The 72089-nt window shown below is 36.6% G+C and overlaps 4 protein-coding genes, 1 long non-coding RNA gene and 1 pseudogene across 6 annotated transcripts; 2 read left to right on the top strand and 4 right to left on the bottom strand.

Annotated features, from left to right (window-relative positions):
- Positions 1 to 21412: 21412 nt before the first annotated feature.
- LOC148574923 (protein NPGR2-like) lies at positions 21413 to 22647 on the top strand. Its single transcript, XM_088505525.1, has 2 exons — positions 21413 to 22333; positions 22425 to 22647. The coding sequence occupies exons 1-2, from the start codon at positions 21413 to 21415 to the stop codon at positions 22581 to 22583; spliced, it is 1080 nt and encodes a 359-aa protein (XP_088361651.1). The 3' UTR covers positions 22584 to 22647.
- Positions 22648 to 22992: 345 nt separating this feature from the next.
- Positions 22993 to 25307, bottom strand: LOC107627455 (uncharacterized). The gene is made up of 9 exons (XM_088505986.1): positions 25101 to 25307; positions 24915 to 25012; positions 24744 to 24828; positions 24563 to 24651; positions 23864 to 23954; positions 23650 to 23784; positions 23378 to 23499; positions 23207 to 23276; positions 22993 to 23124 (listed from the first exon to the last, which is right to left on the bottom strand). Exons 1-9 carry the CDS (start codon positions 25305 to 25307, stop codon positions 22993 to 22995), a joined length of 1029 nt encoding a protein of 342 aa, XP_088362112.1.
- A 5726-nt stretch (positions 25308 to 31033) lies between these two features.
- Positions 31034 to 33455, bottom strand: LOC107641043 (protein FAR1-RELATED SEQUENCE 5-like; annotated as a pseudogene).
- Positions 33456 to 35105: 1650 nt separating this feature from the next.
- Positions 35106 to 36919, bottom strand: LOC110268914 (uncharacterized). The gene is made up of 3 exons (XR_015904778.1): positions 36511 to 36919; positions 35909 to 36410; positions 35106 to 35663 (listed from the first exon to the last, which is right to left on the bottom strand). It is a non-coding gene; the product is annotated as an uncharacterized LOC110268914 (long non-coding RNA).
- A 2742-nt stretch (positions 36920 to 39661) lies between these two features.
- LOC107627453 (lipoxygenase 3, chloroplastic-like) lies at positions 39662 to 46923 on the bottom strand. Of its 2 annotated transcripts, none has more exons than XM_021116027.2 (9): positions 46445 to 46923; positions 45270 to 45550; positions 44933 to 45173; positions 42457 to 42786; positions 42260 to 42345; positions 41620 to 41727; positions 41222 to 41526; positions 40691 to 40963; positions 39662 to 40614 (listed from the first exon to the last, which is right to left on the bottom strand). In XM_021116027.2, exons 1-9 carry the CDS (start codon positions 46815 to 46817, stop codon positions 39858 to 39860), a joined length of 2754 nt encoding a protein of 917 aa, XP_020971686.1. In that variant the 5' UTR covers positions 46818 to 46923; the 3' UTR covers positions 39662 to 39857. The 2 variants fall into 2 exon arrangements, with proteins under 2 accessions (XP_020971686.1, XP_016185772.2); XM_016330286.3 differs by having other exon boundaries at positions 39739 to 40614; positions 40691 to 40957.
- Positions 46924 to 50646: 3723 nt separating this feature from the next.
- Positions 50647 to 53696, top strand: LOC107628406 (uncharacterized). The gene is made up of 14 exons (XM_088505985.1): positions 50647 to 50723; positions 50811 to 50876; positions 50955 to 51023; positions 51099 to 51173; positions 51247 to 51300; positions 51537 to 51623; positions 51851 to 51916; positions 52000 to 52095; positions 52219 to 52284; positions 52369 to 52852; positions 52940 to 53026; positions 53142 to 53270; positions 53361 to 53495; positions 53631 to 53696. Exons 1-14 carry the CDS (start codon positions 50647 to 50649, stop codon positions 53694 to 53696), a joined length of 1557 nt encoding a protein of 518 aa, XP_088362111.1.
- Positions 53697 to 72089: the final 18393 nt, after the last annotated feature.

Here is a 72089-nt window from a genome sequence, read left to right as displayed (position 1 = left end):
AGCTCAGGAACTCATTGAAATGGTTGTAAATAACCAGTTCATGTACACCTCTGAGAGGAATCCTGTGAACAATGGGATGCCTCAGAAGAAGGGAGTTCTTGAAATTGATACTCTGAATGTCATATTGGCTCAGAACAAAATATTGACTCAGCAAGTCAATATGATTTCTTAGAGTCTGAATAGATTGCAAGTTGCATCCAACAGTACTAAAGAGGCATCTTCTGAAAAAGAAGCTTATGATCCTGAGAACCTTGCAATAGCAGAGGTGAATTACATGGGAGAACCCTATAGAAACACCTATAATCCTTCATGGAGAAATCATCCTAATCTCTTATGGAAGGATCAACAGAAGCCTCAACAAGGCTTCGATAATAATAGTGGAAGAAATAGGTTTAGCAATAGCAAGCCTTTTCCATCATCTTCTCAGCAACAGACAGAGAATTCTGAACAGAGCCATTCTGGCCTGGCAACCATAGTCTCTGATCTATCCAAGACCACACTAAGTTTTATGAATGAAACAAGGTCCTCCATTAGAAATTTGGAGGCACAGGTGGGTCAGCTGAGTAAGAAGATTACTGAAACTCCTCCCAGTACTCTCCCAAGCAATACAGAAGAAAATCCCAAGAGAGAGTGCAAGGCCATAACCTTACTTGGTGTGGCCGAATGCCCAGAGGAGGAGGAGGAAATGAATCCCAGTGAGGAATACCTCTTGGGACGTCCTCTGGATAGAAAGGAGTTCCCTTTTGAGGAACCAAAGGAATCTGAGGCTCATACAGAGACCCTAGAGATTCCATTGGACCTCCTTCTGCCATTCATGAGCTCTGATGAATACTCTTCCTCTGAAGAGGATGAAGACACCATTGCAGAGCAAGTTGCTAAGTATCTAGGAGCAATCATGAAGTTGAATTCTAGTTTATTTGGTAATGAGACTTGGGAGGATGAACCCCCCCTTGCTCACCAATGAACTGAGTGCACTAATGAGGCAGACATTGCCTCAGAAGAAACCGGATCCCGAAAAGTTCTTCATACCTTGTACCATAGGCACCATGACCTTTGAGAAAGTTCTGTGTGACCTTGGGTCAGGGATAAACCTCATGCCACTCTCTGTAATGGAGAAACTGGGAATCTTTGAGGTACAAGCTGCAAGAATCTCATTAGAGATGGCAGACAAATCAATGAAACAGGCTTATAGACTAGTAGAGGACGTGTTAGTAAAGGTTGAAGGCCTTTACATCCCTGCTGATTTCATAATCCTAGACACTGGAAAGGATGAGGATGAATCCATCATCCTTGGCAGACCCTTCCTAGCCACAGCAAAAGTTGTGATTGATGTTGACAGAGGAGAGTTGGTCCTTCAGTTGAATGAGGGCTACCTTGTATTTAAGACTCAAGGTTCTCCTTCTGTAACCATGGAGAGGAAGCATGAAAAGCTTCTCTCAATATAGAGTCAAACAAAACCCCCACATTCAAACTCTAAGTTTGGTGTTGGGAAGCCACAACCAAACTCTAAGTTTGGTGTTAAGAGGCCCCAACATTGCTCTGATTTTCTGTGAGGCTCTATGAGAGCTCACTGTCAAGCTATTGACATTAAAGAAGCGCTTGTTGGGAGGCAACCCAATGTTATTTAATTATATCTATTTATTTTCCATTGCTATTTTATGTTTTCTTTAGGTTGATGATCATGTGAAGTCACAAAAACTACTGAAAAATCAAAAACAGAATGAAAAACAGCATTAAAAATAGCTCACCCTGGAGGAAGAGCTTACTGGCATTTAAACGCCAGTAAGAAGCATCAAACTGGCGTTTAACGCTAGAAAGAAGCATCAAGCTGGCGTTAAACACCAGAAACAAGCACCAGACTGGCGTTTAACGCCAGAACAGAGCATGGAATTGGCGTTTAACGCCAAGAATGGGAGAAAAGCTGGCGTTAAACGCCAGAAACAAGCAGCAAGCTGGCGTTTAACGCCAGACATGCATTCTAAGGGTGTTTTGCACGCCTACTTGGAGCAGGGATGCTAAGTCCTTGACCCCTCAGAATCTATGGACCCCACAAGATCCCCACCTACCACACCTCTTCTTCTCTCTTCTTCACACCTTCTCATAACATTCTTCCCCAAATACCCTTCACCAATCACCTTATTACCTCTTCCTCATAAACCCCACCTACCTCCAAATTCAAATTCCTTTCCCTCCCAAACCCAACCCTAATGGCCGAAACCTAACCTTCCCCCCACCCCTATATAAACCCCTTAACACTACTCCATTTTCACACATCACAATCACTACTTCTCCACCTTGGCCGAATACACTCTCTCACTCCATCTCCTCTATTTTCTTCTTCTTCTACTACTTTCTTTCTACTTTTGCTTGAGGACGAGCAAACCTTTTAAGTTTGGTGTGGTAAAAGTATTGCTTTTTATTTTTCCATAACCATCAATGGCACCTAAGGCTAGAGAAACCTCAAGAAAGAGGAAAGGGAAGGCAATTACTTCCACCTCTGAGTCATGGGAGTTGGAGAGATTCATCTCAAAGGTCCATCATGACCACTCTATGAAGTTGTGGCCAAGAAAAAGGTGATCCCTGAGGTCCCTTTTAAGCTAAAAAAGAGCGAGTATCCGGAGATCCGACAAGAGATTAGAAGAAGAGGATGGGAAGTTCTCTCTAATCCTATTCAACAAGTCGAAATCTTAATGGTTCAAGAGTTCTATGCAAATGCATGGATCACTAGGAACTATGATTAAAGTATCAACCCAAACCAAAGAACTGGCTTACAATGGTTCGGGAGAAATACTTAGATTTCAGTCCGGAAAATGTAAGGTTGGCGTTCAACTTGCCAATGATGCAAGAAAATGCACGCCCCTACACTAGAAGGGTCAACTTTGACCAAAGGTTGGACCAAGTCCTCATGGACATATGTGTGGAAGGAGCTCAATGGAAAGTTGACTCAAGAGGCAAGCCGGTTCAATTGAGAAGACCGGACCTTAAGCCTGTAGCTAGAGGATGGTTGGAGTTCATCCAACGCTCAATTATTCCTACTAGCAACCGGTCTGAAGTTACTGTAGACCGGGCCATCATGATCCATAGTATCATGATTGGGGAGGAAGTGGAAGTTCATGAGATTATACCTCAAGAACTCTACAAGGTGGCTGACAAGTCCTCCACTTTGGCAAGGTTAGCCTTTTCTCACCTCATTTGCCACCTCTGCAATTTGGCTGGAATTGACATAGAGGGAGATATCATCATTGATGAGGATAAGCCCATCACCAAGAAAAGGATGGAGCAAACAAGAGATCATAGACCTCAACAAGAGCATGAGGAAATTCCTCACCATGAAATCCCTGAGATGCCTCAAGGGATGCACTTCCCTCCACAAAACTATTGGGAGCAAATCAACACCTCCCTAGGAGAATTAAGTTCCAACATGGGACAACTAAGGATGGAGCACCAAGAGCACTCCATCATTCTCCATGAGATTAGAGAAGATCAAAGAGCTATGAGGGAGGAGCAACAAAGACAAGGAAGAAACATAGAGGAGCTCAAGAGCACCATTGGTTCTTCAAGAAGAGGAAGACGCCACCCTCACTAAGGTGGACCCGTTCCTTAATCTCCTTGTTCTTATTTTCCTGTTTTTCGATTCTTGAGCCTTATGTTTTATTTATGTTTGTGTCTTTACTATATAATCATTAGTGTTTAAGTGTTTATGTCTTAAAGCTATGAATGTCCTATGAATCCATCACATTTCTTAAATGAAAAATGCTTTTAATCACAAAAGAACAAGAAGTACATGATTTCGAATTCATCCTTGAAACTAGTTTAATTATTTTGATGTGGTGACAATACTTTTTGTTTTCTGAATGAATGCTTGAACAGTGCATATGTCTTTTGAATTTGTTGTTTATGAATGTTAAAATTGTTGGCTCTTGAAAGAATGATGAAAAAGGAGAAATGTTATTTGATGATCTGAAAAATCATAAAAATGATTCTTGAAGCAAGAAAAAGCAGTGAATAGAGAAAAGCTTGCGAAAAAAAAGAAGGCAAAAAAAAAAAAAGAAAGAAAAAGAAAAAAAAAGCAAGCAGAAAAAGCCAATAGCCCTTAAAACCAAAAGGCAAGGGTAAAAGGGATCCAAGGCTTTGAGCATCAGTGGATAGGAGGGCCCAAAGGAATAAAATCCTGGCCTAAGTGGCTAAACCAAGCTGTCCCTAACCATGTGCTTGTGGTGTGAAGGTGTCAAGTGAAAAGCTTGAGACTGAGCGGTTAAAGTCGAGGTCCAAAGCAAAAATAGAGTGTGCTTAAGAACCCTGGACACCTCTAATTGGGGACTTTAGCAAAGCTGAGTCACAATCTGAAAAGGTTCACCCAATTATGTGTCTGTGGCATTTATGTATCCGGTGGTAATACTGGAAAATAAAGTGCTTAGGGCCACGGCCAAGACTCATAAAGTAGCTGTGTTCAAGAATCAACATACTGAACTAGGAGAATCAATAACACTATCTGAATTCTGAGTTCCTATAGATGCCAATCATTCTGAACTTCAAAGGATAAAGTGAGATGCCAAAACTGTTCAGAGGCAAAAAGCTACTAGTCCCGCTCATCTGATTGGAGCTAAGTTTCATTAATATTTTGGGATTTATAGTATATTCTCTTCTTTTTATCCTATTTGATTTTCAGTTGCTTGGGGACAAGCAACAATTTAAGTTTGGTGTTGTGATGAGCGGATAATTTATAGGCTTTTTGGCATTGTTTTTACATAGTTTTTAGTATGATTTAGTTAGTTTTTAATATAATTTTATTAGTTTTTAAATAAAAATCACATTTATGGACTTTAATAGGAGTTTGTGTGTTTTTCTGTGATTTCAGGTAATTTCTGGCTGAAATTGAGGGACTTGAGTAAAAATCTGATTCAGAGGCTGAAGAAAGACTGCAGATGCTGTTGGATTCTGACCTCCCTGCACTCGAAGTAACTTTTCTGGAGCTACAGAAACCCAATTGGTGCTCTCTCAATTGTGTTGGAAAGTAGACATCCAGGGCTTTCCAGAAATATATAATAGTCCATACTTTGCCCGAGTTTAGATGATGCAAACTGGCGTTTAACGCCAGCTTTCTGCCCTATTCTGGCGTTAAACGCCAGAAACAAGTTGCAAAGCAGAGTTAAACGCCAGAAACAAGTTACAAACTGGCGTTTAACTCCAAGGAAGACCTCTACATGTGAAAGCTTCAATGCTCATCACAAGCACACACCAAGTGGGCCCAGAAGTGGATTTCTGCATCATTTACTTATCTCTGTAAACCCTAGTAACTAGTTTAGTATAAATAGGACTTTTTACTATTGTATTTACATCTTTGGATCATTTTTAGATATTTGGAATGTTTTTCCTTAGACTTGGGGGCTGGCCATTCTGCCATGCCTGGACCATTATCACTTATGTATTTTCAACGGTAGAGTTTCTACACACCATAGATTAAGGTGTGGAGCTCTGTTGTTCCTCATGAATTAATGCAAAGTACTATTGTTTTTCTATTCAACTCAAGTCTATTTCTTCTCTAAGATATTCATTCGCACACAAGAACATGATGAATGTGATGATTATGTGATGCTCATCACCATTCTCACCTATGAACGCGTGCCTGACAACCACTTCCGTTCTACATGCAAACAAGCTTGAATGTGTATCTCTTGGGTTTCTAATCTAAGATTAAAATCTTCGTGGTATAGGCTAGAATTATTGGCGGCCATTCTTGAGATCTGAAAAGTCTAAACCTTGTCTGTGGTATTTCAAGTAGGATCTGGGAAGGGATGGCTGTGACGAGCTTCAAACTCACGAGTGCTGGGCATAGTGACAGACGCAAAAGGATCATTGGATCCTATTCCAGCATGATCGAGAACCGACGGATGATTAGCCATGTGGTGACAGCGCATTGGGACCATTTTCACTGAGAGGACGGGATGTAGCCATTGACAACGGTGATGCCCAACATACAGCTTGCCATGGAAAGGAGTATGAATGATTGGATGAAGACATTAGGAAAGCAGAGGTTCAGAAGGAACAAAAGCATCTCCATACGCTTATCTGAAATTCTCACCAATGAATTGCATAAGTATCTCTATCCCATTTTATATTTTAATTATATTTTAACTATCAATTCACCATAACCATTTGAATCCGCCTGACTGAGATTTGCAAGATGACCATAGCTTGCTTCAAGCAAACAATCTTCGTGGGATCGACCCTTACTCACGTAAGGTTTATTACTTGGACGACTGACGAGAGAGATTTAATGTCGGTAAAGAATGAAAATAATAATGTTGTAGATATAGTTTCTAAACCAACAGAGAATCCCTTCGTACAAACATTTTGGTTGTTACAAGTAACAAACCCCTAAATAAATTGATAACCGAAGTATTTAAACCTCGGGTCGTCTTCTCAAGGAGCTGCAGGGAGGTATGTTCTTATTATTGGTTATGAAGATTTGTAAATTTGGGTTTTGAAAATAAGGAGCAAGTAATTCAAATGACAAGTAAAATAAATAAGTAACTGTAAAATAAACTCTTGGCAAGGTATGAGAAATTGGAAGTCCTATCTTAGTTATCCTTATCAATGGAGATGAGAATTGAATCTTAATCCCACTTAGTTAGCCTTTACTAAAGCAAAGGAAGATCAAGTGGATTAATTAGTCTGATCTTCAGGTTCTAGTCAATTCCTAAGAAAGGGCTGGAATTATTGAAGTTCAATTCAATTAGAAAAGATAACAATTGTCAATCACGTTGAGTTTGATAACTCCTAAGTTACCGATTTCTTAACCAAGACCAAAATGGGAAAAGTAAATCTACTGGAATAAGAATGTCTTCAGATTGGAAGCAACAGTAACATAAATAAAAGAGAGCAATAATAAACTGAAATACCTCAAATAACATTAATTAAAAGAATCATCTGTAACATAGAAAAGTTCATAAGTCAAATTGAGAACATAATAAAAAGGAAAATTGAACCTGATAAAAAGAGATAATCATGAAAGCGAGAAAAATCCTAAATCCTAATCCTAAAAGAGAGAGGAGAGAACCTCTCTCTCTAAAAACTACATCTAAATCATGAAAAGTGAATAATTGGAGACTCTCCTTTGAATGGATGCATTCCCCCACTTCATAACCTCTCATCTGTGCCTTCTGGACTTGGATTTGGGCCAAAAGGGCTTCAGAAATCGCTGGGGGTATTTTCTGTAATTTCTGGTGCGTGGCCTCTGTCACGCGTCCGCGTGGGTCACGCGGTCGCGTCATCTGGAGTTTTCCTTATCATGCGTTCGCTTCAGTCATGCGTCCGCGTCATCTACGTTTTGCTCATGGCGCACGATCGCGTCAGTCACGCATTCGCGTCGCTGTCTTTTCGTACCGGGCATGCGGCCGCGTCGCCCACGTGTTCGCGTCGCTGCCAGTTTCTTCAAAAACTCTATTTTGTGCTTTCCTTCCATTTTTGTATATTTTCTTTTCATCCTTTAAGTCATTCCTGCCTTAGAAGATCTGAAACTACTCAACACACAATTCATGGCATCGAATGATAATAAAGGGTTATTAAAATAATTATTCTTAAAGCATAGAAAACATGTTTTTCACATACATCACATAATAAGGAAGAGAAAGTAAAACCATGCAATTAACATGAATAAGTGAGTGAAGGATTGAATAAATCACTTAAATTGGGCACAAAATATATCATAAAATATGGGTTTATCAACCTCCCCACACTTAAACAATAGCATGTCCTCATGCTAAATCCAAGATAAAGAGTAAGGTTAAATTTAAAGTGGTGGAATCTCATGCAATGCAATCTACTCTAAATGTAACTACCTAAATGAATCATGCAATTCTAATTGTCATTCACTTGTATATAAAACTTACATGTAGTTGAATTAATTCACATTCTCAAGGAATCATATATGCATAGACAAACCTTAGATAATGTTAAAGCACTTTTACAATTGAGATGGGAAAGAAAAATATTGTACAAACTTGCAAGACAATTAACAATTTAAGCAGAGATATATGTTGATGAGCTATTGAATCCTCACTGGATTTTGTGTTTACTCTCTAGTCACTTAGTGTTTATTGGGTTAATCACTCTATTCTTCTTTTTATCCTTATTTTCTATAACTTTGTTCTTCATCTAACCAATCAACAATTACAGAATACAGACATATAAAAATCATGAGGTCTTTATTTAAGGTTGTAATGAGGCCAAGGTAAAGGTAAGGGTATATGTATAAGGTTAAGTGAGCTAATAAGTGAATCCTTGATTAGTCTAAGATCTCACCTAACATACATATTTTGTAATTCAAAGGTTTCTTTACCTATTTACCTAAAATTTCTCACTTTGTATTGCAAGCTCATATATTGACTTTAGCTTTTGTCCCATGTGTATCGATTCCTTTTATTTTGCAATTGGGGAATTTTTGTATCCCCTTTATTTAAATAAAAATAAATTTTTTTTAATGCACATGGTAATTTAATTGTTTTGATTTCACATGAGCATGCTTCCCAAAACTTTTATTTTGAAATGTCTTTATTCTTTTTGACTTTCTACCTTTGTTTTTATCATCCATGTTCCCATAAGGTTCCCCACACTTAAACAATATACAATTTCTATCTTAAGCTAACCAAGGATTCAACTTAGGATTTTTATTTTGTTTTTCTGCTTAAGGCTAGTACTGTGGTTTTTAGAACAAGAGGGGATTAAAAGCTCAAGGGGGCTAACAAGGGTGATGTAAAAGGTAGGCTAATTTTGGGATAAGTGAGCTAGAATCAAACAATGGCGTCAATCACTTTCTTGGTATGTATCTATATTCTATAATTGGACATATAGATTAAAACAAAGTAAAGAGCATCAGAATAAAAAAGAAGGGCAAAACACACAGGAATAAAATATTATGGTTTGAATGTAACCATACAATTAAGCTCAAAGCTCACAGGCTGTGTGTTCTCTAGCTCAAAAATCATATCTCAGTTATATATGTCATGCAAGTGAAAAATTAAGAGTTCCCATTATTCTCAATGTAAACCTTAGGGTGGCTTTAAAGTTTTAGTGTTTCTCCTTGATGAAATGTTGTTAACTAACTAACATGTAATGCTATATGTACAAGGTGTGGATTGTTTTTATGTTAAAGTCTCTAGTTTACTTCCTTTTTATTTTCAATTTAAACCAAACTTATCATATGCTAAAAGGGTAAACTATACTAATTAATCCACATATTCTATAGCTAATAAGTTAGAATTGCAATTAAACTAACTGGCTAAAATATGAACTAAAGTGCAAAATGCAGAAAATAGAGTAAGAATACATGAAAAGAGCAATGTATAAGTACTGAGGAATAAAAATAAAGATAAAAATACAGAAAAATAGCAAAATAAAATAAAAAGAGTCTGTTGTGGTTCACCAAGAAAAATACGCCAGAGATGGCGACCTCCCCACACTTAAAATATAGCATCGTCCTCGATGCTCACTCAAGCAGGGTGTGAAGGAGTGTCATCACTGGAAGGATGGGGTGGGGGGCGCGACAGGGTAGGGTTTCGCATCACTGGGGAGGTTAATGAATTTGAATCAACGCGATCGCGTGGGGCACGCGGTCACGTGGCTGGGGTGGAATGGGGGTTGACGCGATCGCGTGGGTGGCGCGATCGCATGGAATGGGTAAAAGGATGAATGACGCAATCGCGTGAGGCACGCGATCGCGTCGCTGGAAATTGTGCTAAACGAACAATTCCAGCGTCGTTTCAGCGCAACTCTCTGTCTCCACTGGGGTGTTATGATATCCGCGCGATGCGAACGTGTCGCTCACGCTATCGCGTGGCATGGGTGTTGTGCAAGTGACGTAATCGCGTCAGGGACACGACCGCGTGGGTCGTTTTGTGCGAAACACACAATAGCCGCACGATTCCTGCCCAACTTTCTGGGCATTGGATCTTTACGCCGATCTCCAGATCACGCGACTGCGTGAATGACGCGGACGCGTGGGAGGTGGTTTTTCGCAACTGACGCGATCGCATGAGCAATGCGGTCGTGTCACACGCCTTTCTCTCTCTCTTTTTTTTATATGCAATTATGCAGTATGCAATGCTAATGAATAATATTCAGGTTCAATTGAAAAAGAATAAAAATAAATAACACGAAATAAAACTGAAAAAGAAACGACCATACCATGGTGGGCTGTCTCCCACCTAACACTTTTATTTAAAGTCCTTAAGTTGGACATATGGTGAGCTTCCTATTATGGTGGCTTGTGCTTAAATTCATCCAGAAATCTCCACCAATGCTTGGAATGCCAACAGCCTCCGGGGTCCCAAACTAGGCATGCAAAGCTTCGGAACAGCTTCAAACAGATTCTCAGGCTCCCAGTGTGGCGAATGTCAGAATAGATTCCAGGATCCCAAACTTTGCTTTTAAATCCGCCTTTGTCTTGACCTATATTTTTCCATCCGGGCGGTTTAGAAATTAGATTCTTACCATGGTGACCAAATATTTTCCGAGATCCATTCGATTGAACATGAGACTAATCCGTGCACTTCGAGTTGAAGCATGGAACCTTATTGAACCTTGTGCACCAGCTCTGAGTGCGAGCCATTTCCCTCTTACTCTTAAAGCCGCAGAGAGCTCTAAGCTGGCCATCTGTTTCAAGCAAACCATATTCAAGTGGAAAAGTAAAGTTAAAGGTTAAGGATTGTACCCACTTGAAGCTTGTATTGGGTGGTAATGGCCTTGGGATAGGTGTTTCTAGTGGTTCTGTAAGTTCTACTCTCTTGTGCTCTTCTATGAATTTCTCCACTTCCTTGCAGAATTCTTCAAATGCAACATCGTCCTGATCAAAATCTTCTATGTCTTCCTCATCACTCAAGTCATAAGCTGGAGGTTGAGAGAAATCTACCTCCGCATCTTCTTCGTATTCACTTGGATGAGGTTCTTCAATCTCAGAGAATTCACTTGCGGATGCAAGTTTATTACTAGGAGAACTTGACTTGTGATCATCATCATCAAGGAAACTTACCTCTTCGATTATTCCGTCTAGTTCTTCATAAAAGACTTGTCTTGGGGGTTGTGCACTATCCTCCTTAGCATCAATTGTAACGTCCTTGACAGAATTCTCCACAACTTTGGATTCCCATGGAAGTTCAGTGCCTCCTAAGTCTTCAACCAACTCTTCTTCTTCTATAATGACAGCTTCTTCTACTTGTTCCAGTACGAAGTCATGCTCTGTTCTGTTCACTGGAGTTTCTAGTATCTCCTTCATGCTACGCTCTTCATTAGATTGTCCACATGGGGTTGTGGGAGGTCCTTGAATGTCCGAACATCTAGAAGATAATTGAATTATTGCTTGCTCCAGTTGATGAAGGGTTGTTTGAAGTTTGTCTACTGTTTCCTTGAGGCGAGCCTGTGATTCTGGAGGTGATGGATTTGGACATGGTACATAGGGAAGTGGTGGTATTTGGGAGTAATTGGATTGGGATTGGGGTAAATAAGGATCATATGGTGGTGAATGGTGAAAAGGCGCTTGTGAGTGTGGCGGTTCAAAGCTACGTTGAGAGGGTGGTCTATAGGCACAGGCTGGGGCTTGTTGGTAGTTACAAGGTTGTCCACCATATCTATCAGCTTGGTATGCATTGTAGAATGGCCTTTGTCCATGATATCGTGGAGGGTGTTGTTGCCTAAAGGGTTGATAAAATCCTCTTGGCTCCATCCATCTTTGATCTCTCTGACCTTGATGCATATTCCTGTTATTGCTTTCACTACTTTCAACAATATTAAAACCAAACTCAAAGCGAGAGGGGTGAGAATTCATAGTAGCTAATAAAAATTAAAAAAAAAAAGCAAAAATAAAATAAATAAACAGGCAAAATAAAATATTTACAATAACCAATAATAAGGCACACGTTTGCAAATCCCCGGCAATGGCGTCATTTTGACGAGAGAGATTTAATGTCGGTAAAGAATGAAAATAATAATGTTGTAGATATAGTTTCTAAACCAACAGAAAATCCCTTCGTACAAACGTTTTGGTTGTCACAAGTAACAAACCCCTAAATAAATTGATAACCGAAGTATTTAAACCTCGGGTCGTCTTCTCAAGGAGCTGCAGGGAGGTATGTTCTTATTATTGGTTATGAAGATTTGTAAATTAGGGTTTTGAAAATAAGGAGCAAGTAATTCAAATGACAAGTAAAATAAACTCTTGGCAAGGTATGAGAAATTGGAAGTCCTATCCTAGTTATCCTTATCAATGGAGATGAGAATTAAATCTTAATCCCACTTAGTTAGCCTTTACTAAAGCAAAGGAAGATCAAGTGGATTAATTAGTCTGATCTTCAGGTTCTAGTCAATTCCTAAGAAAGGACTGGAATTATTGAAGTTCAATTCAATTAGCAAAGATAACAATTGTCAATCACGTTGAGTTTGATAACTCCTGAGTTACCGATTTCTTAACCAAGACCAAAAGGGGAAAAGTAAATCTACTGGAATAAGAATGTCTTCAGATTGGAAGCAACAGTAACATAAATAAAAGAGAGCAATAATAAACTGAAATACCTCAAATAACATTAATTAAAAGAATCATCTGTAACATAGAAAAGTTCATAAGTCAAATTGGGAACATAATAAAAAGGAAAATTGAACCTGATAAAAAGAGATAATCATGAAAGCGAGAAAAATCCTAAATCCTAATCCTAAAAGAGAGAGAGAGGAGAGAACCTCTCTCTCTAAAAACTACATCTAAATCATGAAAAGTGAATAATTGGAGACTCTCCTTTGAATGGATGCATTCTCCCACTTCATAACCTCTCATCTGTGCCTTCTGGACTTGGATTTGGGCCAAAAAGGGCTTCAGAAATCGCTGGGGGCGTTTTCTGTAATTTCTGGTGCGTGGCCTCTGTCACGGGTCGCGTCATCTGGAGTTTTCTTTATCACGCGTTCGCTTCAGTCATGCGTCCGCGTCATCTGCATTTTGCTCATGGTGCACGATCGCGTCAATCACGCTCTCGCGTCGCTGTCTTTTCGCACCGGGCAGGCGGCCGCGTCGCCCACGCGTTCGCGTCGCTGCCAGTTTCTTCAAAAATTCCATTTTGTGCTTTCCTTCCATTTTCGTATATTTCCTTTTTATCCTTTAAGTCATTCCTGCCTTAGAAGATCTGAAACTACTCAACACACAAATCACGGTATCGAATGATAATAAAGGGTAATTAAAATAATTATTCTTAAAACATAGAAAACATGTTTTTCACATACATCACATAATAAGGAAGGAAAAGTAAAACCATGCAATTAACATGAATAAATGAGTGAAGGATTGAATAAATCACTTAAATTGGGCACAAAATATATCATAAAATATGGGTTTATCAACGACCCAGTGCACTTGCTAGTTAGTTGTGCGAAGTTGTGAAAAAGAACTAAGATTATGAACGTACGTATTAAGTTTTTGGCGCCGTTACCAAGGAATGAACAATCACGGTTTCGTGCACCAATTGCTAAAGAAGGCACGACTCCATGCTTCTCTTCGCCATTTGGAAAGGTACTCTCATGCTTCCTTGTTAGCTCTTTGAATTTTCTTCATGCCTTCAATGAATCCCTCTTGAGTAGTACATCTTGCACACTCCCACAGTAATCCTCTAAGTTCGTTATCTTTTCACTGCTTATTGAAGTTTCTCCACAAGTGCTATACACAAAATCTGTGGGGGACATTAGGCATGACCTCATGAACAGCTGTAATTAGACCCTACACAAAACCACTAATATTAATAACTTACAATATTGTGATCCAAATTGGTCCCCAACCTTACATAAGTGACATAAATTAAGTCCCTGCACATGTATAAGTGACAACAATTTAATCCCCACGACTTATTAAGTACACTCCTATTTCGGTCTACCAATACAGCATCATATTGAAATAGAACCATGCAAGCAACAACAATTATTAAAACAGAACCATGCTAGCAACAACAATTATTGAAACAAAAAATACTGAAACAAAACAATTATTGAAATATGATAAACTACTATTTTATGGTTTATTTTGTACTGAATTGAGTGGATTTTATCCATTATTCTCACACTTATTCATATAATTTGCATGTTTTACATTTTTCTTCCTAATTTTGTACTATGATTGAAAACATGCTTCTTTGGCCTTAAATTTGCTAATTTTAATCCTCTCTTATTACCATTCGATACCATGATATGTGTGTTAAGTGATTTCAGGTTTTTCAGGGCAGGAATGGCTTAGAGGATCGAAAAGAAGCATGCAAAAGTGGAAGAAACGCAAGAAATTGTAGTTTTGAGAAGCTGGCAGCGACGCATATGCGTGACAAAGCGTCACGTGCTGCAGATATCAAAATTCGCTGGAGGTGATTTCTAGGCTATTTTTTGCCCAGTTTTAAGCCTGAAAATGAAACTTAGAGGCTGCAGAGTGGGACGAATGGAGGAATGAATCATTCACTTTTTATTCATTCATTTTTTTAGGTTTAGATGTAGGTTTCTAGAGAGAGGCTCTCTCCTCTCTCTAGGTTTAGGATTTCTTCTTTCAATTTTTCCTTAGGTTCAGGTTCAATCTTCCTTTAATTTAGTTTTTTTGTCTTACTTTTATTTGTTTAAGCACTTTAGTTCATCTTTTTCTCTTGTTAATTTCCCTTTTTCGCCATTTTTATGTTTATGAGCTCTTGTTACGTTTGATTTCTGTTAATGCAATTTATGTTTTCCATGTTTATTGTTACTCTCTTTAATTGTTAGTCATTGATGCATGCAATTGGTTGTTTAGATTTAATATTCCTTGTTAATTTTTTATATTTTTATTTTGTGCATTCCAAGTATTTGATAAAATGCTTGGATGGATTTTAAATTAGATTTTTATATTCTTAGCTTAGACTGAGTAATTTGGAGACTCTTAAATTGTCAAAGTCTCTTGTTAGTTGGTGATTGAAAGTTGCTAGTTGGCTTGAGCTTCACTAACTCTAGTCTTTGATTAGGACTTGTGAACTCAAGTTGATTTGCTCAATTGACTTTCCTTCAATTGTTAGAGGTTAACTAAGTGAGAGCAATTTGTAATTACCATCACAATTGACAATGATAATGAGGATAGGAATTCCGATTTTCAACCCTTGCTAGGATTTTTCATAGTTGTTAGTTTATTTTCTTATTATTTACATTCCTTGCTTATTAAACTCAAAACCCAAAAAGATACAATTTTATAACCAATAACAAATACACTTTCCTGCAATTTCTTGAGAGATGACCGGAGGTTTAAATACTTCGGTTAATTTTATTGGGTTTGTATTTGTGACAAACAATTTAAACATTGATTGAGGTTTAATTGTCGGTTTAGAACTATACTTGCAATGCGTATTTTTGTGAAAATCTTTACTGATATTTTTCCTCTGTCAAAATACAACAATTATTGAAAGATAACAATTATTGAAACACAACCAACCAAAGAAGCTTAAATAACAATAATCGTTACATTTTGCATGTCCAAAATGAAACACCAACCCTTTTCTTTGTAAGGCACGAGATCCTCAGCAGTAGCTCAAGGAACCACCTCCAATTCTCCATGTTCTCCATTGGGACAATGACATATTCAATTACATAGATATGACTATTGGCGTCTTGTCCAATGGCTGCTAAGATTTGTCCACCAAATCTTGTTTTTAAAAATGTTCCATCAAACCCTATTAGAAATCTATAGCCTGCACTTAACCCCTTCTCGCATCCATCCAGATACATATACATCTTGTCAAAAGTGGGATCTTCTTTGGGGTTAGGATGAAGAATTGTTGAGATGCGCACAGTTGATCTTGGGTTGCACTTCAGCAGAGTCTCACCATAGTCTCTCACCATTCCGTATTGTGCAGTAGCATCACCATACACAATGTGCCTTGCATCTCTAAGTTCTCTTGTCAAAGAAGACTTGTTCAAGTCTAAGTCACATTTGCTTTTGAAGTATGTTAAAGCTTCAGAGCACTTCAGGTTTGGGCATGGTTCTGAAAACTGGATCGGACCGATCGGTTGAATCAAGCCAACAAAAAATCAGTGTTAAAAACGGTCCGATTCACTACCTATAACTGCTGGATAAAAAACCGTTCAAAAATTGCTGAACTGACCGGTTGGACCGGACTGGTAACCGGCCAATTCTAAGAAAAACCCTAAGTCTTACCTCTAGCCGTAAAGCAAAGGTTAATCAAAGGTTACGACAGTCCTAAGGCTTATACATATTTATATAGAAGGAAATAATATATTCTAGAAGTCTGATGAAGGAATAAACTCAAAAATAGAATTTCAGAAGCGCGAAACGTTCACACGAAGCTAACGCACAAGACACAGGATATAGATGCAAGAGAATAAAACATTTGTATATATATAGATATAAAAGTATTATAATTATAGGGAACTAGCCTAAGCTTACGGAGTTTAAGCCGACTAGTTACAAATAGAAAGATACAGAGTTTTAGAATTAAAACAACTTATACAACCTATCTCTCAAATAAGCCTCTAAGGCCATAAAATAAATATACAAAGAGATGTGAGAGTAACTACAACAAAGTAAAATAGAAATAAACCAAGGAGGAACCATACTCCGTTCTGTCACCATATCCGCAATCCCACCTAAGTGGATTTGTAACCTGCGTCTGAAAAACAACAACAAAGTATGGAATGAGAACCAGAGATTCTCAGTATGGTAACAGTGCCCAATGATGTAAGACGTAAGGTTATGGGACGCCGAAAGCAATCCTAGAACTTCACATCGCATACAGATATCCAAGCTTAGAGCAAAATAAATAAATAAAGAACTTAACCATAAACCATAAGCAGGGTTATCTACTTAGGGGATTTCTAACTAGAACTAGTCACACTGCTGTATCCCACAGCCTTCGCCACCCTAACCTCCGTGCGATCCCATCGTCACCACCTACCTAACCTCCTCAGCACCAGACAAACACAGGTAGTATTCATATATATACAAGTAATTCAAGAAGTAAGTAGACATGTTAGACAATTAGGCAAACTCAAGTAATCAAAGCTAATCAAGCACATAAGAGATGCATATGATGAATGTCTATCCTATTGGCTCGTGATATCACTTGTCGGTATATGAATGCCAACCCGACACACCCTTTCGGATGTTGCCTTTTCCTCCACTTCCGAGGATATAGCGCCTGGCCCGCTCTTGTTCCGAGGATATAGTGCATGGCCCACTTGCATGCTTAATCCGAGGATATAGTGTCTGGCCTACTCTTGCGGCAGAAAAGGAAAACAATAATTACATATAACTCATCACAAATCATTCCAAGGATATAGTGCCTGGCACACTACCATTCCAAGGATATAGTGCTTGGCTCACTATCCACATCCACAAGTCTATCAACCATATCAATTCATCATCATTTCTCATCTCAATTCACTTCCAATTATCAACCCTCAACATTCCAAGGATATAGTGCCTAGCACACTCTCAACATTCATCAAGATCATCATTCCATTAACATCCTTAAACATTCATGTTTCTCAAACTCATCATAGGCAATTCCATTCCGAACTCATCAATTCACCAATTTCTCACATCCGTTGCTAGTAATCACCAAGTTCACTACTCTGCCCTCTCTTTCAACCCAACCCATCATCCATACATCAAAAACCTAAACCTCTATTTGCTAACTTTTCAAAGTAAACCCACATTAAACCTACTAGGACCTTTCCCAAGTTCCAATGCCCAAAAACAAGCCCAAGAGTCTTAAAATGGTGTCATAGAAGTATATAATCTTGTTGGGAAAGTGAAATAGTTTAAAAACAAAGTTTAACTTATAAAACAGGACGTGTGCGTACGCACAAGGGTGTGCGTGTGCACGCCCAGAAGATTTTTAAGATGTGTGCGTACGCACAGGCATTAACTTTTCCAACTTCTGCATGCGCACAGGGCCGTGTGTGCGCACAGGTTGTAAAACCTCATTGGTGTATGCGCGCACAAGCTGTGCTAGCGCTGCAAACAGCACGCCCATCCCTGCCTGTGCATACGCACAGGTCTGTGTGTGCACACAGGTGTAAAATCTTGCAGGGTTGTGCGTGCGCACAAGGCTGTGCGTGCATACATACCAGAAATCACAAAACTCTGTAACTCTGCAAAATTTCAGATTTCGACAATAATCTTTGAATGATCATAACTTCCTCTACAAAATTTCAAATTTTACAAACTTTATATCAAATCGAAGGATTTTCAATAATCTTTAATTCTAAACCAAATTCAACAAATTTTGAAAACCGAGGCAAAAGTTATGATCGGACAAAGTTCACCAAAAATCCATTTTTAACCAAAACTTCACAAATTTCAACTTTTCCCATTATCACAACTCAAACTAACCAAAACCAAATAAAACCATTCCAAACTCCATTTTTACCCAAAACCTCATAACCTCAAATTCAACCAATTCTTAAATCAAAACCAAACCAAACCTGTCAAATCACCAAACCACTACCACAGACAACATCTTACCATTCTATTACACTTCCATCCACACCTAATTCACTCGACATTTTCACCATAACTCAACCATGATCCAAAATTCACAATTCTAAACCTCAACTTCACAAATTCCACACAATTAACATCATAACTCACCAATTTTCAAAATATCAATAACAATCCTAATTCTCTTCATTCAACAATGACATCCCCATTTATCATCATTAATCATCAACAACATCCACAAACCCTCATCAACAACAATAAATCACACATTCATCATCAACCTTCATAATCATTAAATACCAACAATCATCACCAAATCATATTATTATTATTATTATTATTCCAATTCCTTCTACACAACACCATTACAACATCAATCCATCCACATCAACAACACCAATCATCAATACTCATTAACATCAACAATTCTCAATAATCATCATCAACTACACTAATCCAATACCACCAACAATTAACATCAATTCACATTTAAATATTCATACACCAATAACATTCAATCATATCTTAAGGTCAACTAGCCTAAGTGTCAATACATATTACATATTACATAAAGGAAATCGAAACCATACCTTGGCCAATTCTCAAACGCTCCAAACACCAAAACAAAACCATCAAACTTGATCCAAAGCCTCAACCAACTCCAACAAACACCAAAACTCAAACTAACAACACATATATCACCAAAATCAAAACCTAAGATACATAAAACAACTAAACACAAGGGTTTAGTGAAACCTTACCTTACCCAAAGAGCTTAAGGGTAAAATCTAATAATTACCCGCTACTAGAGATCACCTAAACAAGCAAAACCACAAAACTTGCTCAAGAACTAAACCCAAAATGCGCAGAAACTTAGGGCAGAAAACTGGGGAGTGAGATTCAAGTTTTTACCAGAAAAACTTAAATAGAAAGGAAGAGCTCGTCGAGAGCTTCGCGTGGCCATAAACGGCTCGTCAATTGAAGCTCCGGATCAAAAGTTATGAAACTTTGAAGGAGGAGGTGAATAGTAACAATGGCTTCTCCTCCTCTCTTCTTCTAAACCGTGCCCCCTCTCTTCAAATTGAAGAGAAATGAGCTGAAAAGCTCATTAAGTGGGCTTATATATGTTAGACCTTGAGCCCGGTTTGGATCTGGTTTAATCCGTTAGCATTTTAGGTCCGTTTGGCCCACTTTGGGCCAAAACATTTAAGATTAGTGTCTGGTCTTCGATTCTAAATTATTTTTTATCTTTTCAAAACAATAAATCAATTTTCCAAAATCTTATTTTTCTAAAACCACAGTACCAGACAGACTTAAACCGGTTCGATCGGTTCGTTTGTCGATTCTCGGCCTTTCGCTGAAAATATATTTTCTGACTCCGAAAAATTCATTGAAACCAAATTTCACCTTTATATTTTCAAATTGAAACTTCTAAATTTTGAATCTATTTCGGGGGCCATGGATTCCTTACTCCCACTTTTGTGTGGGAGTATGATTAACCTACAGTAAAATAATTACAAAATGTACCCCGTTTTTTTTTTGAAAAATTTACTAATTAGATTTTGACCCCTCAAATTATTGGTTTTTAATTTTGACTCCTTTCCCTTCTTTGGTACGAGAAACTGAGAGATTACTGATTTTTGGAGAGCATCAACCAGGTTGAAGCTTTTCTTTCCTTCCCTAACTCTGCCCTCACTCTCTACCCTCCTTAGAGTTCTTGAAAAACCCTAATTTTGCCATCCCCGTTCTTTTTCTTATTTCAGATTCAGGGGCATTTCAGAGAAGAGAAGCAGTTAGGGTTTTCAGACAACTGCAATCCCTGCCATTTTCATACCCTTCCTCTGCTGCAAATTTCTGCCACCTACTTCCGCCGACGCGCCACGCCTCCGCCGCCGCCGCACCTGCCTCCGCCTCGCCCCGCTTCCACCTCGCCCTGCTTCCGCCGCCGCGCCACGCCTCCCACGCTCAATAAGACAAGAGGTTTCTGCGGCCCTAAATCGCTCATCTGGTTCATCAGGTATACATCTTGATTTCATATTCCGAATCTTAAATGTGTTGTATATTAGGTATGTTTTCAACAATTTGTTAATATAAGAGATTTATTTTACTGTTTATAGACGGTTCAATACCCGGTGGAACATGCTGAGAAGTTTGAGAAATTTGGCATGTCGCCTTCCAAAGGTGTTCTTTTCTTTGGCCCTCCGGGCTGCGACAAAACCCTGTTTACAAAAGTAATTGCAAATGAATTCCAGGCCAACTTCATAAGTGTCAGGGACCTGCATTGCTTCTGTAGTTGGCCTGGCATTCCAAAATCCACACGGTCCAAAATTCATAAATGGACCGAGTCATTTGTTGTCCTGGGAAAAAAGAAGTCTCAGCTAAAAAGGGTTGAAGGATCTTAGAAATGGTGTTGCTTTGTTAATTAATGGTTGGAGATCATAGAAATGATCTGAAAAAACCAACAAAAAATTTCAAACAGTCCAAAATTGAAGCATGGACTAAGTTTTTTGTTGAAAGGGAAAAAGAAAGATCATAGCCAGTCAATTGGATGGGAGATCATACATTGCTTTTTAATAAAATAGGTTGGATGGTCATACAAATTAGAAATTGTGCTCACAGTGGTTTACCTTAACCGGAATTTCTCCTTTTACTCTAAATCTAAATACATTGGCTTTAATTAGATATCATTATTGTTTGCAGGTTCACTACTTAAATCTACTTAGAGTTTTTTTATAAGTTTATTATTATTATTATCTAATCAAGCTTTCTCATCATTTGCCTCCTATGATGGGTGACAGATATCTGAGGTTGTCAATACTCAATTCCATGAAAGATCTGATAGATATCTGTCGGGAGCACAAAATTGGTGCAATTGGTAAATTTTAAATTGCTTTTGTTACTATATTACCCTATTGGAACCAAATGGACGGATTGTTTGTGCCTAGAAACAACATTAAAGAGGCTATACTTCTTTTAATGATTTTGCTTAGAAAAGTCACTCTAAATAGAATTGAGTGGGATCCTTCAATTTTGGACCACCTTTCATTTGCTCTATCTGATTCTGGAAATTTGATGATTTTAGCCAATCAATTGGAAGAATTGCTTCCTGGAACTATCCATCGAAAGGAGAGGTTCTATGCTTTAGCTCTTTGTTATTACGAAGCAGGGAAGAATGTGGAAGCGCTGGATCTTCTTAGAAAACTGCTGAGTAATAGAGAGGACCCAAGACATGTTCCAAGTTTGTTAATGGCTTCTAAGATTTGTTGCGAGAACTTCAGTGTTACAAAAGACCCTGGGGTAAGCTTTGCTCGGATGGCACTTGAGAACTTGGATGGAAGATGTAATCAGTTAGAAAATATGGCCAATTTCTTACTTGGTGTTTCACTTTCTGCATACTCGAAATTGGCCATTTCTGATGCTGAGAGGGTTAAGAGACAATCTGAGGCACTTCATACCCTTGAAACTGCCTGCAAATTGAGCAGAATGGAAGACCCTGTTGTATTATACCATCTGAGTTTAGAATACGCTGAGCAACGGAAGTTGGATGCTACACTTCATTATGCTAAGTGCATTGTAAAACTTGAAGTTGGCTCTAATGTTAAAGGTTGGTTACTGTTATCTAGTGTATTATCCGCACAAAAGCGGTTCTTAGATGCCGAATCTATTATCAATGCTGCTTTGGATCAGACTGGGAAATGGGATCAAGGTGATTTGTTACGAACAAAGGCGAAACTTCAGATCGCTCAGGGCCAGTTAAAGAGTGCCATTGAGACATACACTCAGCTTCTTGCTGTTCTTCAAGTTCATAGTAAAAGTTTTGGTTCTCGGAATAAGCTATTTAAGGTTTGTTTTCTTAATTTTTCCAGTCCCAAAATACTTTTTCATAGTCATATTGCTTTAAGGTCCTTACCCTTTTCCATACTATTGGTGACAGGACAAAAGAGATCAGATTAGGAATTTGGAAGTTGAAGTATGGCATGATCTTGCTTATGTATACATCAGCCTTTCACAGTGGCGTGACGCAGAGGCCTGCCTTTCAAAATCTCGGGCCATCAAACTATACTCTTCTACTAGATGTCATGCAATAGGGTAATATAGTAACAAAAGCTTATTTGGGACAAGGATTCTGAACTTGGGAAGGATAATATTTATGCAGATGATGCCACTTTCATTGTCTTGTAATGGTCGAATTGCTTATTAATATACAGATCAAACCTGTTCTCACTTCTCATTTCACTTTTATATATATTGCACTCACCTTCTCTGTTTTTTAATAAGAAAATAGAAACACATTTTCTTCTCTGTATATATCATCGTTATTTACAGAAATAAAATATATAGGTTATGAACAATTTATATTAACCGATAAAGTAAAGAAAATTAGTAACATAGAATTGTAATATATAGAAAGATAAATTAGTGTAACAACTAATGAAACATAGCTTAGTAATTTGTCTTTCAAAAAAAATATTAAAAATATCTAAAAAGATAATTCCTCATTTCTAAATGTCTTCATGCTCTGCTTCTACCTTGGTCCTATATTGCCAAGCATTTTTTTGTATTACGAGACACAAATTGTTGTACTCCTCTAAAACCAGATCCACGGCAAGTCTCATTCGTGTGGAGTCGTTAATCTTCTTAGAGCACCAACAATATAATTCTAATTAGAAGTGTGTTGAAAAAATTATGTTAAAAATATTTTGTTATAAATATGACCTGAATATTGAAGTTATCTGGTAAAGTACATTCTCTCATCCAACTGGTCACCCAAACTCCGCTATCATTCCTAAGATATAAAGTATTCCACAAATAGTTATTATATCCATATAAGATATAAACTATTGAACGTAATGATAATTAAAAGAAAAAATTAAATAGTAGACTTACGATCTATTTTTTTGAGTGGGTAGGCCAAAAGGTGTGATAGGCCAAAAGGTGGAGCAATCTATAACTTTAGACTTATCATCATTAAAAATATGATCATCTAACATCGCTTCTAAATAAGTTGCCTGTACAAGAGTAAATTCATGACACAAAAAAAATGAATTGTAAATGAGTTAAATTGACTAAGAGTACTAGTTACAACAAATGGTTATTTAAATTGTTAAGTTGTTAAGTGATTCTAAATCATTGAGTACTGATTTAGAACAAATAATTACCACTTTAATTGCGTTCCTTTTGCGTTGTTGATGTTTTTCGACAGAAGGCAGTGAATCCAATATGATTAGGCGACGACTCGTAAAGTCAACAATAACCAAATACCAATGTAGTTCCTCACAGATAGGGATAAACACCTGCGATAAACCTTAAACCATTATAAACACTAAAAATAGATAATAGTACATTAATGGAAAACAAATTGGTCACTAGTACCCTAATGACGTGGTTAATTTTCAGTGACATATATGCTCCAAGGAAATCAAAGATAACCTCTGCCGGTGTATATTTGTCGCTTAGGTAGCGTTTGTTTTGAGGTAATGAGACAGAGACTGAGAGACTGAGATTCAGTATCGTGTTTGTTAGTTTAGAGACTGATATTAAAATTTCTGTCTCTGTCTCTAAAATTTCAGTATTTCAGTACCTCCAAAAAGTAGGGACACAGGGGACTGAAATTTTTAGAGATAGAGATTGAAACTTTAATAACATTTTATACCTAAAATACTTTCATTTCAATTAATTAATTCCAATTTTACCCTTTGTGCAAATTAAATTAGAGTTTCATTTTTGTTTCAATTTCTATCTCCCATTTTGCACCAAACAGAATACTGAGATTTATTTCAATCCCTGTCTCTTAGTCTCTGTCTCTCAGTCTCAGTCTTTCCGTCTCTGTCTCTCCACCAAACGCTATCTTAAAGCATATCGCTGCATACAAATAAATATTGTTAAATGAAAATATGCTTTCAATTTAACAACTATTTTTGAACTGCTAATTTAATAATACACTTTACCGTGTGAGTACATAGCATGGGTTAGTCTAGAAAAAAGAACTTCTTTTAAATTAGTATATCCAATCAAACTATTAGACCAAAATATTAACTAAGAATTTCTTTATATTATAGGGATAACTTTACTGCAAAATGTGTAGGCATGAACCAGCAAATTGGATCTTCATTTCTACGTCGAAATATACGTGTCATCATAAGTGCCACCAGGTTTATAACCTACAATATGTTACAATTATATATAAAACATGTTTATTGGTAAATAGGGGCTTAAAAATATAATTACAAGAAAAAGAATAATATGCATTTACTCGTGATTCGACACATCTCTCTGGGACAAGACATCTAAATGTACTTCTGTAACCCTTTTCATCTGAGATTACCAACTCTTCAGAACTGCCAAATTCATAAAGTGGTTAGCTGGGAGAAGCATAGAATTTTTACACCATTACATTATACACATAATCATTAACCACACGTACGGATCTAACGTATCCGAAAAAATATAGGCTGCAACAGCTACTTGAGATTCGGTTAACATCATCGAAGTAGTAGGCTCAAATGCAACAAGTGTCCACCACTGAAGATGAAAAAAATAGTTTCAAAGTTACACTAAAAAATAAAGAAAAAAGAATAAATAAACGAAAGAAGAAAAAAATTAAAGTTACCTTTGGGAGTACAGCTCCTACTCTAACATGTGATTGTCCATTAGGTGGAGTTGTAGCTTCACGAGTAATATCCAAGTGGAATAACTTCTTGGGTTGAATTGGCATGATAGCAGTAAGATCACTAGTTTTTGTACTTTTCGAAGAATGCACAACTACAGTAGGATCCAACATGGAACTACTATTTGTGGAAGTTTTCTGTTGTCCCATGATCAAATCAATTTTTTGGTATAGAACATGAATGACCGATTCTAAATTTTCTATCCTTTTTGTTATATCGTTAAACATACTATTGAACTGTATATTTTTCGGTGAAGCCATCTTCTACTACTCACTCAGATAGTAGTATTTTGTCTTGTACGGTATCATATAACCCCTTAGGATGAATATATAGCAAATTTGGTTATAAAAGATAAGATAAGATAAAAATAATACAAATTTTAAGATATTTTATTTTTATCATTTTTTTTAAAAGTTATCTAATTAGAGTAAGAAGATAAGAAGTTAAGAATAATAAGATTGCATAAAAAAATCTAATATTATCTTTTTCAAAAAGATAATATTAGAATTATAAAACAAGAATTTATTATTAATTTAATACAAGATAAAGGCTGGGTAATGTATGCTGTGGAAACTATTTTAATTTTGGGTATATATTTTTTTTTATTTAAAGTATAATAACAATTTTCTGTTATCAAATTTAATTTTAAATTTTAGAAGAGAATTAGTTGTGTGAAACATAATCTTATTCCTATATATAAACGCTCAAGCATAGAACACTATTAACTATCTCTTGTAAAACTAAAATTACATTCTAATAGAGCAATGGAAGAAAAAGTAGTAGACGATCACATTGGATCTTCTTCGATGGAAATTATTGAAAATTCTCCGTTGAAACAAATACTACATGCCATAGAGGTAATATATCCAACTCATGATAATATTGCAATGTTATTTATATATACCAATGCTAATTTTCTATTTTATAATGTAGTCTTTATCCAAGAGAGTTGATGAGATGGAGAAGGCAATGTGGATGGCAAAGAAGTCACTTGATAAATTAACCGCTTTTCAATGTAAAACTGATGAGACACATGAGAAATTCAACAATACAGACCTATATGAGATGAAGAATAAACCCTATGATGATGTAACGAAGAAAAACTCTAGCCCGTTGTAAGTAAAGTCCGAAAATTGTGTGTTCACAGATTTATCCGATGAGAATAAGGACGTTGAGATTTTGCACAATTTTCCATCATCGTTCTACAAAGGCATGCAAACATGCCTGGATGGAGAAGAAAAATCGAAGCCAAAGTCAAGATTCGGTATTCATAGAAATAGCAAAACTAATAAAACTGTGCAAGAACTTCCGAGTACATTTCTAAGGCAAAAGGACAAATTGGCAAGATTTAATAATCCACCATCTATTCAAAATATGGCGTTTGCACGACCAGCTAAAATGCCAAAAATTGAGCACAAAGGTCAACTATCAAGCAAGATTGCGGAAACTAGAGTACGCAAATGGTCTTTAACTTTCACCATAGACAAAGAACGGTTAACGACCGTTGCGAAACAAAAAAAATGGCTTTCAAGAACACTTCTATCCCAAAGGTATTTGATTTAGTTAAAAAAATTTATTGGCATAGTATTCAAATACGTATATTGTGGATAACCTTTACGTTTTATGCAGAATCTTAACTGTTCATTCAAACCACCAGAAGATATGAGGTTGAGTGAGGATTTGGTCAACATGGCTATGTACATCTTTGCTGCTGATAATGATATAGCGTGAGAATTTTTTTTAATCTTTTATTTTTAATTTTAGTTCTCTCTGTGGCTAACGTGTTGGCTTTGTATTAGAGAGGATTTGGTTCATATTCACGATACAACTGCAACTAGAGAATATCTGTTCTGTCTCGTACCTGGAAAGCAAGTGTCCGAACTGGTAATAAAGCTGATGGCATTGAAGATAACATCAAATATTAGCATGACCAAATTAAAAAATATTTGGTCCCTTCCACCATCATTTGCGGTAAGTCAAAATCTTGATTTTCTGGATATTAACTAAGTAAAATAAATAACCATTGTGCTCAAACATTCCCAGGATGACGTTACGTTACATATGGAAGATCATGACCTACTAGAAAAATATACACATTATATGCCACCAACCCGTGACCTTCAATTTGTAAGTTCTCATTAATTATTGGAATATTTTTATTATAATAAAAAGTACTCAAACTTGTACTTATACATATTACATCGTATTTGTTATACAGATATATGTCCCAATCAAGGATAATGATCACTGGTATCTAATGGTAATGAGCATCCCTGACAAAATACTTTATCATTTAGACTCTCACTGTAAGGTTGAAGATGATGAACTACGCAAGCATCATATTAGAAATATAGTAAGTTCTCCTACTATAAAAACAAAGTTAATAATAACATTACCTCAAATAATAAAGCACACTATTCTTATTACAGGGAGTGGCTCTTTCTGAGATAATATTTTCAGAGAAGTATGCAAAATGTGGTATACAAAAAATAGTGAGTTTTGAAGGTTGGGAAGTCCGTAAAGCAATAAGTATTCCTAGGTGCTCAAATAGGTAATTATTCAAATTGTTGGTTATTTAATTTAATATTATATATATACTGTTTTCGACTTCCTTATGTTGTTCTGCATGATACGTTTTCACACAGCAATGATTCAGCTGTATGGGTTATGCAGTGGATGGATTTGCAACAGGAATTCACTCATGTGGTCCCTCCAAAGGTAATTTTTAACATAGACAATTTTCCTCTTTAATTACCCTAATACATGTGTTAACGTTTGGTAAAATAAATTACAGCTGCATGAGGAAAGGAGTAGAATGTATTTAGCATTGGATTTCATCACCGGAGATTGGAATAAGATACGGTCAGATGTTAACGAGAGGTTTCAGTTATAGTGGCTTATGATACACCCATAACATCTTTATTTAAATTGAAAAGAATTATTTATGTTTTCTTCTTAGACTTACTAAAATAGACGAATTTATTTATTAGATATTTTTTATTACTCTTGTTGTGTACTACCTTTTCCTTCTCCTGTTACGAACTTATAAAAAGAATTGGAATACTTTAGCTATTTTTTTTCTTTTTTATATTTATCTCCCAGCGTTAATTTTATTGAAAGCACCTTTAGACATACACCGAATTCATTGGGCTGATGCCCTTGTTATAGGATTTGAGAATAATAAAAACTATTAGATAAATTTTTCTTATCAAAGTTGTTAACACTTTAATGAGTTGCATCGCAACACTGGTACTTAATTGTGTATTAAGAGAATGATGCGATTGCTTTCAAGTGCGCGGTTGTACTTATAATACAAGAAGAACTAAATCTTTTTATAAGGAAATAAATATATTTTTAATTATTTTTTTATTTAACTTTTATAATCTTTATCTTGATAAATTTTATTTCTCTTAAAATTTTATTAATTTTTATTAATTATTTATTTATTTTTATTTATTTTTTATCTTTGTAATTTTTACCCAATGAAAAAAAAAGACAAAAGATTGGAAAAGTAAAAAAAATAAATAAATAAATAATAAAAATTACTATAATTTTATTTTGTTAATATAAAAATTATAAAAAATAAATAAAAAATAATTAAAGATATATTTGTCTTTTATAAAAAAATTCAGTTCTTCTTCTTAAATATTATAAAGAGATTTAGTCCTTTTTAATAATTTTAATATTAAAGGTCTTTTTTAATAATTAAATCTTTCTAACGATCCTTTACAATAATTTTTCTTAACTTTTTAATGTGAAATATAAAAATATTTGATTATTTTAGTGTTTTATATGGTTGTGATAGTAGCACAAAACATCATTGACGTTTTATAATAAAAAAATTTAATTATAAAAAAGTAAAACATCACTGACAATTTGTAACAACAAATATTATTTTATAAATGAAAGTAGCAATGTTTAACATATAGTTTGGTTTATTATAAAGAATTTCACACCTAATAATACAATATAAAAAAGAAAAAATTCGGTATAATTCATCAAGTCCGAAAAATAAAAAATGGTATAATTCATAAATAAATGTTATGAAACAACATTTTTCAAATTTATTTATGATTAGACTATTTTTGACAAAGGTTATTTATCATTTTAAAATTTCTTTTTAGAATTTGTTTTTGGTGGTTAACTCTATTTTGTTTAGTATAAAGAATAAAAAATTGTTTTCAAAGTTATTTGATGTCATAAAAAAATGGTCAAATAGATTAGAGGTGTCACATTTTTTATGAACTGATTTCATGCCATAAATATATTTGGAAATTAGGGTGATGTTACTTATAATATTTGATGGTTTGAGTTGATATTACAAATTTTTCGAGAATTAAACTGACATTACATATATTTTTGAGAAACTAAATACTTTAGATTATAATTTATTAATCTATGGAATAAACATAATTTCATTTTTTGACATAGATTTACAAAGGGAGCGTAAATCTTAATTAACAATGTAGCTAAAAAAATAATTAAACTTTTAAAAAAATGCAAACCTATACTAGCCAGTGACACCAGTGTTTGGTTCAGTTTTTTCTTTCTTAATTTATTTATCAAATACAGAAGTTTACTCATTGAGAAGAAAATTAATAATCAAAGGTTTTTGGTTGACAGCCAGCTGAGGTAGTTGGTGATTTGTGTTTTTATCTTTCATGAATGCCTTGCAATATCCATGTTTAAAATTTTAGGGTTCTGGGTCTTTAATGCTGCTTAGATGTATATTTCATATAATATTATATTATATGAACTATTATTTTAAAGTTATATCAGTGTTGTTCACTTGTTTGATCCTAATTATACAATACCTTATAAAAACTTTTTGAAATGTTAAAATTGCATTAAGTTAATACCAAAACAAAAGATTACATGAAATCAATTAAAATACCCAAAAAAAATATTACATCACTCTCCGAAATTACCCATTTAAGTCCCCCAGTTACCCATTCTAAGTTGGCTACCTTAAGAATCAGCAGTTGAAAAAAAGTAAATGTTCAAAAGGGTCAATTCAACAGTGATAAAATTTTGAGTATGGCTTCAAGGACGTAGCACCTGTTGAAAGATGAACACGAGGAACTCGGAAGTAGCAGTATACATGACTTTGTATAGTTCTTCTATTTCGTTTTCTTCTCTTTCTTAGTAACCCTTGGCTTTTGGTAGAACAATATCTGGCTTAGGAGTGTGAAATTTGTAGCAACACCAATTGCGGAACCCATTACAACTTCAAAAGAATTAAGGAAACAGTCACAAATACATAATTAAGATACGAATGCAGTACTGCTAAAGAGTTAAATTAAAAGACCACCAAAAACGTAAATATTGAAATGAATTTGTTCTAATGTAACACGGTAAAAACTTCATATGTTCGTTTGATAAAATAACACGAACAGTATAAAAATCGCTTTGATGGAAGTAACAATAATAATGATAGAAAAATTGATTAGTGGGGGTGGAAAAAATAAAGGAAGCAAGGATACCGCTTTTTGGTGCATTTTCTTGGAGGCTTGTGAATACTCTAGCTGCAACATATATAAACATAAACATTAATTTGCAAACAAAAACAAACTATAAAGAAAATTTCCAAAATGACATACTGGCTTACCCATTGAACCTGCAGAATTCATCAAAGAAGTTAAGAAATAAATTAAAAATTACATCAATCCCAAATCAACTAAAAATTAGAGGATACCAGAAATTAAAGCATTAACCATACCTTATTACAGCACCTCATTGCTACTGTAGGAAGCACTCTCATCATATACCTATAATATCATCAATATAATATCATTAGTACTAGCTAATAAGCAGCAAATAAAACTTTGTCATACCTCATTGGTAAAGATACTTACCAATGAGTCATCTTCAATGTTCATGTGGTCATCCGAGTCATTATCAAATGTGTCATTTCCAAGGCCTTCTGACTGTGAGATGCCACGACGAACATGACAAGTTGTTCGATTGTGGCCCTCCATGCCACAATGTCCACATCGATGTTTTCTTTTATTGGACTGTGAAGCCCCCCTTTTGTCCTACATTTTCTTGGGTCCCTTGGCATGCTATGTCCGAGATCATTGGTTGCGAGCCCAGCTCCAGAAACATCCACTTGCACACCATCTCTTACACTATCTGCATCATTGACCCCCCCCTTTTTGTGCAGCATCTTCCTCCTTAAATTGTTTCAACAAATTCATAGCCATTTTCCGTGTAAAGATAAATCTCTCGTTATCTCGGCAAGCAAAGTTGGCTAGTTGTCTAAACCAATCCATCAAACAACCGTACTGACTTAGCATCAAAGAATCCCAATGAAGCCCGACCGCATTTTGCAAACCCACTTTGGCAGTCTTGGTCCACCGAGGCAAGACTAATGACCTTGGCAACTCCTCTATATCTTCATGCACCAAGACGCAAACTATGTGTTCACAAGGTATGCCAAATGATTCCATTCTCATACATGAACAATTGAATTCCATCTCAATGTCACAACAGAATACACGCCACATCTCATTTGGCATTTGGTCCAAACCGACAGAGTAAATCACATAAGAGCCAGTTTGCCTCATATTTATTACCTTCATTGATGCAGCCCGTACAAGGATTGGTTGGAACATATGAAATATTGATAGGGTGTAAACATTGGCAGCACTCCTCTCTAACTGTTGAAAACAGGTTTGCATACTGGGTCTCCCATTCACAGAGGCGAGGTCAGCCTGGACCTCTTTCCACCTTATATGGTCGACACAACGATTAAAGTGTTGAATGAACTCAACCAGATTGTACCTTGAGTTGACATACTTTGCAATGATCGAGTTTAATCCCTCGCACCGAGAAGTAGTCCGAAAACCAGCAAAAAACTTCCCTCTTATATGTGCAGTTGCCCATGAATGTCTCTTTTTATACATATCTAGGACCCAATTCTTGTTTTCGACACCAAATCCCTCAACCATTTCAAACCACTTTTGACGAAATACATCAATTTCATAGTCGCCTAGCATACACTTTCTAAACATGGATGTAAAGTGGGGCTTGCCAATGTTACTTGTTGCGTTGCGAATCAGATGCCATGCACATAATCTATGATGTGCATTAGGAAACTCTTTCTCAATGGCGAACTTCATTGATAGATCACCATCCGTGATCACCGAAACAGGTGCTTTCCCATTCATTGCCACCTTCAGTTGTTGTAGCAACCACCTGTATGTGTCTTTTTCCTCATCGCAAATTAAAGCAGCAGCAAAGATAATTGTTTGATTGTGATGATTGACACCAGAAAATACCACCAGTGGACACATATATTTATTCCTCTTATAGGTAGCATCAAACGCCAGCACATAGCCAAATAATGAGTAGTCGGCCCTGCTGAGACCATCGCACCAGAATAAATTGCGCAAAGTACCATCGGCATCCATGTGATGATTAAAATAGAGAGAAGGGTCATTTGTTGCTTGATCTTCTAGATACTTCAAAGCTGCATATGCATCACTAGGTAATTGGCGCCTCTGCTTTGCTATTTTATTGTACATGTCCCTTTGCGTGAAAGAGAGATACTCGTAGCCACCTGCCTGATTTGCTAATGCCCGATATATCTGCCCAACACTAATCCCACCCTTTTTCATGTTAACCATGTGGCCAATATCAGCCTCGGACATGAATCTATGCCCAGGGAGCAATCCAGTCAACCGAGGATCCAGAAGCGGATGATTGTGTTCATCAGAAAAATAAGAAATAAACCAACGACCGCTAGGTGCATCTACACGAATTTCCATAATTGCACTGCAGCCACACCTTGTCTCGGGTGTAGGTTTTCTCTTAAGGTTTCCGATGCCGTAATTATTTGGCGGTCTAAATCCTTTACGATGACATACAAAATTCTTCAACTTAAGTGCGCCCGCACGACTCTTCCTAGTCCTGTTCTTCCGAGCACTAAAGCCTCTTGTCTTTGCATATCTATTGTAGAACTCAAATACAATGTCGACATCAGAAAAGTGAAAATGACATACATCTTCATCCCTGATGTTCCAAAATTCTATCATCCCAATGTCTTCGAGTGAGTCAATGTTATACCCTTCATCGAAGCCGTGATAATCGAACATTGGTTCCACATTTGTGTCGTCCTCATCCATATAATCCACGTCAACTTCCTCATGTTTTTCTTCCTCCTGCTCATACTGATCATATGATGTATGCTCGCTATTAACCCCTTCATGAGAAAATTCCTGACCCATAACTTCCTAAACACCAATACACAATTCAAAATGAAACTTAAGTTTGTAAATAAATTGCCAAACACCGAGTACCAGCCATCACAAATCACAATCTTTTAAAATTGAAATCAATCCAATAGTGTCAATCTTAGGAATCATCGAATTGGACACGAGTTTCATTTATTGTATTAAGGGGAAATGAAGAAGCGTGAATCCAAAATCTAATGGTGAAACTATAAGAGTAAAAACAGAAAGACAAGAACAATTGGCAATGCCAGCTATGCATGCGGTGGGTGCAAAGGACAACAAAATATTAAAAAGTATATATCATCTATCTATAATCTATCTATATTTCTGATCCCATGTCACAAAATCCCCGCCGCTCGCGGCCACTGAAGAACACATCGTTTCTCCTTTGAGAACCCCGCAAAGTTTGCTTGGCTGCCACCTCAATCCATAGAAATAGATTGTTCGCAAGATTAGATATGCATATGCCATTCCTGCTGAAATGACCTTATTTTAAACACACTGATTTCTTTGAGTTGATTGATGAGGTGTTTAATTTTCTCTTTATATATTGTGAAAGGCACTTTCCTGTGCCAGCTGCTGCATCAGCACACAGAAGTAGTTTTGGCAATTTGTATAGAGTGGTGGAAAATTTACAAGAGAGAGGGGTACTCAAATCCATAGAACATGGATGTGAGGAAATTTATTCATTAAAAGTATTGTGTTTGGAATCTTAGGGTTCTTAATTGCTAATGACTTGGAACAACATGACAACTATTTTGGACAAACCATGTTCAGTGGCACCATTAAATACAACAACAGTACAAGCCTTATAATAATTAATAACTATTCATTATTTCAATTCTTTCATTCAAACTGTAAAATCTGCATATGTTTTAAGTTTTCAAACTTGTATCATGTCATTAAGATAGAAGGCCAGAGGACCATTTTGTGACACATGAATTCCTCTATAAGCATACGTATGGATTTAGATAGCTTGTTTGTAACTATACATTTTAAGAATACTGGGCCAAGTTGAATGAATAATATAAAACAATGGTGAGGTCAATTTTACATTAATCTACATATATACTTACAAATTACAAGAACATAAGAAAAACACCTACTTGTAACATAGGATGGTATTGAAGTCACAAGATATGGAAGCTGTGATATGTTTAAGAACTAATAACCAGAGCAGAAATGAACTAGATATGTCACATATATGGTATACAATAAATCAAGTGCTACTTCATCCTAACCTTTTGATGTTATCAAATAGTGATCTGCTAGAGTGAAGACTCAAAGAATCCAGATGAAGTATGATTGGCCCTGATTCATCACCTTTATCCGGGATACAAATAATGATCAAGCTCTAATTAAGACTGAATACATGAAACATTACAAGAAAAAAAAATCCAGAAATGAGAGAATAGACAAGAGAGATTAAAATATAACAATAAAAATGACCCTGCTGCCAATATAAAATTGAGCATGAAGTGCATTCATAGGAGCACAGAAAACATAACTATAAAAATTTACAGTTAAATAACCCATTCTTCATTTGTTTTTTCTTACCAGTTTTTCTTCTCCCATTATTTCTTCTAATATGGAAAACTCATAAGGCAGAAGAGACTTAAAATATATCAAAGAAAAAAACTTTTTCGAAAATGGAATTAAGAGTCTGACAATTTTAAATAGCCATATATTACTTTCTTCTTCCTGTAACGAAAAATACCCATTCCCATTACAAACTTAACCAGACCTAACCTTGGACAAAGAAACCACAAACGAATTACTTGAACAGATGAAAAATCAGTACAAATTTTGAAAAATAATATTCATCATTTAGAAGGTATTAAAGAATAAAACATGCACGCACGCACACGCACACACTCACATCTTACACTAAAGTCTAAACTGGATAAAAGTAATAATATCAAAATTTAAAACACTCATGGAAGAGAAAGCTGTCGAAACTATTCCATTTGATTGACCAACAAATTCAATGTGGTTAGAATACGGGGGAATTTAGGACAACTTTCACAAACCAAAGAAATTTCAATTATAAGATAGCATTTTTCACTAACCAATTACTGGAACATGTGAACCAAAAAAAAAGGGATAATAAACAAAAATTCAGTATCAGCATAGGAACTGAGCAGGAAAGACATCAACATCTTGTCAAATGAGGAATGACTAGCATTTTTTTTAAGGATAAGACATGAAAACAATGACATGCAGCCCAATAGGGTAATATAGTAACAAAAGCAATTTAAAATTTACCAATTGCTCCAATTTTGTGCTCCCGACAGATATCTATCAGATCTTTCATGGAATTGAGTATTGACAACCTCAGATATCTGTCACCCATCACAGGAGGCAAATGATGAGAAAGCTTGATTAGATAATAATAATAATAAACTTATAAAAAAACTCTAAGTAGATTTAAGTAGTGTACCTGCAAACAATAATGATATCTAATTAAAGCCAATGTATTTATATTTAGAGTAAAAGGAGCGGTTAAGGTAAACCACTGTGAACATAATTTCTAATTTGTATGACCATCCAACCCATTTTACTAAAAAAGCAATGTATGATCTCCCATCCAATTGACTGGCTATGATCTTTCTTTTTCCCTTTCAACAAAAAACTTAGTCCATGCTTCAATTTTGGACTGTTTGAAATTTTTTGTTGGTTTTTTCAGATCATTTCTATGATCTCCAACCATTAATTAACAAAGCAACACCATTTCTAAGATCCTTCAACCCTTTTTAGCTGAGACTTTTTTTTTCCCAGGACAACAAATGACTCGGTCCATTTATGAATTTTGGACCGTGTGGATTTTGGAATGCCAGGCCAACTGCAGAAGCAATGCAGGTCTCTGACACTTATGAAGTTGGCCTGGAATTCATTTGCAATTGCTTTTGTAAACAGGATTTTGCCGCAGCCCGGAGGGCCAAAGAAAAGAACACCTTTGGAAGGCGACATGCCAAATTTCTCAAACTTCTCAGCATGTTCCACCGGGTATTGAACCGTCTATAAACAGTAAAATAAATCTCTTATATTAACAAATTGTTGAAAACATACCTAATATACAACACATTTAAGATTCGGAATATGAAATCAATATGTATACCTGATGAACCAGATGAGCGATTTAGGGCCGCAGAAACCTCTTGTCTTATTGAGCGTGGGAGGCGTGGCGCGGCGGCGGAAGCAGGGCGAGGCGGAAGCGGGGCGAGGCGGAGGCAGGGTGCGGCGGCGGCGGAGGCGTGGCGCGTCGGCGGAAGTAGGTGGCGGAAATTTGCAGCAGAGGAAGGGTATGAGAATGGCAGGGATTGCAGTTGTCTGAAAACCCTAACTACTTCTCTTCTCTGAAATGCCCCTGAATCTGAAATAAGAAAAAGAACGGGGATGGCAAAATTAGGGTTTTTCAAGAACTCTAAGGAGGGTGGAGAGTGAGGGCAGAGTTAGGAAAGGAAAGAAAGGCTTCAACCTGGTTGATGCTCTCCAAAAATCAGTAATCTCTCAGTTTCTCGTACCAAAGAAGGGAAAGGGGTCAAAATTAAAAACCAATAATTTGAGGGGTCAAAATCTAATTAGTAAATTTTTCAAAAAAAAAAGAATGGGGTACATTTTGTAATTATTTTACTGTAGGTTAATCATATTCCCACATAAAAGTGGGAGTAAGGAATCCATGGCCCTATTTCGGGTACTAAAATTATTTTATTAAAACAGTTTTGTATAAAAAAACTCGAGTTCTTACATCCAAACCATTCGTGAAACCTCCCTTCCTCCAATCATTCGTGTACCCTCTCTAAAGTAAAGCAACGTAGTGAAACTGTAAAAGTACCAAACCAAAACGGCTAAACCCTAGCCCTGGGTTCCTTGCCGCCACCATGCTCAGGTTCTCGGCGCTTCCGCTTCTTCCTATTCTCCCTGTCCAGAACCCAGGTAGCTCGGCACGTCGTCCCCATCCTCCCTGGCTTCTCTGTTTGTGGTTTGGAACAGCTTGCCGTCTTCCTCAAATGAAACCCTAGCCTCCTCCACCGTAGCCGCCGTTCTTCTTACTGCTGCTATCCATCGTGCTCAAGATCTTCGTCTGTTATTCATGCTTCAACCCCTCTCCTCATTTGCCAATCTCCAGCTTCTTCGTCGTGCTCATTGAGTCGGTGTGCTCCAACCCCTCTTCCTACTCACTCGCGCTTCGCCCACCATCCCTCGTCGTACTCGTCACTTGGTCGTCGTCGTCTGTCGCGCCGGTCCTTTCTCAATCAAATCCAGGGTTACTGACGGATTTATTTTTTGATTTGACATTTTGATGCAGCAATCAGGTTTAATGTTGAAATCGTCAACATTAAATTTAAGTTTAGGATTTAGGTAACAACTTTACTCATCTTAATTCAATGTAAATGTTTTTGGCAGATTTGTCGTATTGGATTTGGAACCAATTAAAGAGATTATTCTAAATGTATGCCAGTTTAGAAACTTGGCCCATGATCAGAAATTACTTAGTCACCCTATGGTTTAGATGACTACACAGTTAAAATTTGTGTCTCTGTTTTTGAATGTGTGTATTGGGAGAAGGGGGATCCATCCCTGGTTGCTGTACACATACAACGTAAAATTCCTCTATCTCATGCTAAATACATTCCTACTGCTAGTTATGATGCACTAAGGTTTTGTTAAAACTGTGTTGAAAATCTTGAGTAGAAAAAATTGTACTGTGTTGTTTGTGTTGAGGTTTTGTACTACTGCATACTTGGGATTCAGGATTTTTGTTGATTACTTGTACTAATGCATACTCTATTCTTGCTGTCCTTTGAATGCTGGAAATAGACTGCTTCTGCTTCTGCCATGTAATAGAGAGAACCTTAGAATATGTGTAGATTTTCATGCTGTGCCAAAAATTATATCCAAAATTTATAGTAGGGAAATTTATAGTAGGAAGATCATTGCGCGCGATACAGCATGATTTCACAGATTTAAAGAGGGTGAATGTTCTTGCAGAAATTATTGGTGAATCCAGAAGTAAACAAATGCGTCTGATATCATTTTAATGTAGTTTCGTAGATAAATTGGATACAACGTTTCATTCTGTTGTACTTATTGTAATTGAAAGTAAAAGAAATGTCTATGGAGACAACGTTAAGACTTTGAAAATTGACAATTTTTTTAACTTAATTCTAATATTCTTTAGTTATTATGAAAAAGGAACATGTAAAGTAGCAACTGCAGCACACTTATAAACTCAATTAAGCACTAAAAGTAACGAGAATCATGTCACAGGAGCCTATATGTTGAAGCAAATGAAACTAAAGGTCGGTTTGGCTAAACTTCTTAAATAAGTTCTTTTAAAAAATGAGCCTAAAATATAAGAACTTTTATTAATATTAACTTTTAAATAAGTTATTTTGAGTTTGGAAAGTTATTATGGAAGTCATTGTTTTAAAGTTGTGCATTAAATAAGAGTGATAAAATAGCTTTTGAAAATAGGAGAAGTCACATTTTTTAACTTCTTCAAAAGCTCTTAAATAACTTTTTGAAAAGTTAAAAGTTTATCTAAAAATTTGTACCAAACACAATAATGTAACTTTCTATAAGTCAAAAGTTAAAAAAAGTAACTTTTTGGTGTTTCCCAAACGAGCCCTAATTCATCTATTGAAAAATGACTATTTTTCAAAAGTTGCATCTATAATTTAGAATAAAGGCTCTAAATAATGCAGTATCACAAGACATATTCAGTTAACTATGAACTATCATTGTCCAGCATATAATTTATTTATTATTTAATTCTAAAATAATTTCTTCGATTGAACCACAATTAAATTGGTTAAATTAATAAATTAATGAACCAATGACTAGAGCAGTTTGATGATCGATCTAATTTTTAGAACCTTAGGTTTGGATATTTTCTAAGCTTTTTTACCAATTTATTTACTAACCACCCTCTGTTGACTAATCTATTTTTTGTCTCCCTTAAGCAGGTATGATCATCATTAAAAATTTTAACTTGCCAACAAACACCCTATCCGAGTGTGTGTGGTTTGAGAAATTATAAATAATTCCTAGGAATTTTAAGATGAGAATATCATATTCCCGTATTTGGTTCAAAGTTTGAAAAACTATTCCGGAGTAAGTTTGATTTCAGGAAATCAAAATACCATCATTTCAATTCCCATCTTTTTGGATATCTTTAATTCCCATGAGAATAGAATCTTTATAATAATGTAATATTTGAACCACACACAGCTTAGAGGCATAAATAACCTAGAGACATTCCTTACCTTAACATAAAGCACGGCACCTTAAGCTTTAGCTAATGCCCTGCTTATACTGGGATTGGCTCCCGCAAACCGTCGGTGACATTGTCTTGGCCCTTTCTTGGGGTTTCTTCCTCGTTTACTCTTAGAGGGAGAAATATGATTGATTCATTTGATTTAACATCCACCTCGTTTACTCTACGCCACAATTGTGTGATATCTATGTACTTATGCTATTAGGCACCCCTCTACAAGTAACTCCAGGACCAGAGCTAGCTATAAGCAATTCATATGGTGGAATCCCAGCACCGCATCTGTTTCTAAGAATCTGGTCTTTATTCCTCTTCTCAATCTCCTTCTCTATTCTCTTTAGCTCTATGGAGAAATCATAGAATGCCTCTATGATTTTAGGGTCACCAATCCAATCTGACAAGTCCCTTCTCTGCCCTATGTATTCTTCATCCTCCGGATGCTGAGAGAGTATGTTAAGCACTGCAAGAAACTTGGTGGTTTGAAACATATTCGGCAGGGAAGAACACAAGAAACCTTCGGGATCCTCCAAGAACTCCTTGTACTCTGGATCTCCTTCCTTGGGTAGCAGCTTCTTCACCAGCGGCGGGCGCATCGGGACGTACCCGCCAAGAGGGTACTGCCCAAAATTCACTGCTGAATGCTGAACTGAAGCAATCCAAATGAGTGTGGTGAGGACTGAGATAAGATCTCTGGGAGTGGCAAGTGTTGGCCACCAAGTAGCATGTGCATGATCACCATGGCCTACGTTGATGACCTCATTGTACCACCCTTGGAGTTCAGTGTCCGACCGTACCATTAGGCCATTATGGTAGTAGTAGTTCACATAAGTTCTAACCATCCTCTCCAAAGCAAACCAAATAAGAAGCCCATCATTTGCATAAGGGTAATCTTCAATTGTAAGTTTTATCCCAAGAGGTTGTGCTCTGTCTGGTTCTGCTAGTCCCCTGCATAATGTTCAGGACAATGATCATGAGATTATGTTTAAAGGTCCCTAAATAAGAATCGTTAATGTACACGAACCTTCTAATAAGGTCAGCTGGGAGGGCTTCCATGTCAAAACGCCACCAATCTTTGTAAGCGGCCGAGACGATCTCAGTGCTGTATCTGCCGGTAGAGAAGTCAGATTCAATGATGCCTCCACCATTGATAAGAGCCTTGCGAGCCAATGCATTTATCTGCAGTGTGTATTTCATATGAGGCTTTAGGAGCTTGAAGATAGGGTGCGTGACACTCATCTGGCGATGTGCTGCTATGATGAATGGCTCCATGCACGCGTGGGTCCTCAACCTAACGCTAAAATTTTGTTAAACAGCAAAAAAACTCAACACAGTTCCATGATGTACTTTAAGAATACTCTTTAAAAATCGATTTTCGACAAAATAAAATAATAAATATGTTGATATAAAAATATTCAAGTATTACTTTTATACGTTATAGAGTTCATTTGACTTCAACTTTGGTTTCTTTCAATATTACATGACCACATGATGATTGATGAATATTACAAGATGGAGAGTATAAAAAAGGTAAGGATTTAATTTAGTTGCATACCAGTGATGAACAAGTTGGTGAACTCCAGCATCATTGGAGCAAACATGTGCTTTGGCAAGTTGCCACAACCAATAAGAAGTGGCATCCAATGGAGGTGTTAGAACCTGTTTGGATTGTTGTTGTTGGTGCTCCCCCTCAGGAAGACTCAGCTCTATGGCAATAGGTTTCAAAGTTCCCATTCTAGTCAAGTACAATATGGTACGAGTTGCATATGCTTTTCGGTCCTCTTGAGCATTGATCCCTTTTAGAAAGGGCATATAAGCATCATGGTAATCCAAAATGAATAGCTTCTTTTCCACTATAGCCTATATTCAAAAAAGAAATAATTTTGGGTGTTATAAATTGTACAAGAATTCATAGAAGGCCATGTATATGTGTATGTAACTATGTATGTATACCTGTTGTACGGACATGCCGTCCAAGTGGCTAATTATGTGCTCTGCTTTTAGAGCGGACTCTTGTGGACCATACATGGAGGGGTCCAAATCACTCACCGGTGGAAAAGTCTACAAAATTTTAGAACAAACGTGTCAAGTAATCAGAATAAAAGTTTTAAAACAAACGTGACAAAACATAATAACTACTCGACGTGTTCTAATAATTGGCTGAGAAAGGTTGCTTGATGTAGTTAGAATATATAATGTGAAAAAAAAATAGTTAAATAACTAACTATAACATGCCTAACTGACCCTATATAATATTTAAGAAGTAAAAGGTTAGAATTTAAGATTATCAAAATTAATATATATAATAGGAATATTTTAATCATTTTTTATAATAAGAATATTGTAATTATTTTTTATAAAAAATAATATTAATTTAGACCAGTTCAAGATTTGATTAACTATTTTTTCGATGTCTGACCTAATTTTAACAAAAATAATATAGTTTAATTTTTAATTACTAAAAAACATCTTAAAAAAAACGTTTTAGATGAGTACTCTTTTTTTTTTTTTTCATTATCATTTACATACGTAACATAATTCTATAGAATTATTTTCTTCTCAAAATTGATTCAAATGGTAAAATTAAATATACCTGAAGCCTTTTTATGCTTAAAGGGTTGACGCCAGCCAAGGCCTGACGCCCAAGTTCTTCATCTGTTATGCAGCAACCACCATTCCCTATAATATTAATTTTAAGCAAATTCTGTTCATTATAATATTCAATTTGAAACTACTTAATAGTCATTTAACACGTTAAGTTGTTGAAGTTATTATTATTAGCTGACATACCACTTATAATGTGTGGAGTGCTAAATTTGAAGTACTCTTCGAAGGAATCTTGGAATAACTTGTTAACATCAATAGAAAGTGTCCCATTCTCCTCATTAGTATGATTCATTGCATCCACTTGATGCCTTCTTTTGTATATGTTCTTAATCTCTAATAGCTCCTTAAAGACTCCACACTTAGTTATATAAGTTCTTATGAAGGGAATCAAATTTCTTGTTACACCTTTCACTCTCTCCACATCAAGTGCCTCCTTTCTAACTCCTTCAAACACTTCATCTCTTGGCACATATGTTTCCATGAATGCATTCACACACGACTCATATTTCTCGTCTGTCACATGCATATATATGGTTACAAATTATTCAAAATGTGTTTAATCATATTAATTAATAGTAATGCACATATTAAGTATTTTAACAGAATAACAGTGACAGATTACTTATATGAAAAGTAGGAGTGTTTTATGGTCGGGTGAAATCGGGTTTGTTCTGATCCAGACCCAACCCTAAATATACATTGAGTCTATTTTTAGACCCTAATCCGACTTTAGACCCAATGAAACCTAAACATTTTCGGGTCACAACTATATCGGGTTCAAACCGGGTCTTTTAAGCTTTAACAATAATGGAAAAACTACCAAAAGTACTAATGAAGTTTACGAACGCTGACAAAAGTACCCATAAACTAAGAACATTAACGCTGTACCCATGAAAGATGGGTTCCGTATGACAAAAGTATTCAAATCATAATTTTTTGTTGATTTTTTAATAAAATTCCTAAACTACCCTACACTCAACCTCAACTCGCTTTTTCAACCTTTCATAACTCAATTTGCACCAACTCTTGCCATAGAGTCCAAAACTAGTCATACAATAAACCAGACCGAAATCAATGGTAGTGTGGTGGTGGTAAAGGATCGGACCTCAACCGATCACTCATAAGTTTATAATCCATACCCAAACCAAATTAATCAAACACCAAAAAATACTTAAAACATAAAAATTTTCAAATCCATTCATCCAATTTCAATTCACTTTAGCAAAACTAGAAGTAGAAACAGCCATCAACCATAAAAAATCAACAAATTCATTCATCCAATTTGAAATTTATTTCAGCAAAAATCAGAAGTAGAAGTAGCCATCAACTGGATCTTCTGTAAATCAATCTCAGCATTCATAAAGAATAGAAGCAGATTTTAAAAAAATAGAACAGTATCATTTTAGTAGTAACTAAATCAATTTCTGAAAAGAATAAAAATAAAATAAAATGTTTTAAAAAAAAGAAATACATTTTTCTTCGCCAACTGTAACATCGTCAATGGCAGAACCTCCATCTACAGTGCCGCCTCTCTTTCTTCTCTGATTTCTCTTTACCGAATCCGCTTTTTGCATGCAAGAGCACCACGACCCCTCTCTCTTCTCAAGTGTGCGACGACAGTATTCTCCTCGGCTGGGTCAGACGCGCATTCTCCTCGGCTGCAACAGGTGCGCCACGGCGACATTCTCCTCAGGTTGGGTCACATGCGTGCGATGAAGGTGTTGTTGTCACCTTAATAGTGAGAGGGAGAAGTAGTGAGAGGGGGAAGAGATTGGCGGTAATGGAGTAGGTGGGTGGCGGACGACAATGAAGAGGTAGGAGGAGAGTTCTGTGATTCTGTGAGGGTTTTTGAGAGAGGGATAAGTGAGGAGAGAAGAAGAAGAGAAGAGAGGGAGTGACGGTAGAATATGGTTAGGGTAGGGTAGTTTGAGAATTTTATTAAAAAATTAACAAAAAATTAGGGTTTGGATATTTTCGTCGTACGAAACCCATCTTTCATGGGTACAACGTTAATTTCCTTAGTTTATTGGTACTTTTGTCAGCGTTCGTAAACTTCATGGGTACTTTTGGTAGTTTTTCCAACAATAATTTATAAAGAAACTTATTTATGATGCACTTATTTATGAAGAAGAAACTTGTTACCAAAAAGTTGATATCCATATTTGAACTTGAATTTGTCCATAAATTCTAATTTGATGCTTCTTTGATTTATTTTCTAATTCAACAAGTGTGTTTAAAAATAAAACAATAAGTTTATAATTAATATAACATAATATTAAAATAAATTTAAAATATATATATATATCTTTTTTAATTTTTTTATGGTGCATATGGATCAGGTGAAACCGGATTCGCCTTAGCCAAGATCTGATCCGAAATAATGATCGGATCTATTTTTGAGACCCTTATCCGACTCTAAATCCGATGAAATCAAGCTAAATTAACCCCTAAAATGTTCGGGACCGGACCGAATCTTCGAGATAAGACGAGTCGGACCATACACACCCCTAATAAAAAGTCAAAACTAAAATATTAATATATATTATATTTTAATAATTTAATCAAATATACTAAATTATTTAGTAGTTTTTAACTATCATTTAGGCACGAAAATATCACGTGATTAAAGAGAAATAATTAAGATGAATATAAAACTCACTAGTTATGACAGGTGGACGGCCAGTTCGACAACGCCTAGGATTAGGATGTTGTTTGGTTCCCAAAATTGGCCTAACATGTTGAATGCCCTTGTCTAGATTTCCCAAGTCATTGTAGACATCATAGTCATAAACCCTATCACTCATCACCTTCCTCATTCCATTTCCATCTCCCCTCTTTTGTCTCAGCTCTTCTTTTCGTAGTTCCTTCACACCCTCTGCTGTGTCACATGGTAAGCATGCCTAATAATAAACGATACACAATTTTCATTTTTTAATTTATTTGTGGTGGATATAATAACCAAATTAAAATATAATAATATATAATCAAATGGCTACCTTGTTGGTGAAGAAAATTCTCTTGTCTGGGTGAACCTTTTCAGGTTGAACCCAAGAATTGCAAGAAAATTCCACAAAGCCTCCTTCAATGGAAATGGTTTCCAAGAAGATCTCTTTGTCATATTTGTTTGTGACTGTAATGGCTCCCGGAAATCCAAAATTAGAGTCAATCTCAAATTCAACTTTGTGAGTGGACCTCTCACTATCCCCACCTCCATTAAATAATAATTCTCTTGTCCAATCCAGTACGGCTCTCTTGCTCAGCTTTCCCTCCATTGTTGCTTCAATTCAATTAGGGCAAATCACACAACGAGTCAACACAAATAATAATCATTCATATTGGTTTAGCTTCATGTTTTTATGAGAAAATGGTTTTTGTGTAAAAAAATTAATAGAGCGTTTATTTGGACGTTATTATTTTGATAAAAAAAAGATTTTTTTAATAAAAAATATCTTTTTTTTTAATTTTTTAACATAAATTTCTAGTAATAAAAGTAAAAGTACTCAAAAAATAAAAAATATTTTTTGAGAAACTGTAATTTATATCTTTTTTTAAAAATTTTTTTTTCTAAAAAAAAGATATTTTTTACCTAATAAATATACAAAAAGGTACTTTTATATCGTTATACTCAAACATAATTGATAGATAAAAAGATCTTTTTGTATGAGATACCTAAATATAAAATTATTTTTCCTTTTTCATAAAATCTTTTAAAAAAAGATAATTCAAAAAAAGATATTTTCTTAGAAATTTACCCAAACAAATCCTAGAATAAAAAAAAAGCAAGAGTTTAAGAATAAAATTAAAATTTGACAGAAATGAACAATTTAATAATAATTTATTTTTTTTGTCAGTTTACAATTTTATTTGTTTTAAAGAATATTTTAGAGAACTAGAATTTCAGGTAAAATTAATTGTTTGGAGTAAATTATATATTTTTTGTAATTTTTAGATTTTTTTTCAACTCAACTAATAGTTACTTGGTTGGTAGCGTAGTTGGTTAACTAACAAGATTATTTTTAAAACTTGAAAATAATATGTAAGTATTTTATTATTTTATTAATCTTTATTTGGATGGTATTGAAAAACAAAAATAAGAGATAAAAAACACATAAATAATTATCAAAAAATAATATTTTCTAGAATTATGTAAAAAAAAAAAGTGCATGCTTACTGGGATCAATTTGAGTGCTAACTAGCTGCATGATGATTCCTCTATCCCCACCAGTTGTATTATGGCTGAAACTATCAAAGTAATGAAGCATCATTGCCATGAACTCCTTACTATTCTTTATAGTAACACTTGCACTTATCGTCAACGTTACGCCACCACCATCATGGAGACTCTTATTACTACTAATCAAATCATCAAAGGTGGTTCTCCTCTTCACAATGGGCAACAGAATTGATGAGCAAGAGAAACTGGGAAACATTGAAATTTTGTGTTTCTTATTATTATTTTGATGAGTGTGACATCTTCTAGAAGCATCAAAACAAAATGCTTCAACCACTACACTTTGTCCCAAAATTTCCTTAACCATCCTCATTTCAATTCTCAATTTCAACTCTAACAAACCCTAAAGTGTGTATTTGTTACTATTAATTTATACACAATGCAAGTGCTATAGTTATAGAGTAGTAGCTTATTGACTTAAGATGTACCAAAATGAATGAAATAAACCTATTTATAGTAACAGAATTGTACAAACTTCCAAATTGAATGAAGTTTCGTGTACATATATACAAGTTTGAGGTTGGTAAAGACAACTTAATATGAATTTTTATCAGAAAAAAAGAAATTAAATTAGCTTGTAAAATATGATAATGATGATGATGTGTTATATACATATGAATATATATACATTGGTTTCTTCTGGCAAAGCTGTATGTATGTACTGCTCACCTTTAATTTATACAACACATTATCGAAAATTTATGTGTTACATTATTTGAAAATTTCTTCAATTTTTAAATTCTATTCAACAACATCCACAATCTTAACTAATCTTACACCCGCATGGATCATCAACAAAACGATTTTATGATTAAAATTTGAAATATTATATATACGTGCACATGCATATCTTGCGTGTATAACTAACAAAATAATAACCCTTTAATTTAATTATTTAACCCCTACTGTTTATCATGGAAACAAACAATGCATGCACCATGGAACATAAAGATTTATATTTGGTTTGATTATGTGTATACATATACACGCCAAATTTTATTTCCTTACCCACCCATCCTCATCTTTTTGCGAGAGGATTGCTATCTAGAGTAGTAAAATATGGTTGAAATGTTGAATTTTAGTTCAAAACTTCAAATTCTCTTATACTAATATATAATATATAACTAAAATAAATCTCTAATTAATGTGACTAATGTGTTTAATTAGGATATATAATTATATGTGCAGGGGACGGTACTTAATTATTAGAAGAACCAAGGCTTTATATATAATAATTGTGAAATTTTTGTTTTAATTATATATACTAGATGTACACTAAACATCAACTATTAAATTAGTGACTAATATAAAACATATATTAAAAATAAGTTAAATAATATATATATTTATACATAATATATAATAATTAATTTAATGATCGATTTTTTATATCTATATAGTTTTTTATTTTTTTAATGTATTTTGTTTTGTCGTTGTTTCTGGATTCCTTCCTCACTTGCCATTTTAGGATGATGAGGCCAATATTATTAATGTGATATGATATGATAGAGTTATCACCTTTTTTTAAAAAAATTATTTACTAAATAGTAAAATTCAGTCTAAAATAATTTAATATTTTATTTTATATTCATTAATTATTATTGAAATAAATAGATAATTTTAAATATAATAAATATATAATTATAAATATTAAACTAAATAAATAATTGTGTATTATTATTTTTCAAATATTATTCTTTAAAAGATAGGTTGGAATAAATAATAGTTTTTCTGTAATGCAGCCAATTGAGAGTTTGTTAAGAATATTCATCAGATTTGTGTTGGAAATTTCATGCAATCAGCTACATCTTGGCCTCAACTACAATACAATATGACTAATAAATATTATTATTTTTTATTTTATTTAATTAATAATAATTTATATTTATATTTATAAATATTTTGTACATATTAATTAATCGGGCCTGCTACACATACAAGTTTACAAGCATTCAAGTTGGCCCAGCCCAAATCGAAGACACGCGCATAAAAAAACATAACATGGCGCGTCAAAATCACGCGCTCAACACAAACGGTTACGTATGGCAGACTCTTCCACTTCTTCCACTTCTTCCACTTCTCAAAACGCTTCGAAAACAAGGAAACGCTCCCATTTTTGAGCAAAAATCAAAGTTCAAAATATACAAATCGTTGTTCGAAACCTCCATCAAAACAACATCACACTCTCCGTGAAGAATCTGAAGAGAAAACAAAGCAACAACACTCAACGTAAGTTCATTAAGATTACTGTATATTTTACTTTTCTTCTACGTCGTTCTTCTAGGGTTTACTATTATTGTTGCTTCTTTGTTACACTGTTCTAAGTTCTACGTCATTCTTCCAAGTTCTACGTTGTTCTTCTAAGTTCTACGTCATTCTACGTTCTTGTAATAAGTTCTCCTGCTATTGTTGTTGATTTTTGGGGGTTTATTCCGTAGATTGGGGGTGAATACTGCTTGAACTTGTAATGTGGCTTGATATTGAAGCATGTTTGACTGATATCTGACTGATATATATGAATGTATCTGAATAATATCAATGAGTGTATCTCACTGTTATCAATAGGTGTATCTGATTCTTACATATAGGTGTATCTTACTGTTATCAATGGGTGTATCTGACTCATATATGCGTGTATCTTACTGATATCTCAATTAATTTGATATTGAAGCATGTTTGAGTGATACCTGACTGATATATATGGATTTATCTGAATCATATCTATGGGTGTATCTCACTGTTATCAATGAGTGTATCTGAATCATATCTATGGGTGTATCTTACTGTTATTAATGGGTGTATCTGACTCATATATATGGGTGTATATTACTGATGTCTTTGGGTGTATTTTTCGTTTCAGACAAAATGGCAGCAAGAAACCAAACAAAGGACCTTAAGTGTGCCACACATCTCCTGAGTGATAAGTTCAGAAACATGACTGAGGAGAAGAAGGCAATTGTCAGGGATCTCGGATTTGGTGGGTTGATGCACGTCCCACCTCTAAGGGTGGATCACCAACTCTTAAGGGAACTGGCAAACAACTTCAAACTTAGGAAGAACAAACTGAAGACAGAATATGGTTCTTTCCAAATAACACCAAAGACAATAGGTGATGCGCTTGGCATCAATGCAACAGGTAACTAGCTCAAAATTATAGGTGTATATTAAGTTCATGCTTGGGTGTATTTAAGGTTGATGCTTGGGTGTGTTTGAACCGATATTGATACTTTGTTGTTTTCCTTTTTGTAGGAAATCTGTTTCCTGAGAAAGTTGAGTATAAGCAACTTTCTGATGATGACAAAATAATTTATAGAAGATTTCAGGGTAAGACCCTCAAAAGTCTTACCGATGAAATGATGGAAATCGGCGTTGGCAGCGAAGAGGAACGCCTGATGTTCAAGAGGATATTCATCCTCTACATACAGATGGCGTTCCTTTTGCCAACGACGATAAACAAAATATCACCCGTGCACCTGGCCCCAATTTTTAAGATGGACGGCATATCGGAGAGAAACTGGGGGGGACATGTTTTGACCTTCATAATTAAGGGCATCACAGACTACCAGGAGAAGAAGAAGGCAATTGATGGCTGCCTCTTTGCCCTGATGATAATATACTTTCATCTTTCAGAAAACAAAGGCAAGAAGAGGGCTGAAAGACCACTAAAGCCTTGGATTGCGAACTGGACTAAGGAGCAGTTGGTGGAAAGAATGACTGCAGAAAGAGAGGAAATTTTGGTAAGTAAACATAATATGTTGGTTGTATTTTATTTACCTGAATGCTGCTAGCTAAAATATCTCATGTTTCAGGGGATTGTGAAGATGGCGAAGACAAGAGCAAGAGAAAAAATGAAAAAAAAAAGAAAAAAAAAGAAAAAAACAAGAAATAAAAAAAACAAAAAAAAGGAAGGCGAGTCCAACATTGTCTTCGGAGACAGAAACAGCTACTGACAGTGACACTTCTACCTCTGAGTCTGAGACTCAACAAGACTCAGAGGATTCAGCAAGAAAACACCCCAGCAAAAAGGGGAAAAATTAAGTACCATACTTGGGTGTAATTTCTTTTTCGAGTTGGGTGTATTTTGTTGATCACGTTGGGTGTATTTTTAGTATGTTCTAAATAATCATTGTTTACCTTCCAGAATGGACTCCAGAAAAAGAAAGCAGAGGCAAGAGGAGTCAGATTCTGATTCAGAATCTGAATCTGAACCAAGTGATGAGTAATGTCCTGAAATTATTACTCCTTTCTTTTGGCTTCATTATAAAGATTTCGTGTATTAACTGAAGTGTCTATTATTAACTTATAGGAGCGAAGAATCATCACCTGCAGAGAAGGAGAAGAAAAAGAAAAAAACAAAAACAACACCAAAAAAGTAAGCACTTCTTTGCATAATATTCTGTGATAAAATTAATTTTTTATTTCTGATTGGTACTCTTTTTTTTCCACCCAGAACACAACCAAAAAAGACAAAAGTTGTCGTGGAGGATTCACCTCCTAAAGAAGACCAATACTTTGACGGGTACAGTACCTCGTAAGCTATATTACCGTCTATCATCGTAATTATTTTTGTTAACATCTTCTTTTATGAATGTAGTGAGACATATGAAATATCAAGTGACGAACTGGATGAATGGCTAGGGCAAAACGTTGATAAATCTGCTGCAGAGGGGTATGTCTTGCTGGGCTGTCTATTTCATATTTTGTTGTGTTTTGTATGCTAATAATTGTTTCTTGTTTCGCAGGGAGAACCAACCTGACCTGCGATCGACAGAAGGTCGCTATGTGTCGTCTGAAACGTAAGAAGCTTTATTATTTAATAAAATCTTGTTATCATGATTTGGGTGTATTTTGTGGAACCATTTGGGTGTATTTTGTGGATCAAGTTGGGTGTATGTTGTTTAATAAGTTGGGATATTAAGTTTGTTGTGTTGGGTGTATATTGTCCATTCGGTTGGTTGTATCTTGTGCATTCATTTGGGTATATTTTATACCTGTATCTTATTTTGTCTGAATAACATCAAATCTGTTTTAGAATACCGGCTGTGAACTTGGGAAGTGATGCTCCTTCCTCTCAAGGACACACAGAACAGAGTAGTGTAAACCAGCCGTCACAGAGCATGTAATTTCTCTTTCAAATAACCGTTACTTTTGTTCTTCTATTACCCTTCCACTTCTAATTCTGTATATATTTTTTTAGAAAAAAAAGCCCTTTATTATTTTATTCAAGAAAAAAAGGCAGGAAAAAAAAGCAAAAACTGCAAGTATGTAAGTTCTCAAAAAAACAAAGCGTGTCTTCTTTTTGAATTGTTCGGGTGTATTTCTTGAATTTCTTTGGGTGTATTTTAGGTTGAGTCCGTCTGATTCAAATATGATGGTTGTGAGGGAACAGACACCGTCGGAAGTGCTTGCAATGTGAGTTTTCCAATAATATTTCAACCTTATAACCTTATTATTTTCAAAGGCGTTGTTAACCTTTCATTTTTCTTCTTGTTTAGAGTCCCGATTCAGGTTTTTGTGCCGGCATCCCAAACAACCACTGAGACAGATTTTGAACCAACCCCTATGCTACAGATTGAAGGGACTACAGAAACGTAAGAAATAGTATTGAGTGTATATTTGTTTAGAGTTTGGGTGTATATTAGCTAACAGTTTGGGTGTATATTGTTCCTGATTAGTTTCTTTTATGCCGTGATTAATTTTTTGTAACTGTGCAGCACTCCTGAAACCCCCAAACAACTTCAAGAGATCACACCCACGGTTCCCCCAGCTCCAACTAAAATGTAAGTTCATCAGACTAAAATCAATCTTTGCTTATCATCCATATATTCTTATTCTTATTCTTATTCTTATACATGATGACGTAGTCATCCAGACGCAGAAGACGCTGCTGCCCTGTTGATGATGGCACGGACAGCATCCTATGTTCCTAAAACAGATCCAGGGGTGCCATCATTCAGCCTTGGATTGACTGATTCAAGCCAGGAGGGGGCGTCAACGCAGGAGACAGAAAGGGAAAAATCTCCAGAAGCTGCGAATTTGATAGAACAATTGGACAGTTTGGTCCAAAGAATAACAAGCAGCGCGGCGAAAGGAAAAAACACAAGTTCACAAATTCAGAGGGAGATTGGGGGAGAAAGTTCTGCAAAGTTTGAAACTCCTGGGGGAATGAATCAAATTCCAGATGATATGAAACAAAAGTGCTACATCTGGGGGACGAGACTGAAGGAAGATGCAGATGGCAATACTAATGAGTATGAGGAAATGTGCACTCTGATTGGCCAAGGAGAATACATTTTGATGAGAATGCACCTTGCCTCCCTCCAGGCAAAAAGTGATATAGAATCTCAGGTAATATTAGAATAACATTAATCTTTTTACACCAAAGTCAATTACAATGCTTATTAATGTAAAATTGATTTTGGCATATATTTCTAGATTGTATCTTCCATCTGCCTCATCCTCAACAACAAAAATGAAAAGAGGTTTAAAGAACAAATATACTGTCTCCCCCCCGATATTGTGGTAAGTGTTACTTCTCCGAACTTTGGGTGTATTTTCTGTATTGATTTGGGTGTATTTTTTACGTTCCATTGGGTGTAAGTTTAGTATTTCATTTCTTGTTTCGCAATTCTTGCAGTGCATGGCACTTTCGGATCACCCAAACGGGGAATTCGTATCACCGAAAACGAAAAAGGAATTCAGGGTGGAAGCCTACCTGAGTTTCATTCCCTTCATAGATAGAAAAAAATTGACTTCGCACCCATATGTAAGTTTTCGTTTGCTAAATTTGTTAGTACGCTTATTTACTTATTTGCAAAATAAAATAACACACTGTTCACGTGTGGCAATCCTTCAGATTTTTGCCCCTGTCTGCTACTCGGGGCATTGGTGGTTATGGCTGATAAATACAAGAAAGCGGAAATGTCAAATACTTGACCCGCTACACAAAAAAGCTCCCACCGATGAGAGAAAGGCCATTAATAAATTCACTGTAAGTTGCCTCTGTCTTCTTTACTTTAATAGATAGGTCTATTTCTTTAGTTCTGATGGGTGTATATTGTCCATTCAGTTGGATGTATCTTGTCCATTCATTCGGGTGTATTACTGATTTGTTTTCGTATTTAAGGGATACGTATTTTCAAGATTGATAACATATGCCGGCGGGGAACCTCTGCAGAAAGGGGAGAGGTAGAAGGAAATTAAATCACCATATGTTAAAATATCAGGCCAAAAAACAAGGTATAAATTTGTGACTCTGAACATTAAACTTTTGTAAATGAGAACTGTAATTTATTTTCTTCGTTTTCAGCTATGACTGCGCTGTGTACGTTATGAAGTGGATGGAGTTAATTGAGCCGGAAAACATCAAAAAGGGGAAGTATCAATGGAATAATTGGCCACAGGTAACTGTCTTTAGAACCATATAACTCTGTATTACTTTACTGAATTAATATTGCTGTTTAAACAGAATATACTTTTTAATTGTAGGAGGAGGTGGACCACTATAGAGTGGAGTACGCTTCCCGGATACTATTCAGTGAGATGAATACACAGAGAGATCGGGCAATTAGAGAGAGTAGTGCTATAAGGCTGTCGAAGCCATCCTCTGTATTATTAAGTCCGTTTTGTCAGATTAATTCTGCTGATATAGAAACTGGGTAATCCAACTGCTTGGTAGTTTGTAAATTGAACAAATGATGTAAATATTTGCCATTTATCAACAACTTCTATTCCATGTATATTTTTTCCCATAGTTAAACTATCTGTGCTGGTAAATTGTCTGTGATGTATTCAAAAGCTGTATTACAGGTGGTAAAATATGAAGGAAAAAATCAAGGCATATATAAACGCAAATTATAAACTGTTACACCCAACGCAAGTCTAACAATACACCCAAGATTGCATAAAATATACACCCAAACTGTCTGTGCTGTATTCAAAATGTATGAATTACATGTACTAAAATATGAAGAAAAACATCAAATCAAATATAAACCCATAACCTGAGAATTTTTACAGCTTTTGTTCTATATGTATCTATATATGTGTCTATATGTAAATTGTGAATTAACGAAAATACACCCAAAATAACAGTGCTTTTACACCCATATTCTGTAAAACTATACACCCAACGAGTTATCCCCTGTTACTAGTACCCTGAACTGATAACTCATAACGTGTCCTTGATATTGGCTGCAATTTGAATGCGCCGCTGATGCAGCATCAAACAGGTTTATCTGAAATATAACACACACACATTACCTAAACTATTAACGAGAAAAATAAACTCAATCGTCACAAATTTAAAGAACAGTACTTTTACCTCGCTTAAAACTTTCGTCTTCTTCTTTTTTGTGGCATTTGCAATCTGTTTCTCCAGCTTTGAACCTAGCCTGTTTTTTGGACGTCCTCTTGTTCGAATCCTTGGCGGGCTTTGAAGCTCGTTAACGGATTCCAAGTTGGCGTCTTCGTGGGATAAAGAAGATGTTCCCTTCCTTTTGGCTTTTAATGATTCCATCTCGGCCATGACGTTATCGTACGCACGGTGCAGAATTGCAGTCAGCTCCTCCGATTCGGAGGCAAATTCGCAGATATTTTGCGAACGAAAAACCAATTGGTCGAACCTCTTGCTTCTTGGCTCCATTAGTGGCTCGTCGTGGCTGCTCTTGATGTGTGTGTCGCCTCTTTACCTTCTTACTCCATCGTTCCAGTATGTATCTCGGTGACACTTGGCTTACTTGTTCGAAGCTTAACACGCTTAGTGCGTGACGGCACAGTATCCCTCTCGACTCGAATAATAAGCATTGGCATTTTACCTCGGCTGCCACTGAGTCGTAAGTAACCACGAACTTGTTGAATATTGAGCTGGAAACTTGTTCTCCGACGTCGTATACTGAATAGCCTAGTGTAATACCCGGTCTAACCGAAATTTAGTAAATAATAAGTTAAATAGGAGCGAATATGGTTGGAAGATTTGGCAATTGGAATTTGATAATTTAAATATGATATTTGGATTCAGTGAATTTTTCCGAGTCGAAAAATATAGTTTTCTGCGTAAAAGTGCGCAGTGGAATTTTGATCGGCAGTACCGGCTGAGATCTGTCTGGTACTACAACTGAGGAAATTGATTATGGGTAAATAAGATTAAGAAATGAGGAATTATAATTAGGGAAGGTAGAAATATTTAAAGTGCGATTTAGAGCGCTAATCTTAAAGGTTTTGGCCCAAAATTGTGCCAATGGGCAAAAATAAGTGAACCGGGCCTAAGTGGGCCCAAGACCCAACATATATAAACATTAGTTGTGAGTATTTCAGCTCATTTTACCCTAAAAAGAAGGGTTGGGGCGCTGATTTGAGAAGAGAGAAGAGAAGAGAGAAAACCTAACTCTCTTTGATCTTCAAACCACCATAACTTGAGCTACGAAGCTCCGATTGACGAGCCGTTTGCGGCCACGCGTTGCTCTTCTCATCCTCTACAATTCTATCTAAGTTTGGTGGTGAGTATTTCATTCATCTCTGCCCAGTTTTCGAAATTCCCCACTGTTACACGTTTTTGGGTAATTAGTGTTGAAATCTTGTGATTTTGGGTATTTAGGAATACTCCAACATGGATTCTAAGTGGGTTCTATCCCTACTTCATATGGGCTGAGGTAAGAAGTGCTCAAACCCTTGTGATTTGTCATTTTTATGAGCCCTAGGTTGATGTATGTATGTGACATTGGTTATGTTAGTGTATTTGGTGATGTTGGGCACAATTGGGAGATTGGTATTGCTTGAGGAGCTTTGGTAAGGCTTGGAGCTAAGGTTGGTGAAGAATTCCAAAGAAGAGGCTCAATTGGTTTGGCTACAAGAGGTACGGTTTAAGTTTCATTTAAGTACCGTGTGTTGTGATGAGAATTCCTAGGCTAGATGCCCCTAGGATTAAGTTTGGATTGTGTAAATGGTTGGTGCTAATATGAATAGTTGATATGTAATGTGAATTAATGATTGGGTTGAGAATTGTGTGACCTTGTATGCTTGGTGTATTAAGAATTTGATGTACTGGGTAATGAGTATTGATTTGTGGTTTATGCATTTAAATTGTGAAAATTGGGCCGGAGGCCGTGAATTTTGGGCCGGAGGCCGGAAAGAGGTAAGAAAGGTAAGTCGATGTGTGCATTGTATGATGGCACAAGTGATTGGATGAATTTCAGATAATGAATATATGAATGATTAGGTTGGTTATTGAATAATAAGGTTTGAGAAGTTGAAGTGTAGAATTTGGTAATTCTGGGTGAAATTATGTAGACGAGGTATGTTTGGTTTGGTTGAGATATATTATGTGATCATATATGTGATTATGATTATTGATGCCTTGATGGTATGATGATGCATTAGAGATATGTATGTTGTGATATATGCTTGGGGAATGATTAAGGTTGATTTGTGGGTGAAATCACGTGATAGTGAGTATGATATTGATTACGTATAATGATGGTTGATTGGAAATGGTATTATTGGAAATTGGGATGAGGAAGGATGTATGACATGATATTGTGTTTGTCCTTTAGCCATTTGATTGAGAAGTGTTAAAATGGTTAGATGTGGTTTTGGGAATTTTTGGTAAAGTGTCAATGTGTGAGTTGAGGATGGCTTGATGTGGATTTTGGTACATTTTGATTGATTTCAAAAAGGGTTGAAATAGGCATGTTTTGGTTGATTTTGTAAAGAGTTGAAAATGGCTTGTTTTGAAAATGGCACCTAGTGGTTTTGTATGAAAACATGGTTTTTGGGCATACTTTGACGGGACATAACTTGGACTACGGATCTCTGTTTTGTGCCAAATCTGTTTAGAAATGAAATTGGATCCGGGATGTCCATGCCGTTTGAAGAACGGGTGAAAAATGATTTAAAATGAGAAAGTTATGTCCGTCGGAAGATTGGGGGTTGAATCTGTAAATTCTGCAGCTTTTAACTTAGAAAATTTTTAGCAAAATAACCCTCCACGCGTAGGTGCACTTAGCGCGTACGCGTCGTTCTTCAAGAAGGCACTATCCACGCGTGCGCGTGGTGTGCGCGGGCGCGTCGATGCGCTGCACCAAATGCCCAGCTATTTTCCCGAGAGTTGTGCCAGAGTTGTGCCAGTTTTGTGCCTGGGGCGCAAGAGCACCCACGCGTATGCGTGGCTGACGCTTGCGCGTCGTTTGGCTATTTTTCAACCCGCGCGTCTGCGCGTATGACGCTTGCGCGTCGATGAGTTTTGTGGCCATCCACGCGTGCGCGTACGCGTGGTCCTGTTTTCATGCCAAAGTTAATTTTTGAGTTTTAAAAGCCAAATCTCATACTTCTAAGCCTCCGATCTCACCTCTTATGTATTAAATCATTCTGATATGCCTAGCAATGAGCTAGGGGATGTGGTAACTTGCGAGTGAAGCAAGGGGAAAAGTTATGATCAATGATGATCAAATATGATTATATGAGATATGGAGGATGACGGTGGAAGTACCGTGTATGCCATGAGCCAGAGGGCTATATTTATTGATAAATGGCCCGTTCTTGATTGGACCATGAGCCGGATGGCTGAGTTATTGCCGGGTTACGGCAAAGCCATTATTGTTTATGGCTGAGTATAAATGCATATATGATTAATGAATGAATATGTTAAATGGATAATAATGAAAAAATATTGAAATGTGATGTGCGACCCCGGGTAGTAGGCAGTGGCGTTGTCCACTTGCTCCGAGTATGAGACGGGAAAGGAGGATTATGATAAACGAGTTTAATCGTGGGGTTTTGAATAAATGTGTATTTGTGATACCTGGGTAGTAGCAAGGGTCGTGGTTCGTCCCGCTTGCTCCGGGTCATTGTCTGAGGATTGATAATAATGAAGGGTGATTATGAATAAATGTTTATTTGTGATACTTGGGTAATAGCAAGGGTTGTGGTTCGTCCCACTTGCTCCAAGTTAATGTTTGAGATTTGGTAACAATGAATGTTGATAATATGAATTGAGATTGAATGAATATATGTTTGAGATGCCTGGGCAGTAGCAAGGGTTGTGGTTCGTCCCACTTGCTCCGGGCCAATGCTTGAGATACCTGGGTAGTAGCAAGGGTTGTGGTTCGTCCCACTTGCTCCAGGTCAGAGATTGCGACGCCTGGGTAGTAGCGGCAGTAGTGGTGAATCCACTCGCTCCAGGTTGAGCTTTTAGACACCCGCCTGGGTAGTAGCCGCAGTAGTGATTATTTTACTGGCTCTGGGTTGAGCGGGCAGTAGCAAGGGGGTTGTAGCTCAAACCTACTTACTCCGCAAGGGGTGTTTCTGTCCAATGGTTAGCTACCAGGACATGTCGGGTTGGCTATATAACCGACAGATGATATCATCAGCCATAGGGCAGGCATTCATCATTTGCATATGTTTGAATTGTTTGGGTTTGCCATTTGTCTTGGATTTCTACATCATATATGCCATGTTACCTGACTATATGCTACTTGTTCTACTTGTATCATGTTTGTGTATTACTTGCCTGTATTGCTTGTGTTTGTACAACTGAGAGGCCCCTCATGCTGGTGTCGGTGGGTGTGAGGGCTGTTCTTGATGGGATGAATTGATGATGCGATTGCATGATGATGTATTGATATAGAACTGCTGAGGCAGAACAACTGGTGATGGTTTTGCTTATGATTCTGAGTCTGATTCGTGGAAGAGTCAGCGAGTTGGGAAACATGTGAAACATGAATTGAATTTAGCACTCCCTTATGACAGTTGCCTATTCATGGATTAGCGAGAACCTATGATGAATAATTGGTGAAGAAGTTTAGGATGCTTAGTGAGTTTTTGTTGCAGTACATTGAATTTATTTGGCACTTTTACCGTACTGGGAACCCATGGGCCCGGGGTTCTCATTCCGTATATATCTTGTTTTTCAGATACAGGTCCAGGTGCTCAGAAGTGAGTTGTGGGTCGTCTGAGAGACGGCGAAGATCTTTATTTCCTCTACTTTGTGTTTTGATTAGAATCTCTCCACCTTTGTTTTGGAAAGTTTATATTATGTATTGAACTCTTTGAATTTGCCTATAGAGGCTTTCATGTTTCCTTCGGGAGAGATTAGGATATACTGTTGTCAACTAATTTCATAATGTACTCTAGCCGACCTAAACTTCGCGGGTCGCGACTAGTAGCTATTTACTTATGTTATATATATCTATCTGTTATCTATCTCTTAATCTCCTCTACGCCTTGTCCATATATCGTTTTCGGCTTCACGGTTTATCTTTTGTTGTCGAAACGTGAGAGATACGTCTTCGCGATTTTATTTCTACTCTTTTCAGGCTTCTCGATTAATACTCCTTTCGAAATTACCTATATTTATTTATTAAAAATCCACCTGAGAGTCGTACCACCGTAATATCATTGACTTATGACTCGAGCATAAGGATTTGAATATTAGGGTGTTACATTATGGTATCAGAGCAGTTCGTCCTCGTGAGCCTGAGGGATGGAACTGCTTATGCTTCAATGCATACTCTGAGTCTGTGCCTGTGCTAGTTAGGGTATCTAATCGATACATCTAGCATGAAGTCCATGAGTGTACCTTTGGTACTTTGAAGCACTATACTTCCGATATTGAGACTGATCAACTTGATATCGATTGTTTGGTGTGTATAGGAACCAGATGGCACCTCGTGGACCCGATCGGGGACGTGAAAGAGATCGTACTAATACGCAGGAACCGGAAATCAACCCGAATAACCCGGTAAACCTTATGGCAGCGTTGGAGAATATGGCTGCTGCTATGCAGGCCACTACGGAGGCTCTTGGGCAACAGATGAACAATAATGGCAATGGCGGAAGGGAAGCTCAGGGCCCGATGACACTGGAAACCTTCTTAAAGTTTAATCCACCTAAGTTCAAGGGAACCACCAATGCGACTGAAGCTGATACTTGGTTTCAGGCCATGGAGCGAGCACTGCAAGCGCAGTTGGTGCCTGAAGAGCAGCGTGTTGAATTTGCTACCTATCTACTCACGGGGGAAGCATCGCATTGGTGGCAAGGGGCTCGACGTCTCCTGCAACAGGGGAATGATCGTATCACTTGGGATGCCTTCCAGGTGGAATTCTATAAGAAGTACTTTCCGAATTCTGCCAGGATAGCCAAGGAATTGGAGTTACTGCAGCTAAAGCAAGGTGCTATGTCCATATCTGAGTATACAGACAAATTTGAGGAGCTATTCAGGTTTTTCCGCATGTGTCAAGGAGCTCCGGGAGACTTCAAGGAATGGAAATGCATTAAGTATGAAGGAGGGCTCCGGAGCGACATCTTAAGTTCAGTGGGACCAATGGAGATCCAAACTTTTTCAGAGTTAGTGAATAAGAGCAGAATTGCTGAAGAGTGTGTGAAAAGGAGGGTAGCAGAGAAGGGAAGTCATAGAGAGCACAACCAAGGATTCGCACCAAGGGATCGAGAGTTTAAGGAGAGAGGATACGTACAACACTTTCCCCAAGGACAGAATAACTTTGTGACGAGTAAGGAGTCCCAAAGGAATGGTAAGGGAAAATGGGCAGCGGCTGCTTCTGATGTTTCAAGCTGTCAGAGATGTGGAAGTCATCACCCAAATAGGCCATGCCGATTGGGGTTAGGTGTATGTTACAAGTGCGGGTTACCAGGGCATGTATCAAGAAATTGCCAATAAGGAGAGAGTCATGATGCGGGCCGATTGCGACAGTAAGATTGAGGTAATTGCCTTAATACAAATGGATAAATACCTGTGATGTAAATGACTTTCTGTTGAGAATGATGTGTTGTGTTTGTTATGTAGTTGGTTGATTTCTGGATTTTTGGTGAAATGGATTGAACTCGTGACTTTTAGTTCCTTTGATTTAAATAGATAAGGGATGGTCCTAAATGATGGATTTGGAAACGTTAATTTAAATTGTCGGTCAAGTTAAGTGGTGGTTTAGTACTTGAGAAAATAAGTGATGGAACTAATACTTGACGAGAAATCAAGGTGGCATAGCGGAAGCTTGCTAAAGCGTTAGCATAGTATGGTAATAATAAGGAAAAGTAGAGCATGATTGGAAATGCTTTATGCTTTGAGTACTTAAAAGTTTAGTGAGCTTATGCAGATAATGATTCTAGGTAATTGGAATTAATTGCGGCTGTGAGCCTTGATGGTTCTGAAATGGATGAGGAAATTATCATTGATGCATAATTGGATTTAGATGATGAGAGAGTGCGAGTTGTCGTGTTTGAGAGATGAGTACCATGATGTTTGGTCATAGTGACCTTGGAATTAGATTGAGATTTATAATGATTGGTTTTGAAAGACGAATGTGAAAGCCACTAAATTGAAATATAGATGCAGTACTGAGATTGGTTTGAGAGAGCCCGTGACGGGTGGTAAACTCCAATTTTTGGGGAGGTACTGTTGAAAATTTTTCTCCAAAAAATTTGAAAGAGTGCTGGTTATGGTTTTGAGGATAATTTTTTTATATGAGTAACTTTAACGAAAGAGATGTGTCTCGAATGCTTTTATAGATTATTAAAGGAAAGCGGATTCTCATGATTTTTGTTAAATTGTTATTTCAAACTCATTTGCTTTCTAGAAATGACAGGGGTTTTTGATTGATGAGTCAGAGACTTTATATCAGCAAGTCATGTAGAAATTCGAAAGTTTGAGAATAAGAAAGTAAGTTTGGAGGTTATGCTTGGAGTTGAGCTGTGATTAGTGGTAATTGGCTTGGCAGAGGGAGAGGATAGTGATGGATGGAATTTTCGAGGGCGAAAATTTCTGTTAGGGGGGTAGAATGTAATACCCGGTCTAACCGAAATTTAGTAAATAATAAGTTAAATAGGAGCGAATATGGTTGGAAGATTTGGCAATTGGAATTTGATAATTTAAATATGATATTTGGATTCAGTGAATTTTTCCGAGTCGAAAAATATAGTTTTCTGCGTAAAAGTGCGCAGTGGAATTTTGATCGGCAGTACCGGCTGAGATCTGTCTGGTACTACAACTGAGGAAATTGATTATGGGTAAATAAGATTAAGAAATGAGGAATTATAATTAGGGAAGGTAGAAATATTTAAAGTGCGATTTAGAGCGCTAATCTTAAAGGTTTTGGCCCAAAATTGGGCCAATGGGCAAAAATAAGTGAACCGGGCCTAAGTGGGCCCAAGACCCAACATATATAAACATTAGTTGTGAGCATTTCAGCTCATTTTACCCTAAAAAGAAGGGTTGGGGCGCTGATTTGAGAAGAGAGAAGAGAAGAGAGAAAACCTAACTCTCTTTGATCTTCAAACCACCATAACTTGAGCTACGAAGCTCCGATTGACGAGCCGTTTGTGGCCACGCGTTGCTCTTCTCATCCTCTACAATTCTATCTAAGTTTGGTGGTGAGTATTTCATTCATCTCTGCCCAGTTTTCGAAATTCCCCACTGTTACACGTTTTTGGGTAATTAGTGTTGAAATCTTGTGATTTTGGGTATTTAGGAATACTCCAACATGGATTCTAAGTGGGTTCTATCCCTACTTCATATGGGCTGAGGTAAGAAGTGCTCAAACCCTTGTGATTTGTCATTTTTATGAGCCCTAGGTTGATGTATGTATGTGACATTGGTTATGTTAGTGTATTTGGTGATGTTGGGCACAATTGGGAGATTGGTATTGCTTGAGGAGCTTTGGTAAGGCTTGGAGCTAAGGTTGGTGAAGAATTCCAAAGAAGAGGCTCAATTGGTTTGGCTACAAGAGGTACGGTTTAAGTTTCATTTAAGTACCGTGTGTTGTGATGAGAATTCCTAGGCTAGATGCCCCTAGGATTAAGTTTGGATTGTGTAAATGGTTGGTGCTAATATGAATAGTTGATATGTAATGTGAATTAATGATTGGGTTGAGAATTGTGTGACCTTGTATGCTTGGTGTATTAAGAATTTGATGTACTGGGTAATGAGTATTGATTTGTGGTTTATGCATTTAAATTGTGAAAATTGGGCCGGAGGCCGTGAATTTTGGGCCGGAGGCCGGAAAGAGGTAAGAAAGGTAAGTCGATGTGTGCATTGTATGATGGCACAAGTGATTGGATGAATTTCAGATAATGAATATATGAATGATTAGGTTGGTTATTGAATAATAAGGTTTGAGAAGTTGAAGTGTAGAATTTGGTAATTCTGGGTGAAATTATGTAGACGAGGTATGTTTGGTTTGGTTGAGATATATTATGTGATCATATATGTGATTATGATTATTGATGCCTTGATGGTATGATGATGCATTAGAGATATGTATGTTGTGATATATGCTTGGGGAATGATTAAGGTTGATTTGTGGGTGAAATCACGTGATAGTGAGTATGATATTGATTACGTATAATGATGGTTGATTGGAAATGGTATTATTGGAAATTGGGATGAGGAAGGATGTATGACATGATATTGTGTTTGTCCTTTAGCCATTTGATTGAGAAGTGTTAAAATGGTTAGATGTGGTTTTGGGAATTTTTGGTAAAGTGACAATGTGTGAGTTGAGGATGGCTTGATGTGGATTTTGGTACATTTTGATTGATTTCAAAAAGGGTTGAAATAGGCATGTTTTGGTTGATTTTGAAAAGAGTTGAAAATGGCTTGTTTTGAAAATGGCACCTAGTGGTTTTGTATGAAAACATGGTTTTTGGGCATACTTTGACGGGACATAACTTGGACTACGGATCTCTGTTTTGTGCCAAATCTGTTTAGAAATGAAATTGGATCCGGGATGTCCATGCCGTTTGAAGAACGGGTGAAAAATGATTTAAAATGAGAAAGTTATGTCCGTCGGAAGATTGGGGGTTGAATCTGTAAATTCTGCAGCTTTTAACTTAGAAAATTTTTAGCAAAATAACCCTCCACGCGTAGGTGCACTTAGCGCGTACGCGTCGTTCTTCAAGAAGGCACTATCCACGCGTGCGCGTGGTGTGCGCGGGCGCGTCGATGCGCTGCACCAAATGCCCAGCTATTTTCCCGAGAGTTGTACCAGAGTTGTGCCAGTTTTGTGCCTGGGGCGCAAGAGCACCCACGCGTATGCGTGGCTGACGCTTGCGCGTCGTTTGGCTATTTTTCAACCCGCGCGTCTGCGCGTATGACGCTTGCGCGTCGATGAGTTTTGTGGCCATCCACGCGTGCGCGTACGCGTGGTCCTGTTTTCATGCCAAAGTTAATTTTTGAGTTTTAAAAGCCAAATCTCATACTTCTAAGCCTCCGATCTCACCTCTTATGTATTAAATCATTCTGATATGCCTAGCAATGAGCTAGGGGATGTGGTAACTTGCGAGTGAAGCAAGGGGAAAAGTTATGATCAATGATGATCAAATATGATTATATGAGATATGGAGGATGACGGTGGAAGTACCGTGTATGCCATGAGCCAGAGGGCTATATTTATTGATAAATGGCCCGTTCTTGATTGGACCATGAGCCGGATGGCTGAGTTATTGCCGGGTTACGGCAAAGCCATTATTGTTTATGGCTGAGTATAAATGCATATATGATTAATGAATGAATATGTTAAATGGATAATAATGAAAAAATATTGAAATGTGATGTGCGACCCCGGGTAGTAGGCAGTGGCGTTGTCCACTTGTTCCGAGTATGAGACGGGAAAGGAGGATTATGATAAACGAGTTTAATCGTGGGGTTTTGAATAAATGTGTATTTGTGATACCTGGGTAGTAGCAAGGGTCGTGGTTCGTCCCGCTTGCTCCGGGTCATTGTCTGAGGATTGATAATAATGAAGGGTGATTATGAATAAATGTTTATTTGTGATACTTGGGTAATAGCAAGGGTTGTGGTTCGTCTCACTTGCTCCAAGTTAATGTTTGAGATTTGGTAACAATGAATGTTGATAATATGAATTGAGATTGAATGAATATATGTTTGAGATGCCTGGGCAGTAGCAAGGGTTGTGGTTCGTCCCACTTGCTCCGGGCCAATGCTTGAGATACCTGGGTAGTAGCAAGGGTTGTGGTTCGTCCCACTTGCTCCAGGTCAGAGATTGCGACGCCTGGGTAGTAGCGGCAGTAGTGGTGAATCCACTCGCTCCAGGTTGAGCTTTTAGACACCCGCCTGGGTAGTAGCCGCAGTAGTGATTATTTTACTGGCTCTGGGTTGAGCGGGCAGTAGCAAGGGGGTTGTAGCTCAAACCTACTTGCTCCGCAAGGGGTGTTTCTGTCCAATGGTTAGCTACCAGGACATGTCGGGTTGGCTATATAACCGACAGATGATATCATCAGCCATAGGGCAGGCATTCATCATTTGCATATGTTTGAATTGTTTGGGTTTTCCATTTGTCTTGGATTTCTACATCATATATGCCATGTTACCTGACTATATGCTACTTGTTCTACTTGTATCATGTTTGTGTATTACTTGCCTGTATTGCTTGTGTTTGTACAACTGAGAGGCCCCTCATGCTGGTGTCGGTGGGTGTGAGGGCTGTTCTTGATGGGATGAATTGATGATGCGATTGCATGATGATGTATTGATATAGAACTGCTGAGGCAGAACAACTGGTGATGGTTTTGCTTATGATTCTGAGTCTGATTCGTGGAAGAGTCAGCGAGTTGGGAAACATGTGAAACATGAATTGAATTTAGCACTCCCTTATGACAGTTGCCTATTCATGGATTAGCGAGAACCTATGATGAATAATTGGTGAAGAAGTTTAGGATGCTTAGTGAGTTTTTGTTGCAGTACATTGAATTTATTTGGCACTTTTACCATACTGGGAACCCATGGGCCCGGGGTTCTCATTCCGTATATATCTTGTTTTTCAGATACAGGTCCAGGTGCTCAGAAGTGAGTTGTGGGTCGTCTGAGAGACGGCGAAGATCTTTATTTCCTCTACTTTGTGTTTTGATTAGAATCTCTCCACCTTTGTTTTGGAAAGTTTATATTATGTATTGAACTCTTTGAATTTGCCTATAGAGGCTTTCATGTTTCCTTCGGGAGAGATTAGGATATACTGTTGTCAACTAATTTCATAATGTACTCTAGCCGACCTAAACTTCGCGGGTCGCGACTAGTAGCTATTTACTTATGTTATATATATCTATCTGTTATCTATCTCTTAATCTCCTCTACGCCTTGTCCATATATCGTTTTCGGCTTCACGGTTTATCTTTTGTTGTCGAAACGTGAGAGATACGTCTTCGCGATTTTATTTCTACTCTTTTCAGGCTTCTCGATTAATACTCCTTTCGAAATTACCTATATTTATTTATTAAAAATCCACCTGAGAGTCGTACCACCGTAATATCATTGACTTATGACTCGAGCATAAGGATTTGAATATTAGGGTGTTACACCTAGAGCGGAATTCTTTAATCTGGTGATGCAATTCGCCTTTCCTCTGAATTGCGCTTGGACTTCCCTAAACTTTGCGTGAGTGTACGCATCTTGAAACTGAGCTTCAATGCAGGATTTGCTTGCACACGGTATGAGCGTATGAAAATCTGCAGCATCTGATTCTCTCTCTGCTTGCTCCCTGCTTCCGAGGCAATTATCGTATTGTTTGACGAACTGAATAAGCGAGCTGTTCCGGGTGATATACTTGTTAAAAAATGAATGCATGCTCTCGCTCCTTTGTGTGCTTCTCATCCCTGCCCAGAAGTGGTGATCCAGATAGATAGGAACCCATATGTGACGGTCTTCGTACAGATCTGCATAATACACCCAAACACAGGCTGTAAATACACCCGAGGGGACATACAATTTACACCTCTGCTGCAGATTTTAAAAAGACATTACCTGAAAGCCACTTGTTGTCCGCAAGACCAAAATTCAGCAGAAAATCGTTCCAATTCCTATCGAATGAGTCTTTGCTATGAGAGTTCCAAACAACTTGGCTCATTTCTTGTTCGATATCGGCATGTCCCTTTTACCCGTTTAATTTGCTTGGAATCTTCTTCATGATGTGCCAAATACACCAGCGGTGAACTGTTGTTGGCATACAGGCCTCTAAAGCCCTTTTCATGGATGCGCACTGATCGGTGAGAAACCCTTTCGGAGCGTTTCCTCCCATGCAACGAAGCCAGCTTTGAAATAACCATTTGAATGATTCAATTTCTTCGTTCTTCATCAAAGAGCATCCGAGAAGTGTTGACTGACCGTGGTGATTCACCCCGACAAAAGAACCACAGACCAAATTATACCTGAAACAAATTACCATGGTCCAGAATGCAAAATCATTAGTTAGCATATACCCAATGAAACAGCCAATATACACCTCTGATGCGGATTAGTAAAAATAAATTAATTTAGCATCATAAACAGGGGCAGTTTGTTACCTGTTTGTATTGTAGGTGGTGTCGAATGAAATGACGTCTCCGAAATACTCAAAGGCAGCTCTGCTTCTTGCATCGGCCCAAAAAGCCAGCTTAATCGATTGATCCTCTTCGAGTTGGAGCTCAAAAAAGAAATTCGGATTCTTCTCTTTCATTCTTAACAAATATTTTCCGAATTCCTTTGCATCTTCTTATTCGGAAACATTCCGCACTTCCCTGGTAATGTAATTCCTCACGTCCTTTTCGATAAAATTTAACTCGCGGTGACCCCCGGCAGCAGCAACAAATGATTGGTAGGTTTTGCTTGGTCTGATACCGGCCTCCTCGTTGTTCTCTATCGTACGACGAATGGACATGCTTAGTTCCCTGTGCTGTTTGAGCATCTCTGCTTTGCTTGGACAGCAGGGGTGTGAATGATCCAACACAACCTTTGAAATGATCCAAGCACCGACATCCTTCAATGTGTGTATATAAATTCTTGCAGGACAGTTTAGACCGGCTGTCGGATTGGTCTTCTCGGTCGGAGATATTTTAGATTTCCATTTTCCCTCTCTGCTACATGTAATCAGTTGGTTCTTAATCTCGTTTCCCTTCCTATTTGTGCACCGAACTCTTGTAGAGAAACCTGCAGCCTTGGCGTAGTTCCTGTAAAATTTTCCAGCATCTTCAACGGTGGTAAAGGTCATTCCGACCTTTGGAACAAGCTCGTCATCAACAACCGAGAGAGGCTGCAAAATACACCGTGTCAAAACTGTGAATACACCCATAGATATGATTCAAATACACCCGAACCGCAACAACTCAACTACAGAATGACTTTTAAAGCCATAAAATGTAAATACACAGGCTGTAGAATACACTATCTCAAAAACTAAAAACACACCCAATCATGTCTGATATAATACACCTGAACAACAACAAGTCAATTAAAATAACAAAAAACCAGTAAAGTGTAGATACACCCACACTTCTAGCTAAAATACACCCAAACAAGAATTGATCTACACCCGAGCGTCTGCTACAAATTCCAGGTAATTAATTACAACTAATACATTGAATCGACAGATTCAGGTAAACGTGTTACTTTCACAATGAATGTTCAGCAATTTTTCAACTACACAATGCTATACAAATTACTGAAAGAAAATTCATACTAATCCTATGTAAATCAAACCTCAGGAACTTCGTTAGATTCTGACTCATAATCCACTTCGCCTGCATTCAGCTGAGAATCTGAGGTTGAATGATCCATTATCTTCAAAACGAGATCAAACTTTGATTTCAGAAAACAACAAATCAAAATAGAAAACGAAGCTCGAGTTGCAGAGAGAGAAAAAGGTAACCTAAACGAAGAAGATGCTAGTGAGAAAAGGAGAGGAAAAGAACGATGGAGAAGAAGGAGGGAAGACGCGCGAGAAGAAGAACAACGAAATCTCAAAATAACGAAAACGAAAAAGAAAAGAAATATTTTAAATCTGGTAGTTAGATATACGCGCGATGTTATATAGCGCGTGTAATCAACGTACCTGAAGCAGCGCATATTTTGATTTTATTGTTTAATGAACTTGTAAAGCATACAAGCCATTAGCAGAGCTTTTCCGTTAATTAATATACTTAATATTTATATTTATTAAAATTTTATATATATAAATTAATATAATTTATATTTATATTTTTTTAAAATTTGTATATATATATTAATAAAATTTATTTATTAAAAATAATTTAATATTTATACTGAATAAATAATAATAAAAAATATTAAAAGTTACTAATCTCAAAATTTTCTCCTATATTATATATATCTGAACTACATATCATGCATTCTCCATCTGTTGAATATATATACAATAGAGTGGCTATTAAATCTAAAAATTTCTTGGGACGGTGACAACATTGTGACTGGTCCCTCTCCAATGGTACACTGATGAATATGTCCCAGCTCCAACGACTAGAGTATATTATACCGTATTTATTAGGTATTTGTTGTGGTTCACAATAGTTGGAATCTTCTCTAAGCTTGATGATTTGTATCTATCGTTAACGTTACATAATAGTGGTTAGACGAATGTTACTATGTAGATGGAATTACATGTGTAGATTACACATGTCAATCTCTTAAAACATCACTTTACAAAACAAAAAATAATGTGACGCAGTTTGAAAACATAACTACAGATTTTTTTCGGTGGCTACAGAGGTGTGTTACATTGCTTAGCGATCCTAAACGTGAATTGAAAAGCATATTAGCAGATTATAATTCTTGATTAAGTTGACACGTGTGTCGTTTGATGATAGTGTTTGCTTAAGGGTATATACATTTTTAAAAAGAGCAATGCTAGAAACCAAAAGGTATTAGCCAAAAATCAGCCAAATATTTTTGGGTGAATTCAAAATCTCAACGAGTTAATATATATGAATGTTTCTTCTGCTAAGTATCAGAATGTTTCTTTTTCATACTAAATGAATATTCTTTTATATATTTTTTGAATTTTTCTGTATTATAAATATGAATGTCTCTATTTCTTTAAGAATTTTATAATTTTTTTAAATTTTATAAATATTTAATTATTTTTGCTAAAATATAATTAGATGTTTCTTTTGTTAAGTATTAAAATTTTTTTTCATATTAAATGAATATTTTTTTTATATTTCTGTAATTGTTCAAGGACTCCTTTTGGTTAAAATCAAATGTATAGTTTGCAGTCTCTTTAATCATCAAAACAGCACCTAAAACGCAGAGAGCAACATATATCACAAGAGCTAATAGCTTTGTTTCCAGGTTTGGGGACACGAAAAGCTCTTCCATCAAACCAGGAAACTCAGTCCAAATGCAGAAGCAAAGGTAATTAATAATAAACCCCACAAATCTTTCTTAGTTCTGTTCTCTCTGTTTCGTTGACTTTTTGACCTTGCAATAGGTTGGAGGGTAAGGTGGCTCTAATCACGAGAGCAGCCATTGAAATCGGAGAATAAACGGTGAGACTCTTTGCCAAAAACGGAGCCTATATCGTCGCCGCCGATGTTCAAGACGATCTCGGTCATCAAGTCATAGCTTCAATAGGCTCAGATAGAATCACCTATCATCACTCAAACACGTGCGCCCTCAGATTTGCGATAATTGCCGCAACGAACCTGCCACTGTGCGATGCGCCACCGACAATAAGGATCGAGCTCAAGTTTAACTCCAACTGCAACGGCGGCTCCAGATGTCGGTAATAGAAGAGGAGTGGGTCGCGGTGGAGAGGCGGAGAGGGCCTGATGGTGAGAGAGAGGGATCTGTGTGTGTAATTGTTGGAGGTGAGTAGGTTAATGTGAGAGAGAAGAAAAATGTTTTTATAGGTTTTAATTAGGTTTACTTAATTAATTTTAAATTTTGTGAATACATTGAGTTTTTAATTTAAAATTACCGATTTTAAACACTTAATTTTTTTGAAACCGAATAAACATAATTAAATAAGATAAAGTATATTTTTTGTTCCTAAAGTTTGACAAAAGTTTTAAAAATACCCCTAAGTTTTATTTTGTTTCAATTTTGTCCCAAAAGTTTTCGATTTACATCAAATATACCCCTGACGGCTAATTTTAAAAAAAATTAAGACCAATTCAACAACAATTTCATAAGAACAACCCTCAATACAAGCAAATCAAGCATAATTTTCATGCATTATTGTTAGATTGGTCTTAAATTTTTTTGAAAATTTAGCTGTCGAGGGTATATTTGATGCAAATCAAAAATTTCTGGGACAAAATTGAAACAAAATAAAACTTAGGGGTATTTTTGAAACTTTTGCCAAACTTTAGGGACAAAAAATATACTTTACCCTAATTAAATATTAGTACTGATATGACTGTTAGAGCCGATTTAAAAAGTCATAATTCGGCATCATACGTTATAACTCGGTTTAATAAGTAACTCACCCAAATTGTACAGCTTGGAATCGAACGCTTGATCCGATATCGTAACGTCCCGATATGACATAACTATTCTTCAATAAAAATAATCATGAAAAACGAAACTGCTAAACAGCTTGCCCTACATATATAGAAGGTGTAGGTATTTTTTTCGAACACCCTGAATACACAATACTGACTTAAGCATCGGAGTGCCTTTTGTTGGTACACTCCTCCTTTTTCCTGTTCTCTCTACAACGTGATATAACTTCTGGACGGAAAGCTCAGGTATTCCAGCCACCAGTTTGGGATTGCAGACAATAGCTCGGTGCCGACTCTTGGAAACCAAGTCATTTCCACGTTACTCACTCAAGAACAATTGGCGCCCACCGTG

This window comes from Arachis ipaensis, chromosome B2 (genome assembly GCF_059453495.1).
Source record: "Arachis ipaensis isolate K30076 ecotype BB chromosome B2, ASM5945349v1, whole genome shotgun sequence".
Taxonomy (NCBI): Eukaryota; Viridiplantae; Streptophyta; class Magnoliopsida; order Fabales; family Fabaceae; genus Arachis; species Arachis ipaensis.
The sequence above is the reverse complement of the archived record's forward strand: the minus strand, read 5'-3'. Positions and strand labels throughout refer to the sequence as shown.

Excerpts from the sequence above, each read along its gene's own strand:
- LOC107628406 (XM_088505985.1), top strand. The coding sequence starts at position 50,647 with ATGGACTCCAGAAAAAGAAAGCAGAGGCAAGAGGAGTCAGATTCTGAT. Across the intron at positions 51,301-51,536 it reads CGCTATGTGTCGTCTGAAAC|AATACCGGCTGTGAACTTGG; the intron begins GTAAGAAGCTTT and ends AATCTGTTTTAG. Across the intron at positions 53,027-53,141 it reads GTCTCCCCCCCGATATTGTG|TGCATGGCACTTTCGGATCA; the intron begins GTAAGTGTTACT and ends CAATTCTTGCAG.
- LOC148574923 (XM_088505525.1), top strand. The coding sequence starts at position 21,413 with ATGGACGGATTGTTTGTGCCTAGAAACAACATTAAAGAGGCTATACTT. Across the intron at positions 22,334-22,424 it reads CTCGGAATAAGCTATTTAAG|GACAAAAGAGATCAGATTAG; the intron begins GTTTGTTTTCTT and ends TATTGGTGACAG.
- LOC107627453 (XM_021116027.2), bottom strand. The coding sequence starts at position 46,817 with ATGAGGATGGTTAAGGAAATTTTGGGACAAAGTGTAGTGGTTGAAGCA. Across the intron at positions 42,787-44,932 it reads CCGTCCACCTGTCATAACTA|ACGAGAAATATGAGTCGTGT; the intron begins GTGAGTTTTATA and ends TGCATGTGACAG. Across the intron at positions 42,346-42,456 it reads CACTCCACACATTATAAGTG|GGAATGGTGGTTGCTGCATA; the intron begins GTATGTCAGCTA and ends TTAATATTATAG.
- LOC107627455 (XM_088505986.1), bottom strand. The coding sequence starts at position 25,307 with ATGGGACAACAGAAAACTTCCACAAATAGTAGTTCCATGTTGGATCCT. Across the intron at positions 24,829-24,914 it reads TTTTCGGATACGTTAGATCC|TTCTGAAGAGTTGGTAATCT; the intron begins GTACGTGTGGTT and ends TGAATTTGGCAG. Across the intron at positions 23,125-23,206 it reads CAGATAACTTCAATATTCAG|ATTAACGACTCCACACGAAT; the intron begins GTCATATTTATA and ends TGCTCTAAGAAG.